The sequence below is a fragment of the Mobula birostris genome, chromosome 13 (genome assembly GCF_030028105.1).
Source record: "Mobula birostris isolate sMobBir1 chromosome 13, sMobBir1.hap1, whole genome shotgun sequence".
Lineage (NCBI taxonomy): Eukaryota > Metazoa > Chordata > Chondrichthyes > Myliobatiformes > Myliobatidae > Mobula > Mobula birostris.
The window spans coordinates 8491847-8550723 of NC_092382.1; the positions used below are offsets into that span (position 1 = coordinate 8491847).

At 44.3% G+C, this 58877-nt stretch overlaps 2 protein-coding genes across 2 annotated transcripts; both read left to right on the plus strand.

The window, feature by feature from the left end:
* Positions 1–29202: 29202 nt before the first annotated feature.
* Positions 29203–34162, plus strand: LOC140208335 (uncharacterized). Its single transcript, XM_072276931.1, has 2 exons — positions 29203–31023; positions 31276–34162. Exons 1-2 carry the CDS (start codon positions 29929–29931, stop codon positions 32323–32325), a joined length of 2145 nt encoding a protein of 714 aa, XP_072133032.1. The 5' UTR covers positions 29203–29928; the 3' UTR covers positions 32326–34162.
* A 7810-nt stretch (positions 34163–41972) lies between these two features.
* On the plus strand, positions 41973–50541 carry LOC140208340 (uncharacterized). Its single transcript, XM_072276936.1, has 2 exons — positions 41973–42039; positions 47765–50541. The coding sequence occupies exon 2, from the start codon at positions 48172–48174 to the stop codon at positions 49558–49560; it is 1389 nt and encodes a 462-aa protein (XP_072133037.1). The 5' UTR covers positions 41973–42039; positions 47765–48171; the 3' UTR covers positions 49561–50541.
* Positions 50542–58877: the final 8336 nt, after the last annotated feature.

A 58877-nucleotide genomic window follows, 5' to 3' on the forward strand; every position in this document is an offset into this window, starting at 1 on the left:
TTTGGTCACCTACTTACAGGAAAGATGTAAGAGAGGTTGAAAGAGTTCAGAGAAAATTCAGAAGGATGTTGCCAGGTCTGGAGGACTTGGGTTATAAGGAGAGATTGAACACGTCAGGGCTTTATTCCTTGGAATGTAGAAGATCGAGGGGAGATTTGATGGAGGTATACCACAGTTTTTAGGGTTATAGATAGGGTAAATGCAAGCTGGCTTCTTCCACTGAGATTGAGTGGGACTACAACCGGAGGCCATGGGTTAAGGTTGAAAGGTGAGATGTTAAGGCGAACATGAGGGGAAACTTCTTCACACAGATGGTCATCTGTGTGTCGAATGAGCAGCCAGCACAAGTGGTGCATGCGAGCTCAATTTCAACATTGAAGAGGTTTGTATAGGTATCTGGATGGTAGGGATATGGGATTAGACAGTTTAAATAGTTCAGTACAAACCAGATGGCCCATAGGGCCTGTTTCTGTGTTGTACTTTTGCATGACTCTGTGACAAGAACATGAAATAATACTGATATTCACTCTAAGTCCTTTTAACAGCTGTGCATACCAATGATTCATCTGGGCAGGAAATTTTTACATGGCTTCAAAACTGTGATGCTTTAAATTAACAGTACATAAAAGGAAATCCCAGCTGCATGTCAACAAAGGCTATTTGTGTGAGAGTATTTCAGTTACGGTGGGGCCAGGCACCCACGCAACTCAGTGGGAACCGGGAATAATACCAATGGAGAGAGTCAAACTGAGCCAAGTCGCAGATTGGTGACAGCAGAAACATAGAAAAAAAACCTAATCCACAATACAGGCTCTTTGGCCCACAAAGCTGTGCCGAACATGTCCTTACCTGAGAAATTACCTAGGGTTAGCCATAGCTCTTTAATTTTCTGAGCTCCATATACCTGTCCAGGGGTCTCTTAAAAGACCCTATTGTATCCGCCTCCATCACTGTTACCAGCAGCCCCTTCCACGCAGTCACCACTCTCTGCATAAAAAAAAGCTTACCCCTGATATCTCCTCTGTATCCATTCTCATAGACACAGAAAGAACATCAGAGAATTTGATGGTCATTCCAGATACCATCACTGTGCCCAGTTAGAAGATGATTTCTCTCTCCAAGTTGGGTTGAACTTCACTGTGACAGTGTGATGCCAGATCACACCTTGACAACTCAAGTGATCTCATCTGAAATGTTGTCCTGCACCCATTGTTGGAATTTGTAAATCTTTTTTCAGGGTAAAAACAATAAGGAATTTATCTACAGGAATCTCAAACACAACACGCCAGTTTTGCTGTCTCTGTCCAGATGTTTAAGAAGTGGAGCAAGGGATTCACTCGATCATCCTTCCTGCTCAGATGGTGGGGAGGGATTCACTATCTGACCAACTAGCACGCCCATTATTTTACATAGAGGAAAGGCATTCATCTGCTCAGACAGTGGGAATGGATTCACTCTGTCATCTCAACTGAAGGTACATCAGCAAGTTCACACTGGGACAAGGCCATTCATCTGTTCTGTGTGTGAGAAGGGATTCAGTCGGTCTTCCCAACTGTGAACACATCAGTCAGTTCACACTGGGCAGAGGCTGGTCATTTGCTGAATTTGTGGGGAAGGATTCACTCAGTCATCTGCCCTAATGTCTCACCAGCGAGTTCACACTGGGGAGAAGGCATTCACCTGCTCAGACTGTGGGATGGGATTCACTCGGTCATCGGACCTACTGAGACACCAGTCAGTTCACACCAGTGAGAGGCCATTCACCTGCTCAGACTGTGGGAAGGGATTCACTCGGTCATCCACCCTAATGGCACACCAGCGAGTTCACACTGGAGAGAGGCCGTTCACCTGCTCAGACTGTGGGAAGGGATTCACTTGCTCATCCCAACTGAAGATACATCAGCGATTTCACACTGGAGAGAGGCCGTTCACCTGCTCAGACTGTGGGAAGAGATTCACTCAGTCATATCACCTACTGAAACACCAGTCAGTTCACACTGGGGAGAGGCCATTCACCTGCTCAGACTGCGGGAAGGGATTCACTCGGTCATCCGACCTACTGAAACACCAGTCAGTTCACACTGGGGAGAGGCCGTTCACCTGCTCAGTCTGTGGGAAGAGATTCACTCGATCATCTACCCTACAGAGACACCTGCGAGTTCACACCGGAGAGAGGCCATTCACCTGCTTAGACTGTGGGAAGGGATTCACTCGGTCATCCACCCTAATAGCACACCAGCGAGTTCACACTGGGGAGAGGCCGTTCACTTGCTCAGACTGTGGGAAGGGATTCACTCGGTCATCTCAACGACAGAGGCACCAGCAAGTTCACACTGGGTAGAGGCCGATCACCTGGTCGGACTTTGGGAAGAGATTCTGTCTGCCAAATCAACCAGATGTGCACCATTGAGTTCACATTGGGGAGAGGCCATTCCCCTGCTGCGAATGTGGGAAGTGATTCACTCAGTTATCTATCCTTATGACCCACTACCGGGTTCACACTAGGGGAGAGGCTGTTCACCTACTGTGAATGTGGGAAGTGATTCACTCAGTCATCTAACCTTATGTAACTCTCGCTTAGCTAGCAGCTTAATATAGGTTGTGACAGCCCCCCAGCCCGGCCAACGTTAAGAAATCTCGTTTGCGTGGATGCTGTGTGATGTGTCTCCTGTTACAAATCAGTACCCCGAAATAACGAACAGTACACAATATGCGATTAAATAATTGAGCTTTATAATTCCTACTTTGACTATATGGTTAGTGAAGTAAACAAAAAAAGAGAAAAAGGGCCCACTCTCTCCATTCTCATCTTCTCATCTCTCCCCAGCAAAAAACCACAAAAATCTCTCTTCCAGACTCACAAGAAAGAACATTTCTGTCATTGGATAGCCCCGCACTCTGAAACCCTGTTATCTCCAGTCGTAACCTAAACATTACTGCTGCAGAGAAGCCATTACCTCAGCAGTGAAACATTGCAGAGAGGCCATTACATGAGCAGTGAAACCTTACAGTGTCTGACAGCTGTGACACTCGACTGGATTCACACTGCGGAGAAAGTTTCAATAAGCTGCATGCTGGATATTTGTCCATCACCGTTGCTGAATGCAATTTTGAGAGTGACTGTCGGTGCTGAACTCTGCAATTATTGCTGCTGCTCACCACACCCAGTCTGCACCCTGGTCACTGGGCATGGGAGGAGTTTCCTCTGCTGCATATTCACCTTTAATGGGACTGGAGTTTAATATTCTGGATCTGAGAGAAATAAATCAGTTCTATTTTAAACTCAGTCTCTGGTACTTGGTGAATTTATAACACACCTAGTGTACAGTAGAGAGTTAACTCAGGCCGGCTGGACCCTGCCGGAGCATCTGTTCCAAGACAGTCCTTTTAAACCCTCCCCTATTGTTCACCTCTCGCTCTCCCTGTGGGATGGGTTCCAGTCACCACTGTTACATATCTTGTGGGTATCTTGTGACTGTCTTATGACCATGATGTAATGCAGAATCTTATGAGCATGAGGTAATGGTCTTGTGATGGTGGGGTGATGTAATTTTCCCGCCAATGTGAGGTCACGTGATGACATGTTCACAACAGGTATATTACGGGGAACCCTGGTGTGACGCAGTTTGTCTTCAGCTGAGTTATTTTTAGTTTGTCAGATACTCCGTTATGCTGCGTATTTGTCTCATGATGCAGTTTCATTTTAAACCGGAGTTTTACTTTCTATTTTAAGATAAAACCTCTGTGCTGGCAGTTTTGCCAATATCTGCCAGGTTTTTGTTAGTTTTACCTTTGCAGTTCAGTATCAAAGAGTGAAGACCTTCATCAAAAGGACGGGAACCTGAAGGATCACAATAAGGTTGGAGTCGTTCAGCGGGGTAATGAAGGATCGACCTTATTGAGTCTTCGGTCAAGAAATAGTGACCTGCATCTGAGATAACTCCTGTAAAAGAGCAGGGAAGTTTCAGCAGTGTTACTTGCCTGGAAAAGGTCAGTTCCTTTACGCCGTTTTATTTCCTTCATCGTGAATCCTTTGGACAGAATCAGCAGAAACGTCATGTCTGTGAAGAAATCCGTCTCCAGAGAAGTCTCTCCTTATTGACTGTGTAAATCACTTGAACTTTTGAATTTACTACTTTAAGAACTGTGTTAGAATTTACCACTTTAAGAATTGTTGCAGAGTTGTGTATAGCAGTTAACTCCGGTTAAGTTAGTTGTTTGTTTACTTTTCACTATTGTGGAGCAAAGTTTCATAAATGTTTATGTTTGTTTAAAAAAAACACTGACTCATTTCTATATTCATTGTTGCTAATGCTGTAACCAATCGGGGGCTCTTGGGATTGTTCCGATTTTGAGGTTGAGTGCTTGTTTAATTAGTAATCTGATTTGAATAAGGCAATTTCCAATTGTTTTGTTTGATTGGTTTGTGGGTGGTATTCAGCAGCAATGAATATTGATGAGTTTATGGAATCACCAGACCTGGACTTATTAGCGATGGCGAAAAAGGGTGATGTATCCGAGATTGCTAGAGGGTTGGACCTTAAAGGAATTGCAAAAGTTACAACAAACCCATAATTCAAAGAAAAAGCGTGACACACTATATAGCATCCGGTAATTTTGCTGGGGATGCGTTAGAAATGTTTCCATTCAGTAATCTTGAGGTGCAGTTCCATAACGAGCAGATAAAGTTCGAACAAGTTAAAGTGGACTTGGAATGAAGTTAATTAGAAGAAGAATATAAACTAAGGGAATTTAAAACTAGAGAAGCAGATAAACAGAGACAGTTTGAGCTAGCGATGGAGAAATTAAAGTCTGAGAATCAGAATTCCGGTTCTATGAAATAGTTTCTTGCTAGTCGAGAAGTTATTTTGGCTCCTCCACTTAATGAAACAGAAGTGGACAAATATTTGTAACATTTTGAAATTGTTGCTCTCACTTCAAGGTGACCAAAAGATCAATGGCCAGTGATGTAACAAAGTATAATTAGAGGTAAGGCACAGAAAGTTTATACAGCAATAACTGCTGAGCAAACACTTGATTATGATACTGTGAAGCAGCATATATTGAAAGCGCATGAACTGGTTCCAGAAGCTTATAGAGAAAAATTCAGAAATTTGAAGAAAGCTGTGGACAAAAATTACGTGGATTTTACCTACGATAATTCTGTGTGTTTTGAGAGATGGGTTTCCTCTAAAAATGTGAATGGGGAGTAGAGTAAATTAAAAGAGTTGATTTTATTGGAGGAATTTAAAAGGTGCATCCCTATTGAGGTAAGGACATACTTAAATGAGAGGGACACTGCTACGTTGCAGGAGTCTGCTAAATTAGCTGATGAGTATGCTTTAATCCATAAGAGTAGATTTCCTCAGGGTAGGACTTTTAAAAGGAAAGATAGCACAGGGAGTCAAGGTAAACCAGAAATTAAGTCAGAAGTTAGTGAGAAAGGTAAGGATGAAGGGAAACATATGAAGGAAAGACATTTTGGTCCTATTTGTAATTATTGTAAGAAACCTGGACACATCATAGCTAACTGTTTCTGATTAAAGGAGAAGGCGGCAGTCCCGGATGCTTGTGTGCAACGTATTGAAACACTTGTAAATCCACAGAGTTCGATAAATACACATGAAGCTTTGTCAGACTTCGACCAAGTTAAGAGGGGATATGATTATTTTATAACCGAAGGATTTGTATCCTTGAAAGAGGGACCCAATCCAGTGCCAATAAAAATCCTTAGGGATACTGTAGCTTCTCAATCACTTATATTAGACAGTGTTCTCAAATTTAGTGATGAGTCTGACATTGGTGAGGTAAACCCTATAAGAGGTGTTGGGAGTGCCCTTATGCCAGTACATTTGCATAGAGCAAACTTAAGGTCAGGGTTAGTTACGGGACTTGTGAAGTTACGACTACAACCCAGTTTAAGGATGAATTGCGTTTCTCTATTATTAGGGAATGACTTAGCAAACAGACAAGTCTTTCCAGAAGTGCATTTGACAACAAAGCCCATACCTGAGGAACCACAGATGGATTCTTCTAAAACGGATTCTTCCTGTGTTGTAACCCAAGCTAAGGCTAAAAAGATTGATGTGCAGGATGGGTCTGTTACCCATGACTGTTCAACTCGGGATTCAAATTTTGAGGATGTGTCAGAAACTTTCTTACCTTCATTGTTTGATCAAGATTCTGGTAGTAAGTCTGACCATGAAGATTTATCTCTATCTCAGAAAAAGATGATAACAGAGCAGAGTAGAAACCCTGAGATTATCAAATTAAAAGAACAAGCTCTTCCAGATTGTGAAATTGAGAAGGTGTCAGTAGGGTATTATTTTGAGAAAGGAGTATTAATGAGGAAGTGCAGATCACCTACAAGTCCTGCAAGTGAAGAATGGGAAGTTAATCACCAGGTAGTAGTTCCTAAAGTTTACTGGAATGAGATTTTAACTATGGTTCATAGTATGCCTTTGGGTGGCCATCAACGTGTAAAGAAAACTGCAAATAAGGTTTTTAAATATTTTTACTGGCCTACTTTAAGAAAAGATGTGGCGACATTTTGCAGAACGTGTCAAACTTGCCAAATTGTGGGTAAAGCTAATCAAGTTACTCCAGTGGCCCCACTGCAACCGATTCCAGCATTTGGTGAACCATTTTCCAAAATTATTATAGATCGTGTAGGCCCATTGCCAAAAACTAAGATTGGACATCAATATTTGCTGGCTATCATGTGCACAGCATCTAGGTTTGCAGAGGCCATTCCACTCAGGAATATAACAGCTAAAACGGTAATAAAGGCTCTTATAAAGTTCTTTACTTATTTTGGATTTCCTAAGGAAATACAATCTGATCAAGGTGGTAATTTTATGTCTGGATTGTTTCAGCAGAGAGATTATAAACTGGGAGCAAAACAGATTACCTCATCTGCATACCATCGTGAATCACAAGGAGCCTTGGAGAGGTTTCATTCTACCCTCAAAACCATGGTTAGGATGTATTGTGTGGAAAATGAAAAGGACTGGGATGAGGGCGTACATTTATTACTTTTTGCAGTCTGGGATTCAGTGCAGGAATCCCTAGGTTTTAGTCTTTTGAACTTGTGTTTGGGCATAGATTTAGAGGACCTTTGGACTTGTTGAAAGAGCAGTGGATTAATAAAGAGGTACATACGAATTTGCTGGATTATGTTTTAAAGTTCAAGGAAAGATTACTTAAAGCGTGTAGCTTAGCCAACGGAAACTTAAAGTTGGCTCAGGAGAAAATGAAAACGTGGTATGATAAGGATGCTAGAATGAGGTCATTTAAGCCTGGAGATAAGGTGTTGGTTCTTTTCCCGGTGCAAACGAACCCTTTACAAGCTAAATTCCATGGTCCTTATGAGGTTATATCCAAAGTTAATTATGTGGATTATATGATAAAAAACGCCAGATCAAAGAAGTCCCACACAGCTATGTCATATAAATATGATAAAACCATATTATGAGAAACAGTCTGCTACTATGACTGTTATGGTTAATAATAAAGAGGCTGATCCCACTAGGGACTTAATGGATGATTCATCTGAAACTCATTTTAAACCCAGCATTATTTCTGCCAGATCATCAAACTCAACAATTCTGGAAAATATTGATGAGAAATTAGCTCATTTATAGCCAGAGCAGAGACAACAAATGAAACAGTGAATTGTTAAATACAGTATAGGGATTTATTTCCAGACGTTCCTAAAAGAACCACTGTAGCTACAGTTGATGGAGATGTTGGAGATGCAAATCCCATAAAGCAACATCCATATCGGATGAACAGGGAAAAATGTGAACTTGTGAACAAGAAATTAAGTATATGTTAGAGAATAATATTATTAGACCTTCTAATTCGAATTCGAGTTAACCTTATGTGATGGTTCCTAAGCCAGACAGTAGTATTTGGTTTTGTACTGATTACAGGAAGGTGAATACTGTGACAAAAACTGATGCATATCCAATCCCTGGAGTAGATGATTGTGTGGATGAAGTGGGAAAAGCAAAGTTCCTTACAAAAATTGATTTGTTAAAAGGGTATTGGCATGTTCCATTGATGGATAGAGGTCGAGAGATTTCTGCATTTGTAACCCCATCTGGGTTATATGAATATAATGTTCTTCCATTTGGGATGAAGGATGCACCAGGTAATTTGCAGCGGACGATTAATTCTGTGATTCATGGGCAGATGCCTATATTGATGATTTTGTTACAGGAAATGATACTTGGAAAGCACATGTTACTGCGGTGGAGAAACTATTTGAAAGACTTTCAAAAGCTAACTTAACTATTAACTTAGTTAAAAGTGAATTTGGCCATGCCATAGTGACCTATCTTGATCACCTTGTAGGTCCGGGTTTGGTTAAGGATAATGGTTAAGGAAATGAAGCAAACTCCAATTCAGTAACAAAGTTTAATGTTACAGGAGTATAATATTTTGATAACCTATATTAAAGGCAAAGATAATGTGATTGCTGACAGTCTATCTAGATATTAAATGTGCAATGTAATTTTTTATGGAGTTATATTTTAGCATTTGTAACACTTCTACTGTATATTAGTTTGTGAGGTGCTGTATGATACTGTGTATGTTGTAAATTTTATACATTTGTATTTCTTTTATAAATTGTTAGTTTTTAAAAATTTTGTTCATAACAGACCAAAATTTTCTCCTTTTTGGTGGGAGGTCTTATATACCTTGTGGGTATCTTGTGACTGTCTTATGACCATCATGTAATGCAGTATCTTGTGAGCATGAGGTAATGGTCTTGTGGTGGTGGGGTGATGTAACTTTCCCTCCAATGTGAGGACACGTGATTACATGTTCGCAACAGGTATATAACAGGGAACCCTGGTGTGATGCAGTTAGTCTTCAGTTGAGTTATTTTTAGTTTGTCAGATAGTCCGTTTTGCTGCGTATTTGTCTTGTGATGCAGTTTCGTTTTAAACCGGAGTTTTACTTTCTATCTTAAGGTAAAACCTTTGTGCTGGCAGTTTTGCCAATATCTGCCAGGTTTTTGTTAGTTTTACTTTTGCAGTTCAGTATCGGAGAGTGAAGACCTTCATCAAAAGGACGGGAACCTGAAGGATCACAATAAAGTTGGAGTCGTTCAGCGGGGTTATGAAGGATCGCCCTTATTGGACTCTTCGGTCAAGAAATAGTGACCTGCATCTGAGATAACTCTTGCAAAAGAGCAGGGAAGTTTGAGCAGTGTTACTTGCCTGGAAAAGGTCAGTTCCTTTAAGCTATTTTATTTCCTTCGTCATGAATCCTTTGGACAGAATCAGCAGAAATGTCATGTCTGTGAAGAAATCCATCTCCAGAGAAGTCTCTCCTTATTGACTCTGTAAATCACTTGAACTTTAGAATTTACCACTTTAAGAACTGTGTTAGAATTTACCACTTTAAGAACTGTTCCAGAGTTGCTTATAGCAGTTTACTTCCAGTTAAGTTAGTTGTTTCTTTACTTTTCACTATCGTAAGCAAAGTTTAATAAATGTTTATGTTCGTTTAAAAAAACATTGACTCATTTCTAAATTCATTGACAGATAGATAGATAGACATACTTCATTGTTCTGGAGGGAAATTGGGTTTCATTACAGTTGCACCAAGAATAGAGTATAAATATAGCAATATAAAACCATAAATAAATAATAATATGCAAGTTATGCCAGATGGAAATAAGTCCAGGACCAGCCTATTGGCTCAGGGTGTCTGACCCTCCAAGGGAGGAGTTCTAAAGTTTGATAGCCACAGGCAGGAATGACTTCCTATGATGCTCAGTGTTGCATCTCAGTGGAATGAGTCTCTGGCTGAATGTACTCCTGTGCCCAACCAGTACATTATGCAGTGGATGGGAGACACTGTCCAAGATGGCATGCAACTTGGACAGCATCCTCTTTTCAGACACCACGGTGAGAGAGTCCAGTTCCATCTCCACAACATCACTGGCCTTACGAATGAGTTTGTTGATTCTGCTGGTGTCTGCTACCCTCAGCCTGCTGCCCCAGCACACAACAGCAAACATGATAGCACTGGCCACCACAGACTCGTAGAACATCCTCAGCATCAGCATTGTTGCTAATGCTGTAACACCACTCTGTGGGTGAAGATGTTTCCCTTGACTTTTCTGCAGACTGAAGAAGTTGAGCTGACTGTAGTTCTGCCTGAGATGTTCTTCACCCCTCAAATCTCTGGGCTGAGGAAGAATGACATTGGGAGTTGTCAGGGTAAGAATGTAGGATGAGGAGAAGGGAATCAGCAGTGGGGCGTGGCAATGAATGACAGAGTAGCAACATTTGGAAGCTGATTGACAGAGAAAGTAATCTGGTTGTCTGACTGATGACACAAACAATACCTGTGGTGAGGTGCTGCACTGGTCGAGGCACATGTGTGTGGTGGGAATGGTTGTATCTATTGAGGGAGTTGTTCCTGCTTGTTTATCCTGTAATATTATACCCAGATGGTTATTTTAGATTGTCCTATCTGAAATAATGTATTGATTATCATATAGTTTGTAAGATTTTAACTCTAAAACTGGATCAGGCTTGAATTTATGGTGCCTTTATGAAGTGATGGAGGGAATTCATGAGTTTTTATTTTGAAGCAAGATTTTGGTGAATGATATTTGCCACTTGATTGTAATTAATCAGATGGAGTTAAACTGCTGCAGGAGCCTGGAATATATTGGATTGTCTCTGGTTTCTCTTGGCATTTTCTGCCTTGTTTGTTTGTATTTCATTTATTTTCGATTTTTTTAAATCATTTTGTTAACAACCTTGTCCTGTATTTCTGCAAGGAACTCCTCTGTTTCTAGGATGAGGTCTCCAACTCATTAGAAAGAGTCAGAAGGTGTTGAGTCATTGTGGGTAGAACAAAGGAGTAGTAAGAGTGAAAAGACAGAGATTGGAGTTTTATAGAGACCCCCAAACAGTAGTATGTATACCTTCTACAAATTACAATGGGAGAAGGAAAATGCATGCCAAAACAGCAATATTACAGTATTCATGGGAGATAGTCATGCAGATATATTGGGAAAATCAGGTAGGTGCTGGATCCCAAGAGGAGGATTTCCTAGAATACTCACAAGATGGCTTATTACAGCAGCTCCTGGTTGAGCCCAGCTGGGGATCAGCTATTCTTGACTGGGTGTTGTGCAATGAATAGGAATTATTTAGAGCACTTAAGGCAAAAGAACCCAGAGGGGAAAGTGATCTTAATATAATGGAATTCGCCCTGAAATGTGAGAAGGAGAAGCTAATGTGAAATGTGTCAGTATAATTGTAGAATAAAGAGAATTACAGAGGCATGAGAGAAGAATTGGCCTAAATTGATAAGGAAAGAACACTGGAATGGATGGCGACAGAATGGCTGGAATTTCGGTGAGTAATCCAGAAGGCACAGGATATATAAGTACTAAAGAGGAAGAAGTATTCCAAAGGTAAGATGATACAACTGTGGCTAATAGGAAGGCAAAGCCAACATGGACACCAAAGTGGAGGCATATAACAGAGCAAAAAATGGTGGGAAGTCAGAGGAATGGGAAGCTTTTAAAAACCAACAGAAGGCAACTTAAAAATAAGAAGGAACAATATGGAATACAAAGGTAAGCTCGCCAATAAAGGGGATACTAAATGTTTCTTTAGATGCATAAAGTGTAAAGGAGAGGTGAGGGTACATATCGGACCAATGGAAAACATTGCTGGAGGGGTGGTAATAGAGGCAAGGAGCTGGCGGATGAACTGAGTAGGTGTTTTATATCAGTCTTCACTATGGAAGACACCAGCAGGATGGTGGAAGTCCAGATGTCAGTGGTCAGAAATATTTATAGTACATTACTTGAGAGCAGGTTCTTGGGAAACAGAAAAGTCTGAAGGTAAATATGCCACCTGGACCACATAGTGTACATCCCAGAGTTCTCAAAGAGGTGACTGAAGACATTGTGGAGGGATTAGTAATGATGTTTCAATAATCAATTGAATCTGGCGTGGTTCCATACAACTGAAAATTTGGAATTATCACTCCACTCTTCAAGAAGGGAGGGAGCTAGATAAACAGAAATTATAGGCCAGTTAGTCTCACTTCACTCTTTGGGAAGATATTGGAGTCAGATATTGAGGATGTGTTTTCAGGGTATTTTCGGTCATTTTCAGCATGGTTTCCTCACAGGAAAACCTTACCTGACAAGTATGTTGAAAGTCTTTGAATTCATTGAAGAAGTAACAAGCAAGATGGACAAAGGAGAATCGGTTGATGCTGTGCACGTGAAGTTTCAGAAGGTCCTTGACAAGGTGCCACACATGAGGCTGCTTATCAAGTTATGAGCCCATGATATCACAGGAAAGATTCTTGCATGGATGAAGCAGTGGCTGATTGGCAGGAGGTTAAGAATAGTAATAAAGGGAACCTTTTCTGATTGGTTGCTGGTGACCAGTGGTGTTCCACAGGGATCTGTGTTGGGACCGATTCTTGTCTGTTATATGACAGTGACTTGGATGACAGAATTGATGGCTTCGTTGCAAAGATGCGGATGATACCAAGTCAGTTGGAGGGACAGGAAGTTTTGAGGAAATTGAGGGGCTCAAAAGGACACACAGATTAGAGACAATACTTTAGTCAGAGGGTGGTAAATCTGTGGAATTTATTGCCACGAGCGGCTGTGGAGTCTAAGTCATTGGTTGTGTTCAAGGCAGAGATAGATAGTTTCTTGATTAGCCAGGGCATCAATGGGTATGGGGTGAAAGTAGGGGAGTGGGGATGACTGGAATAATTGGATCAGCCCATGATTGAATGGCGGAGTAGACTCGATTGGCCGAATGGCCTACTTCTGCTCCTGTATCTTATGATCTTATGGTTTGAAGGCGGTGAAGCCTTGAATTCTAATCCTGCTAAGAATTAGACACTACAAAAAGTGCGTCTTTAGAACATAACAAACCTGGAATATTGTTTTATTCTCTTTGTGTCAGATCAGATATGCCCCATGTGTCTTACTTGTAAACAACGAAACCATCAAGATTGCAGCAATACTTCCATAAGTGACACACTTAAAAAGCTAGTTATGGTTTTACTCAGTTCTGGAAGATGAAAGAAGCATTTGAAAAGCGTTGCACACTCGAGTCATTTGGAAAGAAAGCAACAAATGACTTTGATCGTCGTCTCATTGCTTCTCATAACATTTCCAAAATAATAGCAGAAGTCTGCAAGATCTCATACAATTAGTGAAAGATTAATAAGGCCTGCCGTATCAGGTACTCACCACTGTTCTCAAAACAGATACCTGTATTTTAAAATTGACTCCTCTGAGTATTAATTCTGCAGCACCTCATATTGATGAAACGAGTGAGGACATTGAGTATCACTATGCACAGAGCTAAAGGAAAACAGAATTTGGGAGCCAACTGTGCGACGAGGCATTGATAATGGCACATGCACCGTTCATCAAAAATGGAAAAATCGATCGAGAGATTCTCGATTGTATAAAGTTGAAAATAGATATCAACGGAGAATCAGTCCACGACGAACTCAAAGTGAAATTGATAACAAAATGATTCTGATTAGGAACATGATTTCTTGTGCACCGGATGGAGCACCATATATAACAGGTTGCCATGCTGGTTTCGTGGAATTTATGAAAATGAAATTGCAAGTCTATTGTGTCATTCATCGTTACCATCCCGCAGCTACTGGGCAGCGGGCAGGTGCCGTAAAATCTACGTTTAATGATAAATATGAAGTTAAAGCAGAATATCTTTCTCATGTTAGCATATGGTAGCCATGTTTTTACACTATGGGGGCGATGGAAAGTATATTGTGCTTAAGTAGGACGTTGGAAAGTAAGAAGGTGCTTTAGGAGGGCGTTGGTAAGTATGAAGGTGCTTCATGAGGGCGTTGGGCTAAAAAGGTTGGCAAACACTGCTATAGAAGAAAGAGTTAGCCAACGGATAAGCATAACTGTCCATGGATGAAATCTCTGCGATCTGAGCAGACTAGGTGTCAACGAGAAAGCGTTCAAAGACTGGCTCAAATTTGTAGACGTCTTCCCAGAAACAGAATGTTTCCTTGTAGCAATACAGGACTAGGTGCTTAAGACAAAGACATCAAAAATGCACAATAAAAAAAACTAACAAATTCAAGATGATAAAAGTCGAATATGCCATGTGAAACCAGAAAATATCCTGCAGTATCCTGCAACAGTTTAATTCAACCTTACACAAGTACAGGCAAACATCTTTCACCAAAATCTTGCTTTAACATGCAAAACATTCTATACAATATTATACAGTAAATACAACCCTAATCGAGTTTTGGAGTCTCTTATGACCAATCTATTACTAGAGATGGGGCAATACCTGGTACCCGTCGGATCTAATATTACAGGGTAATAGGGATGGTCATTCCGAACACACACACCGCATGAAAATCAGTAAGTAAGAAACACCAGAAGTATGCTGACTTGAAATAGGAAAATGAAAGGCTGTGGTACATGAACATTGTCCCATTTGTGATTTACACGACTGGCATCATTCTAAAGTCACCACACAACAGCATTAAACAATGCGACCCGCACGACAATATCTATGTAAATCTCCAGACAGCCACAATACGCAGCACCATCAGAATCGGCCGAAAGTTCCAAGCGATTGAGAAATCAGTGGGCTTCTCCGTGTACATGTCCATACCGCAATTTTTATCAGATTGAGCTGAGATAGAAAATAAAAATAATAATAAATATGCGATTCTACCTGAGTGAATGCAGAGGAGAGTCAACACGCAATTTGATCGGATGGAAATTTATTAAAAATCAGGAAGTGAGATGACATCATTTTCTTTGAAGCAGACTAGGCATCGGAGGTTTCCGTGAAAATTTTGGCAATTATGCATGAGTTCTGTGGTGTTAAACATACCCCCGCAACATCTTTGTCTAATGCGACGGACAAGTGCGAGCTTTACTGTAAGTTCGTGCAGTCTGTTGACTTTTTTTTCCATTTCATTCTTATGCAAGAGACCGAAGTGACTAATGAGTTGCATTTTTGCCTGTTTGGTCTTGAATGTCCCCAGAGCCTGTCTCGCTTTATCATGACCGAAAAGGGTCTGGCGGTGACGAGCGCGGAAATATGGTGGAAAACTAAACATTAAAGGTAGGATGAGTTTAATAATTGGTAGCAGTGGAGGTGGCGGGGTGCGAGTGTCGGAGAGTCTGTTCCTGTGCTGCGTCTCTCTCTCGGGCTCGAAACCAGATTTACTCTCCCCGCTGCCACCTTCTCCGATGATCATTGGTTCTGCAGAGTCAAGATCGGAAACATTGCGAATCCCTCCGAGAAGAGATTAGATATGTTGTTTGTTAATTTGTTGAATAATTGACGTGAGCGGATATTTCGCTGTGCTAATGGACTGCTCTCTGAACTTGGACTGAGTTACCCCACAAATAAATGTGTTTGTACAACAGCTTAACATCATCGGCATGTCTCCGGAGTGTTGAAAAGTGTATTCAGAATCGTTGTAGTCATTCCGATCCAACCCGGCGATGGTGTAATAAAGGAATTCGGCAACACTCACCGACCACAGGATGATGAAGCTGCCGGAGATGGTGAGAAGTAAGATCACAGACCTCCTCCTGCTCTCCATCTCCGGGTCACTGCGGTTCTCCGCCTTGCTCTGACCCCTCAGCCCCTTACGGACGCGACTAGTCACTAAAATGTGTCTGACTGTCAGAGCGTTAAACAGGAGTATTAACACGAATGGGAGTAACGGCGTTAGGACGGTAGAAAGCCGGTCATATCCCACCCACTCGGGATCCGTACAGTAGCCCGGTATTTCAGTACAGTCCCGGGGTATAATGTCGACTACTTTCACAGGACGATATATAAAGAAGAAGGGCACATTATTAAAACAGAACAGAACGCCGGTTGTTGTCAGAACCACAGCCGCAGTTTTCCCGGTGCAATACTTTATTTTCCACTTCTGGCAACAAATGGCGACAAACAGGTCAAACGTGAAGCTGACGGTGAACCAGACAGAACAGTCTGTGGCTGCCTCTCCCAGGGCAGCGATCACACTGCACACGGGGGTGATGTCCAGGAAAGTCCCGGGGAGGTAATAATAACAGACCCGCCACAATATCACCGCAAACACGATGGTCAGTAGATCCGCCCCTGCCGTGGCCATCAGGTAGCGAGTGGTGCGGGTGGAGAGGCCGCACTTTCCCTGGGACAGGATCACCATCGCCACTAAATTCACTGGGAAACAACCGAGAGCGCGAGTGAATTACTGTCTGTCCACTCCGTGGGTCTCGGGACAGGGAGATGCTGGAAACGGAGAGCAGCTCATTCCCGGAGGTTTGAAACGGGGAAGGCGGCGATCGCCGGCGCCTCAAAGGTGCCAATACCGGGAGAAACGTTACGGTCCGGGGCGCTGACTGCACGGCGGGCAGGGTTCGGGAAGGAGACCGGGAACGCTTTGGAAAATCAGTGTAAATCTCTGTCCATCAGGTTTCCGACTGATGTGCAAAGCCGAGAAAGCCTCGGCAACTTTCTCAGCCACAGTGATTCCCGCGGTCCCGTCACATCTGTTCACAATGTCCGGTGCCGCTCAGCCCCGCTGTCTCCGACTTTGTCCATGGATAGTTTCTAAAGCTCGTTGCAGATTTACTTCCCCCGTTCGCAGGCATCGATCTCCTCATTGGCCTCCGCCCACACGGGCCCGGCTCGGCTCGCTTATTTTAAAATCCGCAGCTACTCTTCGTCGCGGTTCCTTCACACTCTGTCAGGGGTTCGGATCAGAAAGTTCCCATGTTGGTTTTATTTAATATTCTCCCTGACCAGCTCCGAATTACTGCGACGTTACTCTAAATGCTCCGGTGCTGGTTGTCCCGGAGCGGAGTGTCGCCGCTAACTTACCCCGTCTGACGTGTATCGGACCCCGCTGTGTCGGCTCTGAACTCCCTCTTCACCACATCGATATGGAAACAAACCCCGGGAAACAAAAACGCACAGCCACTCTCATTTAATTTTTCCAAACCCCCGTAACTCTCGGGTTCTAATATACAGTTGGTGTCATTTTCAGGATATAAATATACATTTTTTGTCAATAAAAGACTCCGGAATGTTGATTTGGTCCCTCAACCAAATTGTTGACACAGTTTGGGAACAACGGGGCTCCGAGCACTGGTTCCTATAATACCGACTGGGACATCCTGCAGGCCCAAGAAGAGTCTGATTATTCCTTGTATCTAACACACACAGACACCAGGAACAGCATCAGTTCACTCGGCCACTCTAGCACGTCCTGTCATTCAATAAGATCAGGGCCCCAAACACCACTCCCTTCCCCACTTTGCCCGGACCATCGGCCCCGCTTGCAGGGCAACAGTCTGCCGGTGTTTGCCCCCCAATGTGGTGAATCCCTCTGCTCGCCACCACCGTGGGCTCAGACATTTCCACAGATGAGCCCCTCCTGTCCCCACCGGGACAAACATCCTGTCCGCCCCCTCTCTCACCATCTTCATCCTTTCAATAGCCCGCCCCCTCCCTCCCCGGGGAACCGGCATCAAACCGACGGGCCGAGCGGTCTCCTCCTACCTCTCAGCGATACATCAGACTCCGGCCGCAGGAGACGCTTCACAAACGCCCCCACCTTCGCTCGGAGGAAAGAGGAAATGAATCAGAAAGCGGACATTTACTTTGGGATTTGTTCCGCTTTTACTGGGAGGTCACTTCGGCAAGGAGTCAGGTCGGCGGGGTAACGCCCCCTCGGCTGGTCCGCCTCCACTATTGGGCGTAAACAGTGATTGACATTGCCTTGGGCCAATGACTATAGCGCAGCGGCGGTGAGGGGTCTCGTGGTCGGTAGAACCATAGAAAACTACAGCACAGAAACAGGCCATTTGGCCCTTCTCGGCTCCGCCGAACCATTTTTCTGCCTAGTCCCACTGACCTGCACCCCGACCATATCCCTCCGTACACCTTCCACCCATGTACCTGTCCAAGTTTTTCTTAAATGTTAAAAGTGAGCCCGCATTTACCACGTCATCTGCCAGCTCATTCCACACTCCCAACACTCTCTGTGTGAAGAAGCCTCTCCCCCCCCCCACAAAATGTTCCATATATAACCATATAACTATTACAGCACGGAAACAGGCTATCTCGGCCCTTCTAGTCCGTGCCAAACTCTTAACCTATCCTAGTCCCACCGACCTGCACTCAGCCTATAACCCTCCATTCCTTTCCTGTCCATATATCTATCCAATTTAACTTTAAACGACAACATCGAACCTGCCTCGACCTCTTCTGCTGGAAGCTCGTTCCACACAGCCACCACTCTCTGAGTAAAGAAGTTCCCCCTCGTCTTACCCCTAAACTTTTGTCCTCTAGCTCTCAACCCATGTCCTCTTGTTTGAATCTTCCCCACTCTCAATGAAAAAAGTCTAACCACGTCAACTCTATCAATCCCCCTCATAATTTTAAACACCTCTATCAAGACCCCCTCAACCTTCTACGCTCCGAAGAATAAAGACCCAACTTGTTCAACCTTTCTCTGTAACTTAGGACATGAAAACCAGGCAAAATTTTAGTAAACCTCCTCTGTACTCTCTCAATTTTATTGACATCTTTCCTATAATTCGGTGACCAGAACTGTACACAATACTCCAGATTTAGCCTTACCAATGCCTTATACAAATTGAACATCACATCCCAACTCCTATACTCAATGCTCTGATTAATAAAGGCCAGCAAACCAAAAGCTTTCTTCACCACCCTATCCACATGACATTCCATCTTCAGGAAACTACGCACCAATATTCCTGGATTCCTCTGTTCTACAGCATTCTTCAATGCCCTACCATTTACCATGTATGTCCTGTTTTGATTAGTTCTACCAAAATGTAGTACCTCACATTTTTCTGCATTAAACTCCATCTGCCATCTTTCAGCCCACTCTTCTAACTGTCCTAAATCTATCTGCAAGCATTGAAAACATACCTCATCATCCACAACTCCACCTATCTTAGTATCATCTGCATACTTACTAATCCAATTTACCACCCCACCATCCAGATCATTAATATATATGACAAACAACATTAGACCCAGTACAGATCCCTGAGGCACACCACCAGTCACGGGCCTCCAACCTGACAAACAGTTATCCACCACTACTCTCTGGCGTCTCCCATCCAGCCACTGCTGAATCCATTTTACTACTTCCATATTAATGCCTAACAATTGAACCTTCCTAGCTAACCTTCCACGTGGAACTTTGTCAAAGGCCTCACTGAAGTCCATATAGACAACATCCACCATTTTACCCTTGTCAATTTTCTTAGTAACCTCATCAAAAAATTCAATAAGGTTTGTCAAACATGACCTTCCACGCACAAATCCATATTAACTGTTCCTAATCAGACCGTCTATCCAGATAATTATATATACCATCTCTAAGAATACTTTCCATCAATTTACCCACCACTGACGTCAAACTCACAGGCCGATAATTGCCAGGTTTACTCTTAGAACTTGAGAAACTCAGTTACAGAGAAAGGTTGAATAGGTTAGGACTTTATTCCCTGGAGCGTAGAAGAATGAGGGGAGATTTGATAGAGGTATATAAAATTATGATGGGTATAGATAGAGTGAATGCAAGCAGGCTTTTTCCACCGAGGCAAGGGGAGAAAACAACCAGAGGACATGGGTTAAGGGTGAGGGGGGAAAAGTTTAAAGGGAACATTGGGGGGGCTTCTTCACACAGAGAGTGGTGGGAGTATGGAATGAGCTGCCAGACGAGGTGGTAAATGCGGGTTCTTTTTTTAACATTTAAGAATAAATTGGAGAGATACATGGATGGGAGGTGTATGGAGGGGTATGGTCCGTGTGCAGGTCAGTGGGACTAGGCAGAAAATAGTTCGGCACAGCCAAGAAAGGCCAAATGGCCTGTTTCTGTACTGTAGTTTCTATGGTTCTATGGTTTTCTATGGTAACCCTTTTTAAACAATGGAACCACATTTAAACTTTTTAAACTTTTCCCCCTTCACCCTTAACCCATGTTCTCTGGGGTTTTTTTCCCTCCTCCAGCCTCAGTGGAAAAAGCCTGCTTGAATTCACTCTATCTATACCCACCATAATTTTATATACCTCTATCAAATCTCCCCTCATTCTTCTACACTCCAGGGAATAAAGTCCTCACCTATTCAATCTTTCTCTGTAACTCAGTTTCTCAAGTCCAGGCAACATGCTCTGCACTCTCTCAACTTTATTAATATCCTTCCTGTGATTTGGTAACCAAAACTGTACACAATACTCCAAATTCGGCCTCACCAATGCCTTATACAACCTCATCATAACATTCCAAGTCTTAAACTCAATACTTTGATATACAAGGGCGAATGTAGCAAAAACTCTCTTTACGACCCTATCTACCTGTGTCGCCACTTTTAGGGAATTTCTATCTGTATTCCCAGATCCTTCTGTTCTACTGCACTCCTCAGTGCCCTACCACTTACCTTGCATGTTCTACCTTGGTTAGTCCTTCCAAAGTGCAATACCTCACACTTATCTGCATTAAACTCCATCTGCCATTTTTCAGCCCATTTTTCCAGCTGGTCCAAATCCCTCTGCAAGCTTTGAAAACCTTCCTCACTGTCCACTACACTTCCAATCCTTGTATCATCAACAAATTTGCTGATCCAATTTACCACATTATCATCCAGATCATTGATATAGATGACAAATAACAATGGACCCAGCACTGATCCCTGTGGCACACCACTAGTCACAGGCCTCCACTCAGAGAAACAATCCTCTACTACGACTCTTTGGCTTCTTCCGTTGAGCCAATGTCTAATCCAAATTACCACCTCTCCATGTATACCGAGCGACTGAATTTTCCTAACTAACCTCCCATGTGGGACCTTGTCAACGGCCTTACTGAAGTCCTTGTGGACAGCATCCACTGCCTTCCCTTCATCCACTTTCCTGGTAGCCTCCTTGAAAAACTCCAATAGATTGGTCAAACATGACCTACCACACTCAAAGCCACGGTGACTCTACCTAATAAGTCCCTGTTTAACTAAATGCTTGTCGATTCTGTCTCTTAGTACTCCCTCCAATAACTTACCTACTTACCGGCCTATAATTTCCCAGATTACTTTTTGATCTTTTTTTAAACAACGGAACAAAATAAGCCATTCTCCAATCCTCTGGCACCTCACCCGTAGACACCGACATTTTAAATATATCTGCCAGGGCCCCTGCAATTTCAACACTAGTCTCCTTCAAGGTCCGAGGGAACACCCTGTCAGGTCCTGGGGATTTATCCACTTTAATTTGCCTCAAGATAGCAAGCACTTCCTCCTTTTCAATCTGTACAGTTTCCATGATCTCACTACTGATTTCCCTGAATTCCATAGACTTCATGCCAGTTTCCTTAGTAAATACAGATGCAAAAAAATACATTTAAGATCTCTCCCATTTCTTTTGGTTCCGCACATAGCCAACCACTCTGATATTCAAGAGGACCAATTTTATCCCTTACAATCCTTTTACTCTGAATATACCTGTAAAAACTCTTCGGATTATCCTTCACTTTGATTGCCAAGGCAACCTCATGTCTTCTTTTAGCCCTGTTGATTTCCTTTTTAAGTATTTTCTTGCACTTTTTATACTCCACAAGCACCTTATTTACTTCCTGTTTCCTATATATACATAGAATAGTACAGCACAGTACAGGCCCTTCGGCGGACGGAACACATCACTTGTGACCACCTTTCAGGGACCCAAACAGTCCTTCCTGGTGAGGCAACACTTCACTTTTGAGTCTGTTGGGGTCATCTATTGAATCCGGTGCTCCCGGTGAGGCCTCCTCTACATCGATGAAACCCGACGCAGATTGGGGGACCGCTTCATCGAGTACCTCCGCTCCGTCCGCCACAACAGACAGGATCTCCCGGTAGTCACCCACTTCAACTCTGCTTCCATTCCCATTCAGATATGTCCATACACGGCCTCCTCTACTGCTACAATGAGGCTAAACTCAGGTTGGAGGAGCAGCACTTCATATACCGTCTAGGTAGTCTCCAGCCCCTTGGTTTGAACATAGAATTCTCCAACTTCCGGTAATTCCCTCCCCCTCCCTTCCTCTATCCCTATGTAACTCTGCCTCTCCCCCAGCTGCCTATCACCTCCGTCATGGTTCCGTCTCCTTCTACTACCCATTGTTTTCCTGCCCATCACCTCCCTGCTTCCCCTCCCCCACCCCTTTGTCTTTCAAATTCCTGGTTTTTCAACTGAACCTACCAGCCTTCTACTACCAACCCTCCTCCATCTTCTTTATAGGGCCTCTGTCCCTTCCCTCGTCAGTCCTGATAAAGGGTTCCGGCCCAAGACGTCAATTCATCGTTTCAACGGATGCTGCCCAACCTGCTGAGTTCCTCCAGCATGTTGTGAGTGTCAGTAGGATCTTTATTCTTTTTAAGAATTAGAGAAATAGAAGCTTCATAAAACGATTGTGGTAATTTACCTAATCTGATTGATTCTTTGAATATTCTAGACAACCAAGGAGAGAGAATAGTGGAAAATTTAAATTTTATTATTTGAAATTTTAATTTTAATTTTTATCCGATATTTATATCGTTGATTAAATTGTTATATTATACCCCTGTAGCTTCGGTTTGTACTAATAATCAAAGATCTCCCTTTCATCGTCTATCTCGGGGTACTAGGCAAGGATGCTCTCTAGTCCATTATGATTTAATATTGCCCTTGAACCTTTAGCAATTGGTATCCGAGACTCGCCCAACATTTTTGGTATTACCCGCGAAAATGAAATACATAAATTATCATTATATGCAGATGAGTTGTTATTATATATCTCTAATCCGGAGAAATCAATTCCTGTTATTTTATCTTTGTTGGCTCAATTTAGTAACTTTTCTGGTTATAAATTGAACCTTAATAAGAGTGAACTATTTCCCCTAAGTAAGCAGGTTCCTATTTATGGATGTTTGCCATTTAAATTGGTTATTGACTCTTTTATATATTTAGGGGTTAAAATCACAAAAAGGCATGAAGATTTATTTAAAGTTTTTTTTTACCTTTAATTAATCAGATTAAACTTTTGTTTACTAACTGATCAGTCGGATCAATGCTATCAAGATGATTATTTTGCCTAAATTTTTATATGTATTTCAATTGGTACCAATTTTTATTCCAAAATCTTTCTTTGATAATATTCATTCAAAAATTTCCTCATATATATGGTAGAACAAAAACCCACCAATGGGAATAGCACAGGTCCTGAATCCTCTGTTGACAGCGGTGGGGTAGGGTCTGGTCACGTGATTAGTAGCCCAGCCGTTAAACTGATAAAGCTCGAGCTTTCCAGCGCCTGGGTGACGTAAGACATGTGAGAGCAGATGTGCTTGAAATGGGGGAGATGCATTTGAGAGCAGAGTTGCTAGTGGCGGAAGGGTAGCCCCTCTCACTCCATCCTCCCACTGCCCCACTAGGAATAGGGTTCCCCTGGTCCTCACCTACCACCCCACCAGCCTCCGGGTCCAGCATATTATAATCCGTAACTTCCGCCACCTCCAACGGGATCCCACCACTAAGCACATCTTTCCCTCCCCCCCCTCTCTCTGCTTTCCACAGGGATCGCTCCCTACACGACTCCCTTGACCATTCGTCCCCCCCCATCCCCACTGATCTCCCTCCTGGCACTTATCCGTGTAAGCAGAACAAGTGCTACACATGCCCTTACACTTCCTCCCTTACCACTATTCAGGGCACCAGACAGTCCTTCCAGGTGAGGCGACACTTCACCTGTGAGTCGGCTGGGGTGATATACTGCGTCCGGTGCTCCCGGTGTGGCCTTTTATATATTGGCGAGACCCGATGCAGACTGGGAGACCGCTTTGCTGAACACCTACTCTCTGTCCGCCAGCGAAAGCAGGATCTCTCAGTGGCCACCCATTTTAATTCCACATCCCATTCCCATTCTGACATGTCCATCCATGGCCTCCTCTACTGTAAAGATGAAGCCACACTCAGGTTGGAGGAACAACACCTTATATTCCGTCTGGGCAGCCTCCAACCTGAGGGCATGAACATCGACTTCTCTAACTTCCGCTAATGCCCCACCTCCCCCTCGTACCCCATCCGTTTTTTTATTTTTATACACACATTCTTTCTCTCACTCTCCTTTTTCTTCCTCTGTCCCTCTGACTATACCCCTTGCCCATCCCTTCCCCCCACGCTTGTCTTTCTCCCCAGATCTCCTGTCCCATGATCCTCTCATATCCCCTGTGCCAATCACCTATCCAGCTCTTGGCTCCATCCCTCCCCCCCCCCCCCGCTGTCTTCTCCTATCATTTTGGATCTCCCCCTCCCCCTCTCACTTTCAAATCCATTACTCACTCTTCCTTCAGTTAGTCCTGACGAAGGGTCTCGGCCCGAAACGTCGACTGTACCTCTTCCTAGAGATTCTGCCTGGCCTGCTGCGTTTACCAGCAACTTTGATGTGTGTTGCTTGAATTTCCAGCATCTGCAGATTTCCTCGTGTGTGCATTTTTTTTTAGTTTAGTTGATTAATTCTGTTTAGATTAGTTTTTTTGGGGTTTTTTTTTCCTTTTTTCATGTTTTTTTAGATTTTTTCTTTGTTTTATATGATTCATTTGTATCCTATACGATTGGGAGTTTTATTATTTAAGTATTATCTGGCTTTATAATCACATGCTAATTACAACAATATATTCCCAATAACTTTGTACTACTATTATGTTATGTTTATTTTTATGAAACTAATAAAAAGATTGAAAAGGAAAGAAAGGAAATGGAACTGATGCTTGCTGAAACCTTTCATGGCGCCGTAATTCCCCATAACTCCCTGCGCCCAAAACTTCGCCGTCGTCGAAGCACAGCTCAAATGCGCAGGCGTCAGTATTGTGACGTTGCCGAATATCACGCATGCGCGCAGTACACGGAAGGCCTCAGCAGCCCGATAGCAGGTAAGAACGAGTCTCCAGGGTGCTGGACAAAGGTGAGGGTTGGGGTGCGGGGGGAGACATGGAAAGGGGAGAGCGGAGGGGGAGGGACAATTGTTGTGACTCCGGACACCATGACCCGCAATCCCGGGACAGTCCTGCTCTCTTCCCTCTCTCTCAGCCCCACCATCCGTACACGGGCCCCGGGGAGCTTCCGGCTGATGAGGGAATGGGAACCGATGGGTCTCTCAGACAGAGCTGAGCTCCAGCTGTCTAAATGCAAGGATCGGGAACTCGGAGAAAGGGAACAAAATCTTTTACATCAGCTGTTGAGAAAATCACCTTTGTTCTGCCTCCAATCACAAACAAGAGAAAATCTTCAGAGAGGGCACAGTTTTAAGGTGCTTGGAAGCAGGTACGAAGGAGATGTCGGGGTGTTGTGTTCTTTATACGTACCGTGGGTTACTAATAACAAACCATATTCTGCAGAATTGAACTTGTATTTAACAGCAGCAAAACCATGTTTTACACTGTCATGCTTCTCGATCATCATTTCTGCTCATGTTGGGAACTCTGTCCAGTCACGTCCTGACACGTGATATCACCACAAGGGGTAAGTTTTTTACACAGAGTGGTGAGTGCGTGGAATGGGCTGCCGGCCACAGTGATTAAGCTGGATACAATACGGTCTTTTAAGAGGCTCCTTGATAGGTACATGGCACGTAGAAAAATACAGGGCTATGGGGAACTCTAGGGAATTTCTAAAGTAAGTAATGTCTGGCACAGCATTGTGGGCCGAAGGGCCTGTATTGTGCTGTATAAATGGGGAAGTCACTTACCCATGACCTCTGGTTGTCATCCCACCCAACATCAGTGGTAAAAGCTGCTTGCATTTACCCCATCGATACCCTCATAATTTTGCCTACTTCCAACAAAGCCTTTTTTAGGTGGATAAGATGATGAGGGGTATTGATCGTGTGGATAGCCAGAGGCTTTTCCCAGGGCTGAAATGGCTAACGTGAGGGGCATAGTTTTAAGCTGCTTGGAAATAGATACCGAGGGGATGTCAGGGGTAAGTTTTTTTACACAGAGAGTGGTGGGTGTGTGGAATGCACTGCCAGCAGTGGTGGTCGAGGCAGATACAATAGGGTCTGTTAACAGCCTCTTAGATAGGTACATGGAGCTTAGAAACATAGAGGTCTATGTGCTAGGGAAATTCTAGGCAGTTTCTAGAGTAAATTTCATGGTTGGCACAACACTGTGGGCTGAATGGCCTGGAATATGCTGTAGGTTTCCATGTTCTATGTTGAACGGCGAAATAACTTTGCCTATCCTACAATCCTCTGATAACTCTCCCTTCACTAAGGATGATTTAATTATCTCTGCTGGGGCCCAACGATTTCTGCACTTGCCTCCCATGGGGTCCGAGGGAGCACCTTGTCATGCCCTGGAGATTTATCCACCCTCTTCTTTAATCTGTGCAGGGTCCATGATTTTAATGCCGCTTTTCCACACTCTCATTGACACTGTCTCCATCTGAGTAAATAGGGATGAAAAGAATATTTAAGATCTCCACCATCTACTTTGGTTCCAGACATGGATTGCCATTCCGGTCTTCCAGAGGACCAACTTAGTGCCTTGCAATCCTTTTGCTTTTAATCTATCTCCAGAATCCCTGAGGATTATCTTTCATCTTTTCTGTGAGGGCAATCTCATGCCTTCTTTTAGCCATCCTGATTTACTTCTTATGTGTTCTCTTGCATTTCTTCTACTCCACAAGAACCTACCTGCCTATCCCTGTTCTGCAACTCCATTTTGTGCTTCACCAGGGTCTCGATATCTCTTGAAAACCAAGGTTCCATACAGTTTCTATCCTTACCTTTTATTCTGACAAGCACATACCCGCTTTGTACTTTCAAAATTTCGCTTTGAAGGCCTCAATTTACCAAGCTCACCTTTGCCATAAAGCAGCCTGTCCCAGGCCACAGTTGCCAGACCCTAGTGTATTAATTCCAGGTGTTGATCCGTGCCCTGAACACATCCGCCTTTCCTACGCTGCTCCTTGTATTGAAATATACAGGGCTCAGCATATTCACTGCACCATGCTCAACTTTTTCATTCCTGACTTTGTCTGAGGTCTGAACAACAAATGTCACTGCAAACCCTGCACTATCTGTTCTGTTATTCAGGCTCCCATTCCCCCTGCAACTTTAGTTTAACACCCCCCCCCAACCCCACCCCACACCATGCAGCTCTATCACCCCTTTGGCTTTCATCTCCCAGATCAATAAAAAGGAGGTGCATACCAGGTACAGGCAGATCAGAACAAATGGGTAATTATGAAATACAGGGAATTCAAGTGAACACTTATGAAAGACAAAGAAGGCATGAGGTTGCCCCAGCAGACAAGGTGGAGGAGAATCCTCATGGATTCTGCAGATATGTTCAGTGTGAAAAGATTGCAAGGGAAAAAATTAATCCTCTGCAAGATCAGAATGGTAATCCATATGAGGAGACAAAATAGATGTGAGAGATATTTTTTGCTCAGGAGATGAACGCAGAGTCTATAGAAGTGAGGCAAAGCAGCATCAAATTCCTAGATCCTGTACAGATTACAGAGGTGGAATATGAGAGGTGGATCAAGAAGGTTCAGTCACTCAGCATTCAAGATGAGATAGTAAATTGGATGAGACACTGTCTTTGGGAGAAGCCACTGTGTGGTAGCAGATGGTTGCCTCTCTGACTGGAGGCCTGTGACTAGTGGTGTGCCACAGGGATCAGTGCTGGATCTGTTGTTGTTTGTCATCTATATCAGTAATCTGGATGATAGTGTGGTTAATTGGATCAGCAAATTTGTAGCTGACACCAAGATTGGTGGTGTAGTGAACAATGAGGAAGACTATCATGGCTGCTGTGCGATCTGGACCAACTGGGAAAATGGTTTGAGAAATGGAAAATGGAATTTAATGCAGACAAGTGTGAGGTGTTGCACTTTGGTATGACCTACCAAGGGAGGTCTTTCACAGTGACTGGTAGAGCACTGAGGAGTGTTGTAGAAGAAAGGGATGTGGGAATATAAGTCCTCAATTCACTGATGTTGGGGGAGTCCAGAACCAGAGGCCACAATTTGAGAATAAGGGGTAGGTCATTTCGAATGGAGTTGAGGAAAAACTTTTTCACCCAGAGAGTTGTGAATCTGTGGAATGTTCTGCCTCAGAAGGCAGTGGAGGCCAATTCTCTGAATGCTTTTAAGAAGGAGTTGGAGAGATCTCTTAATGATAGCAGAGTGAAGGGATATGGGGAGAAGGCAGGAATGGGGTACTGATTGTGGATGATCAGCCATGATCACAGTGAATGGCAGTACCAGCTCGAAGGGCCAAATGGCCTACTCCTGCACCGATTGTCTATTGAAAATGGTGTCATAGATGTGATGGAAAGAAAGATTTTGGCCCATTGGCCTTCATGAACCAAAGTACTGACAACAATAGATAGATGTTATCTTGACTTGTGGAAGACATTGGTGAGGCCTAATTTGGAGTATTGTGTACAGTTTTGGTCACCTACCTACATGAAGGTTGTAAAAGAGGTTGAAAGAGTTCAGAGAAAATTCACAAGGATGTTGCCAGGTCTGGAGGACTTGGGTTATTAGGAAAGATTGAACAAGTCCGGACTTTATTCCTTGGAACATAAAAGATTGAGGGGAGATTTGATGGAGGTATACCACTATTATGAGGGGTATAGATAGGGTAAATGCAAGCTGGCTTTTACCACTGAGATGGGGTGGGACGACAATCAGAGGCCATGGGTTAAGGGTAGAAGGTGAAACGTTAAGGGGAACATGAGGGGAAACTTCTTCACACAGATGGTCATCCAGGTGTGGAATGAGCAGCCAGCACAAGTGGTGCATGCGAGCTCAATTTCAACATTTAAGAGGTTTGCATAGGTACCTGGATGGTAGGGGTATGGGAGTGGGCAGATTAAATAGTTCAGCACAAACCAGATGGCCCAAAGGGCCTGTTTCTGTATTGTAATTTTCGATGACTGTGACAAGAACCTGAAATAATACAAAAATTCCCTCTAAGTTCTTTTAACAGCTGTGCAGACCAACCATTCATCTCAGCAGGAATTTTGTATATGGTGTTAAAACTGTGGCACTTTTAAGTTAATAATGCATAAAAGAAAATCCCAGGTGCATGACAAGAAAGACAATTTGTCTGATACTCTTTCAGTTACTGTGGGGCCAGGCACCCATGCTGCTCAGCAGGAACAGGGAATAATACAAATGGAGAGAGGCAAACTGAGCCAGGTCACAGATTGGAGATGGCAGAAATGCCCCATTCTTATAGAGACAGGAAGAGCATCAAGGAATTGATGGCCATTCCAGATACCAGCACTGTGCCCAGTCAGAAGATGATTTCTCTCTCCAACTTGGGTTGAACCTCATTGCAACAGTGTGATACCAGATCAAACCTTGAGAACTCAAGTAATCTCATCTGAAATTTGGTCCTAACCCAATGATGGATTTTGTAAATCTTTTTACAGGTTAAAAACGAGATGGAATTTAGCTCCGAGGATTTTAAACCCAGTAAGCCAGTTTTGCTGTCTCTGTCCAGATGTTTGAGAAGTGGAGCAAGGATTTCAATCAACCATCCTTCCAGCTCAGACTGTGGGGAGGGATTCACTTGGTCATCTGACCGACTGGCTCGACCGTCATTTTACACAGGGGAAAGGCCGTTCACCTGCTCAGACAGTGGGAGTGGATTCACTCGGTTATCTCAATTGAAGGTACATCAGCAAGTTCACACTGGACAAGGCCATTCATCTGATCTGTGTGCGAGAAGGGATTCAGTCGGTCATCCCACCTGTGGACACACCAGGCAATTCACACTGGGCAGAGGCTGGTCATCTGCTGAACTTGTGGGGAAGGATTCACTCGGTCATCTGACCTAATGGCTCACCAGCGAGTTCACACCGGGGAGAAGCCATTCACCTGCTCAGTCTGTGGGAAGAGATTCACTCAGTCATCCAACCTACTGGCACATCAGCGAGTTCACACTGGGGAGAAGCCGTTCACCTGCTCAGTCTGTGGGAAGAGATTCACTAATTCATCCACCCTACAGAGACATCAGCGAGTTCACACTGGCGAGAAGCCATTGACCTGCTCAGTCTGTGGGAAGAGATTCGCTGATCAATCCACCCTACAGAAACATCAGCGAGTTCACACTGGGGAGAAGCCGTTCACCTGCTCAGAATGTGGGAAGAGATTCACTGAGTCATCCAGCGTACAGAGACATCAGCGAGTCCACACTGGGGAGAAGCCATTCACCTGCTCAGTCTGTGGGAAGAGATTCACTGAGTCATCCAACCTACGGAGTCACCAGCGAGTTCACACTGGGGAGAAGCCATTCACCTGCTCAGTCTGTGGGAAGAGATTCACTAATTCATCCACCCTACAGAGACATCAGCGAGTTCACACTGGCGAGAAGCCATTCACCTGTTCAGTCTGTGGGAAGAGATTCACTGATAAATCCACCCTACAGAAACATCAGCGAGTTCACACTGGGGAGAAGCCATTCACATGCTCAGAATGTGGGAAGAGATTCACTGAGTCATCCAGCCTACAGAGACATCAGCGAGTCCACACTGGGGAGAAGCCGTTCACCTGCTCAGTCTGTGGGAAGAGATTCACTAATTCATCCAGCCGACAGAATCATCAGCGAATTCACACTGGGGAGAAGCCGTTCACCTGCTCAGAATGTGGGAAGGGATTCACTCAGTCATCCAACCTACAGAGTCATCAGCGAGTTCACACTGGGGAGAAGCCGTTCACCTGCTCATTCTGTAGGAAGGGATTCACTAATTCATCCAGCCTACAGAATCATCAGCGAGTTCACACTGGGGAGAAGCCGTTCACCTGCTCAGTCTGTGGGAAGAGATTCACTCAGTCATCCAGCCTACTGAGTCATCAGCGAGTTCACACTGGAGAGAAGCCGTTCACCTGCTTAGAATGTGGGAAAGGATTCACTCAGTCATCCAAACTGCTGGCACACCAGTCAGTTCACACTGGGGAGTGGCCGTTCACCTGCTCAGACTGTGGGAAGGGATTCACTTGCTCATCTAAGCTAATGGCTCACCAGCGAGTTCACACTGGAGAGATGCTGTTCACCTGCTCAGTCTCTGAGAAGAGATTCACTGAGTCATCCAACCTAGTGGCACATCAGCGAGTTCACACTGGGGAGAAGCCGTTCACCTGCTCAGTCTGTGGGAAGAGATTCACTCAGTCATCCACCCTACAGAGTCATCAGCGAGTTCACACTGGAGAGAAGCCATTCACCTGCTCAGTCTGTGGGAAGAGATTCACTCACTCATCCACCCTACAGAATCATCAGCGAGTTCACACTGGGGAGAAACCATTCACCTGCTTAGTCTGTGGGAAAAGATTCACTCAGTCATCCACCCTACAGAATCATCAGCGAGTTCACACTGGGGAGAGGCCATTCACCTGCTCAGTCTGTGGGAAGAGATTCACTCAGTCATCCAACCTACAGATTCATCAGCGAGTTCACACTGGGGAGAAGCCGTTCACCAGCTCAGAATGTGAGAAAGGATTCACTCAGTCATCCACCCTACAGAATCATCAGCGAGTTCACACTGGGGAGAGGCCATTCACCTGCTCAGTCTGTGGGAAGAGATTCACTCAGTCATCCAGCCTACAGAGACATCAGCGAGTCCACACTGGGGAGAAGCCATTCACCTGCTCAGTATGTGGGAAGAGATTCACTTGCTCATCTAAGCTAATGGCTCACCAGCGAGTTCACACTGGAGAGATGCTGTTCACCTGCTCAGTCTCTGAGAAGAGATTCACTGAGTCATCCAACCTAGTGGCACATCAGCGAGTTCACACTGGGGAGAAGCCGTTCACCTGCTCAGTCTGTGGGAAGAGATTCACTCAGTCATCCACCCTACAGAGTCATCAGCGAGTTCACACTGGAGAGAAGCCGTTCACCTGCTCAGTCTGTGGGAAGAGATTCACTCACTCATCCACCCTACAGAATCATCAGCGAGTTCACACTGGGGAGAAGCCATTCACCTGCTTAGTCTGTGGGAAAAGATTCACTCAGTCATCCACCCTACAGAATCATCAGCGAGTTCACACTGGGGAGAGGCCATTCACCTGCTCAGTCTGTGGGAAGAGATTCACTCAGTCATCCAACCTACAGAGTCATCAGCGAGTTCACACTGGGGAGAAGCCATTCACCAGCTCAGAATGTGGGAAAGGATTCACTCAGTCATCCCACCTACTGGCACACCAGTCAGTTCACAATGAGGAGTGGCTGTTGTTGTGAATCTGTAGATTTCGTTTGTTGTGGACTGTCATTTTGAGAGAGAGAGAGAGATTAAGAATGGTAATCAGTCTGACTTGCATCTTGTTTACATCGCTCACAGCTTGTTTAGTTTTAACCAAGGACACAGATACTCAGTCAGACAGAGATGAAGGAGGAAAAATGGAAGGTTCGAAACAAGGGAACTACTGGCCAAGGGTCACTGTTTCGAACTTTCCTCTGCCCATAAGGGTGGGTTAATTATCGATTCAGCATACATTGAATGTGTGATTGTCATCTCGTTTGATCCATAGGAGTGGATCTGATTTGGGGTATCCTGTGAAGACCACTTATGTGTTAACCCTTGCCTGGGTGTGGTGTGGAAATTCACTTGAAGACGATACCTCTTGTGACAAGTCACTTTTGGTGATAATTTGTATGTGGATTTGGAACAATGACGGATAAAATCTACAGCGACTGTTCCCTCGTTTTACCACCATGGATGCTGTGGAGTTCAACGTTATTGCCTTCTTTCGACATTTACCCTGGATTACAAATATCTCTCTCTCCTCAACTATTCTGTGGTTGTACTGAACTTTCATAGTTTACCATCTCAAGACTCCAAGCCCTGTTTCCCCTGAGCTCAATAGTTTGGGAGTTATATTTACCCACATATATACATATAACACTGTTAACTTTTGTTTATCTTGCTTAAGTTACGATATTGTTAGTAGGTACTAATAAAGATAGTGGATTTAACATCAAAAACAGACTCTAGGTGTAGTCTATTGCTGCTGACTCATTTCTATAGTGTTACAGGGTCAAAATTGGGGCCTGCATCCGATATAGGAAAAGATTTGGAGGTGTATTAATTAGTTATCGGTTTCATTGGAGTAATCCCTTTTGATTTATTTGTGTATGGAAAATCAGCAGCAATGGATGTTGATTGATGTCTGGAAGTGCCAACCTCTGAGGCGTTAGAGGACACCAGAAGGATTGAGTTGCTGAGTATTGCTGAAAGGTTAAAACTTGTGAAGGTGAAATCGACAATGAGGAGGTCACAGATGCAGAGGAAAATAGCTGAGTATTATGTATCTGAGGGTGTGTTTAAAGTGCAGGAGTTGGAGGTGTTTCCTGAAAGTAAACCTAGTGAGCTAGAGCTCCCGCACAAGTTAGAAAAAATAAAGATAGAGGCTGTGGAAAGGCAGAGACAGGTTGAGACTAAAGACGCAGAAAAACAGAGAGGAAGCAGAAAGACAGAGGCTGTTCGAGCTGGAAAAGGTAGAGAGATTGCAGCAAAGGGGTCTAGTGTTAGACTCTGGTGATAAGTTTGAGGCCAGTCGGGAAGTTAAATTAGTGCCTCCATTTGACGAGGCAGAGGTTGATAAATACTTTCAGCATCTTGAGAAGTTTGCTCAGGGTTTAAAATGGCCAAAAGAGGTTTGCCCTATTCTCTTACCAAGTGTAATTAAGGGGAAGGCTCAGCTAGCCTATTCTGCTTTGACAGTTGATGAAGCAGCTGATTATGACATAGTGAAACAGGCTGTGCTCAAAGCTTATGAGTTGGTCCCAGAAGCATACAGGCAAAAGTTTAGAAATTTGAGGAAATCTATGAACCGGACTTATATGGAATGTGCTTATGAGAAGTTTGTGTGTTTTGACCGCTGGTGCAGACATAACAATGTAAATGATGATTTTAACAGCTTGAAAGAGTTGGTTTTAATTGAAGAATTCAAAATGTGTGTCCCTGATGACATAAAGATGTATTTAAGTGAAAAGGATGCTGCCACTTTGCAGGAGTCTGCTAGATTAGCAGATGTGTTTGCTTTAACTCATAAGGTTAAGTGTACCCAGAATAAGAGCTTCCAAAAGAGTAGCAGGGATAACCAGGGTAAACCAGAAATTAAAGCTGGGACTAGTGACGAGACTAAGGATGAAGGGAAGCAGTTGAAGGAGAAATATTCTGGTCTGCCTTGTTACTATTGTAAGAAAGCTGGTCATATGGTGGCTAATTATTCTGTCCTGAAGAAGAAAAAGGAAAAGGAGGCAGTCCCACATGCCTGTGATCAGTATGTTGAAGCACCTATAAACCCACAGGGTTCTGAACATTCTGCTGAGGCTCAGTTAAGGACTGAGAGGTCTGACTGAGTTAAGTAGGGATTCCATCATTTTATGTCAGATGGGTTTGTATTAGTAATGGAAGGGTCAACCCCGGTACCAGTGAACATTCTTCGAGATACTGGGGCTTCTCAGTCACTTATATTAGACAGCCTTCTAAAGTTTAGTGGTGAGACTAACATTGGTGAGGTAAATCTTATTAAAGGCATTGGGGGCAGCATTGTTTCTGTGCCATTGCACAAGGTAACTTTACAGTCAGGGTTTGTTTCAGGACCTGTTAGGATCGGATTATGCTCCAGTTTACCGGTGGAAGCTGTTACTTTGCTGTCAGGGAATGACCTGGCAGATGGTAAAGTTGTTCCTGCAGTGCAGTTGACAACTAAGCCAACCACTGACGACCCACAGATGGATTTTAATATTTATCACAGTAACTCGAAGTATGGCTAAAATGTCTGCCAATGCAGACGGTTCTGTGCAGCATGATTCTGATACCCATGATAGCCAAAATCAGGTTGACCAGGATTCAGGTTATGATGACTTGTCAGGGACCTTTCAGCCTTCATTGTTTCAACAGGATTCAGGTAGTAAGTCTGATGAGAAAAATTTATCCCTGTCTCGGAAGGTGTTTATAACAGAACAGAACCAAGACCCTGAGATTGAAGCTTTATAAGAAACATCTCTCTCAGATGATGAGATTAAGAAAATGTCAGTAGGGTATTATCTTCAGGAGGGAGTGTTAATGAGGAAGTGGAGGCCACCTGCTATACCTGCGAGTGAGAAATGGGCAATTGTTCACCAAGTTGTAGTTCCTAAAGTTCATAGGACTGAAATTTAAACTTTGGCTCACAGTATGCCCTCCGGTGGCCATTTTGGAGAGAATAAAACTGTAAACAGGATTATGAAAGAAGTTTACTGGCCGAATTTGAGGAAAGATGTTTTGACCTTTTGCAGAACCTGTCACACTTGTCAAGTTGTGGGTAAACCTAATCAGGTCACCCCAGTGGCCGCACTCTGGCCTATACCTGCATTTGGTAAACCCTTTTCCAAAGTTATAGTGGATTGTGTTGGCCCATTGCCAAAGACTAAAGCTGTCCATCAGTATTTACTAACTATTATGTGTACTGCATCCAGATTCCCAGAGGCAATACCTCTCAGAAATATTAAAGCTAAAACTGTGACGAAGGCTCTTAAGTTTTTTTTTACTTTATTTGGTTTGCCTAAAGAAATCCAGTCTGATCAAGGAAGTAATTTTACATCTGGATTATTCCAGCAGGTATTTTATGAACTGGGAGCTAAACAAATTGCATCGTCTGTGTAGCATCTGGAATCACAAGGGGCTTTAGAAAGATTTCATTCTACTGTCAAAAAATGATTAAGGCATACTGTGTTGAAAATAGAAAAAATTGGGATGAAGGAATACATTTGCTTTTGTTCACCGTAAAGGCTGATTTATACTTGTGCGTTCGAGATACGCCATATCCTACACCATAGGCCTGATTTAATTTTTGCGTAGCGAGCATGCATAGTTGTGTCTGCATTGCTCTGCACTTCACCACCAAAACGCAAGTTGGCGCTGGGGTTTCTCTGACACTGTTGAGCTTCTTTGTGAGAGACATGGACGACGAGATGCATTTCAAATATTTTCCCATGTTGGCAGGTAGATTTGATGATCTGGTTCATTGTCTCCAACCATTTATTTTGCATCAGTGTACAGACATGGCAGAGAAAAGCAACTAGAAATGCAATGCTACCAAGCAGACCAATCACAGTTGTTGCGGTCTGCATCGCCGCGACGCGTGAGTTACTTTTTTGAGGAGTTGCACGTTACCCTGCAGCGTAGGGTGCAGCGTGGGTATGGCGTAGGGTACGTGGTGCCTATGGCGTACACTTGACGCACAAGTATAAATCAGGCTTAAGAGAGTCGGTACAAGAATCATTGGGCTTTAGTCCATTTGAACTTGTATTTGGTCATAGAGTGAAGGGACCTTTGACCTTGTTAAAGGAACAGTGAATTGATGGGGATGTACATGTTAACTTGTTAGACTATGTTTTGAAGTTCAAAAATAAACTATACCAAGCCTGTCGTCTAGCGAGACAAAACTTAAAGATTTCTCAAAACAAAATGAAGTGTTGGTTTGATAAGCGGACCAAAACAAAAGAAAATACTAGGTGGGGGATAATGTGCTTGCCTTATCTCCAATGTTGACAAGTCCACTTCAAGCAAAATTCAATGGACTGTATGAAATAGTCTCTCAAATTAATGATGTGAATTATGTTATTAAAACACATGACTGACGTAAACTAACACAGGTGGTACACATCAATATGATAAAGCCTTATTCTGGCAAGCAGGCACCATCGGTGAGTGTTGTCAAACATATAAATCTGACAACCCTGAGAATGAAACAATTGACTCGCGTGAGAGTTTTCACAAGCTAAACATGGTCCCAGTTAGGCTAATGAACTCGGTTGTTCTCGAAAACACTGACAACAAGTTGGCTCATCTGCAGCCAAAGCAACAACAACAGCTGAAGGAATTAATTCTGAAGTTTAAAGGTTTATTTCCTGGTGCTCCCAAGCAAACCATGGTCGCAGTACATGATGTAGATATAGGTCAAGCCAAACTGATTAAGCAACACCCATATCACATGAACGTAGAAAAGTGTAAAGTGGCTGAGCAAGAAATTGAATATATGCTGAAAATGGTATTATTAGGCCTTCAACATCAGATTGGAGCTTACCCTGCGTTATTGTGCTCAAACCTGATGGTAGTGTTAGATTTTGCACTGATTATAGGAAGGTAAATGCAGTAACAAAAACAGATGCCTATCCTATCCCTAGGGTGGATGATTGCATCGATAAGGTTGGAAAAGGTAATTTCTTACAAAGATTGATCTGTTAAAAGGGTATTGGTGTGTTCCATTGATGGACTGAGGTAGAGAAATTTCTGCATTTGTGACACCTTCTGGGTTGTATGAATACAATGTTTCACCATTTGGAATGAAATATGCTCCAGGAACATTCCAGAGAATGATTGATTCTGTAATTCAAGGGTTAGGACACACAGATGCCAATATTGATGACTTAGTCACAGGGAGTGACACTTGGGAAGAGCATATCTCTGTAGTAGAAAAGCTGTTTGACAGGCTCTCCAGGGCCAACCTTACAGTTGACTTAGCTAAGAGTGAATTTGGCCATGCCACTGTGATCTGTCTTGGCTGTGTTGTAGGTCAAGGCAAGTTGGCTCCTGTGCGAGCAAAATCCAGGCAATTTCTGAAGTTCCTGTTCCGACTGTGTGATGAAGGCCCGTCACTGATTACAGATGTTTCATGGTACACTCGGTAAAACACTCAAAGTGTCATCCACACACATTATTCCCTCTGTTATTGTGGTGAGTGCACATGTCACAATAAATCAACAGTCACAATTTTACACTCATCCCCAGCTGTAATAGGTATGAAAAAAAGAAACACACTATGTCACAGTTTTATTATCTCAGGTGAATTTATTCATATTCATCTTTCCAATAAGTGTTTTGCCGAAGTGTCATGATAATCTGACGTCTCTCTCCTCCACAGTCACTGGGTCTGAAACAGAGCTGCTGCATAGAGCTGTCTTATATAGAGGCAGCAGCAACCTGCACAGGTGTGCCGATGGTGGAGGATACCATCTTTACCTGGGACAAGGGTTATGTTACCTAATTACTCATCTTGTGGTAAAGTTTTGGGGTTTATTTAAGTTATTTAACCGGGAAATGGTGAATCCTATGATGAAGTATATGTGTTTATTGTGAGAACTGGTGGTAGAGTTTCAGATTGTGTGAAATGGAAGATAATTGAGTCAATTAGCTTCAGGTTGGTCTAGGGGGATTGGCTTAGTTGTTGTAAGCCTTGGGTTACCAAGGCTTTGGGTTCTTTTTTTGTTTAGTCTGAGGGTGGCTGTTAACTGGACAGGTGACAATTGCAAGCTGTATATATATATAGTTTTTTTTTTAAATTTCTTGTTTTCATGTGGACATCCAAGTTTTTGTTTTTCCACTCTTTTTGTAAATAAAAGCACCACAATCTATTTTTGCCACTCAAACCATCTTGTTATTTTTCTTAGACAGTTGACCCACAGTTTTTGTGACAGACTGGTAAGAAGGCTCTTGAAAGGTTTCTGGGAATGGTTGGATATTATCGTAAGTTCTGTAAGAACTTTGCTGATATCGCTCTTCCTCTGACTAATCTCCTGAAGAAGGGTGAAAAGTTTGTTTAGACCGAGCCTTGTCAGGAAGCATTTGATCGATTGAAAGTTATTATTTAGGATTAGGCCAATCAATGTAGTGTCGTCAGGAAATTTAATGAACAGATTGGTGCTGTGGGTGGCGACACAAGTCATGGGTGCACAGAGAGTAAAGGAGGGGGCCAAGGAGACAACCCTGTGGGGCATGTGTTCTGAGGGTAAGGGAGACAGAGGTGAGGGAGCCCACTCTTACCACCTGCCGGTGATCTGACAGCAAGTCCAGGATCCAGCTACACAAGGCAGGGTGAAGGCCGAGGTCTCTGAGCTTCTTGTCAATACTTCACGCTTTCATATGGCTAAAGCTCTGCCCATGACTGCAAGGAACTGCAGAGAACTTTGGTCTCATCTGGGAACATCATAGAAACAAGCCTCCCCTCTATGGACTCTTTCTACACGTCCCCTGCATTGGAAAAGCAGGCTGTGTACTCAAAGATGCTGCAAACCCAATCCCCCATCGCGGAATAGATACAAAAGCCTTAAAACGCGTACCACCAGGCTCATGGATAGCTTCCTGTTTGCGATTGTAAGCCAAATTAATGGTCTCCGGTCCAATAAAATGGACTCAACCTCACAATGTAACTCGACGTGACCCTGCCCCATATGTCTATCTGCACTGCACTTTCTCTGCAGCCATAATGCTTTGTTACAGTTATTGTTTTGTCGTATATCAGCTGTTGTAATGTATCGATCTGTGTGGATGGTAGGTCAGGCAAGATTTTCACTGTAGCTCAGTACGTGATAAGAATAAACAAATTCCCCCTTTTAATTTTGTGGAAATATTAGACAGACTGAGCTTCTGCTTTGGAACCACAAAGGGAAACTTAACACAACTGAGGAACACAAATAAATAGAAAAGGCTTCAATCTCGCATTACGATCTGCGGTAACCGGGATCAGGTGACCGGTGATGTGTCTCCCAGACCAATTATCAGAATCAGGTTTAATAGCAGCGGCAGATGTCATGTAATTTGTTGTCTCTGCGGCAGCAATAGAACCTAATTCATAACAATAGATTTTAAAAATTGTGATTTAAAATAAGAATATACATATTAAATAGTTAAATTATATAAGTAGTACAAAACAAAAAATTTAAAAATGTAATACTGTAAACTATTTTAATTGTGTGGAACTATTTGACTGAATGGGTTGTTGCTTTGGAAATTCTGGAGTGAAGCTGAACTAAACTGTACTAAAGTATAACTAAACTTATGAAAAGCTCAGATAAATACAAAAGGCTAAGTTCTCACATAAATGGGTCATATAGCCAGAAACATTGGCTGCTCTTCAGCAGGTAAAAACAGTGGAATGAGGCCTAATCCCAGGCCTCAGTCCAGTGGTTATGGTTTGAGGCCTAGGACGAGGTGAGAGAAAGCATTTGGCACGGACTAGAAGGGCCAAGATGGCCTGTTTCTGTGCTGTAATTGTTATGTGGTTATATGGAAACATGCTGAAAATATTGCAGAATAAATCATTGTCCACCCACAACGAGAGGACGTGATAGATCCGGATCTCACTGCCTTTTCTGAACGGGCGAAAGATGAAGCTACACGTACACTCCAGCAGTGACTGGCAGATGCTGCAGATTTGTGGAAAAACATGAACAGGAAACAGGATCACGTGATGGGTGGAGGGTCTCCCATCTGATCCGGTGACTCTGCTCCTCGCCCCTCACACGCTGCCCGACCCATCTGCCGCATTTCCCACATTATTCCATATTTACACCAGATACATTTTTACTTCTTCCCTCCATATCTTCCCTGTCCCTTTCCCTCCACCCCAAGGTCACAGAGTCACGGGCTCGCTTCCCATCCTGGTCCAACACACAATTCAGACCCAAAACGGAAATGTGCAGGTTTCATTTAAATCCGTCCATGTTTGTAAACACTCATTTCTATTCACATTCCTCCAGCCTCACTGGACAGGAACACTGAAACATCAAGTGAGAAACAGCAGGAGGTGGCCATTCATCTCCTCTAACCATCAACAAGATGATGGCTGCTCTCCCATCTCAGCCACATGTTTCTGCACGATCATTATTTCTTCCATCCCTCTGGTCTCCACACATCTGTCGGCCTTTGTTTTATGTGAGGACGATCACTGAGTCTTCACCGCCCTCTGTGGTGGGGATTTACAGACATTCACCACCCTCGGAGTGGAAATGTTTCCCCTCATCTCAGTCCTGGACAGTCCACCCCCTTTTTCAGAGACTGGGATCCCTGGTTCAGCCGGTAATGATGTTGTGCATTTCAATGTGTTCACCCCTCAGTCCTCGATTGAAAGGGTTATCACATTTGATCTTTCTTCATATGGTGACCCCACCACTCCAGGGATCAGTCTGGTGAATCTTCATTGCACTCTCTATAACAAATACTCTCTAACCTCTTTGTTAATCCTCTATGGAATTAATTTCCATCTCCTGCAGCCCCGTGTTGCCCCAACCACTCACCTCCCACCCCCGTCACTATTTCCACCTTCCCACCTCCCCCTCACCTGGATCCACCTCTCACTCCCCAGCTCTTGCCCCATCCCCACCCCTCACCTCTTTTCTCGGACTATTTCCCGTCCACTCTCAGTCCAGAGGGAGGGTCTCGGCCCGAAATGTTGACGGTCCATTTCCCTCCACAGATGCTGCCCGACCCACTGAGTTCCTCCGGCAGTTTGTTCTTTGGTCTGTGTGACCCGTGTTAGTGTGGGGAGCGGGATTTTACACCATATTCCCGGTACAGTCTCAACAAAACACAAATAATTGTCACTTTGCCCGGACCATCGGCCCCGCTCGCAGGGCAACAGTCTGCCGGTGTTTGCCCCCCAATGTGGTGAATCGCCACCACCGTGGGCTCAGACATTTCCACAGATGAGCCCCTCCTGTCCCCACCGGGACAAACATCCTGTCCGCCCCCTCTCTCACCGTCTTCATCCTCTCCCTCCCCGGGGAACCGGCATCAAACCGACGGGCCGAGCGGTCTCCTCCTACCTCTCAGCGACACATCAGACTCCGGCCGCAGGAGACGCTTCACAAACGCCCCAACTTCCCTCGGAGGGAAATGGAAATAAATCAGAAAGCGGACATTTACTTTGACGGTTGTCCCGCCCTGACGGAAAGTCCGGGAGACGGTGTCAGCAGGGGTAACGCCCTCTCGGGTCGTCCGCCTTCGCTATTGGCTGGAAGCAGTGATTGACACTGCTTCGTACCAATGGAAATAGCGCAGCGCGTGACTCCTATGTTGATAGTGGTGGGGGAGGAGCTGGTCACGTGATCAGTAGCCCAGCCGTTAAACCGACCAAGCTCGAGCTCACCAGCGCGCGGGGCACAAAAGGCCCCGGATGATCGGTTGAGGTAAGAAGGGATCTCCGGGTTGGGGGTCTCACCGGGCGGCGTTTTCAACACCGACTTCGGGTAGTTGCTGTGACTCCGGACTCCGTGACCCGCAATCCCGGGACAGTCCTGCTCTCTTCCCTCTCTCTCAGCCCCACCATCCGTACACGGGCCCCGGGGAGCTTCCGGCTGATGAGGGAATGGGAACCGATGGGTCTCTCAGACAGAGCTGAGCTCCAGCTGTCTAAATGCAAGGATCGGGAACTCGGAGAAAGGGAACAAAATCTTTTACATCAGCTGTTGTGAAAATCACCTTTGTTCTGCCTCCAGTCACAAACAAGAGAAAATCTGCAGATGCTGGAAATCCAAGCAACACCACAAATTGCTGGAGGAACTCAGCATTAGTACTCTTTTCCATAGATGCTGCCTGGCCTGCTGAGTTCCCCCAGCATTTTGTGTCTGTTGCTTGTTCCACCCCCTCTTGTTCTGGACTTTTCTACCCGTGAGAACATGTTTTGTCCCACTCTCTCTGGGTACATAATGATATCAAACACCTTTGTCCTGGGCAACAAGTAGCTTCACATCACAAATGTGCCAGACTCCAATGAGACAGACTACTGCCCTTCCCTTCATATTCATTGGCATTGCCATCACTGAGTTCACCACCGTCAGTCACCTGGGGGAGGGTTCAGGGGAAATATTTGTGTACAATACAGAAACTGGTGTTACCTGTGTGTATTGTGGTGATGCAAAAGTTGCTGGAGAATTTGCAAGTGGGAAGAAGTGGAGTGATATTTGGAAATCTGACTTTTAAGCGTCATTTAGCAAGCAAATGACACATGGACTGTGTGCAAAAGCTCTGGCAAGAAAATCCATCATTACCTGTTACAGGCCTGCAACTTAGGTTGTGTGAGAGTGTAGATGAACTTAAACAAACCCAGAGGAGATCAAAGTTCTTATAGACAGTGATTTGATAGCTGTTAAAATGAATACCTCTCTATATAAAATTCACTGTGCACATGTGGAAAAATTGCATAATACAAGCTTTATGTGCACACTGGTCATTACAAATTTGAGGGGAGATTGGTGGGAAGGTGGGGAGAGCTCCGGTGTCCCTGATGCCATGACGTACAAGATGTGCATCCAGCTGCAGCTTGTAACCCTGCAGTTTAAGGAGTTGGAACTTGAAATGGATGAATTCTGGATCATCCAGGAGTTGGAGGGGGTGATAGATATGACATGAAGAGAGGTGAGTTACACCCAAGGTGCAGGACGCAGGAAACTGGGTGAGAGTCAGGAAGGGGAATGAGGTTAAATAGCCATCGCAGAGTACTCTTGTGGCCATCCCCCACAACAACAGGTGGACCACTTTAGAAACTGTTGAGATTACCTGGCAGAGAAAAGTCAAAGGGGTGATAGGGGATTTGTTAGTGAGGGGAACAGAACAAGAGGGGACTAATATCCCAGTGGTAAGGCTCGCTAGTGCTAGTGTGGGGAGAGGGGGGGTGTGGTTAAAATAAGTTGTAGGGGAAATGGGAGCCAGAATGACAGAACAGATAGTGGAGAGGGTGAATTGAATTGAATTGACTTTATTACATACGTCCTTCATATACATGAGGAGTAGAAATCTTTACATCTCCATCTAAATGTTAAAAGTGCAATTCACAGTAATTTATAACAGATAGTTTATACATAGGACAGTCGATATAACATAGTTTACAATTGTATCAGCATGAATTAATCAGTCTGATGGCCTGGTAGAAGATGATGTCCCGGAGCCTGTTGGTCCCTTTGCTGTGGTACCGTTTCCTGGATGGGAGCAGCAGGAACAGTTTGTGGTTGTGGTGAATTGGGTCCCCAATATCCTTTGGGCCCCTTTTACACACCTGTCTCTGTAAATGTCCTGAATAGTGGGAAGTTCACATCTACAGATGTGCTGGGCTGTCTGCACCACTCTCTGCAGGTTCCTGCGATTAAGGGAAGTACAGTTCCCATACCAGGCAGTGATGCAGCCAGTCAGGATGCTCTCAATTGTGTGTCCCTGTAGAAAGACCTTTGGATTTTGGGCCCCATCCCCAACTTCTTCAACTATCTGCGGTGAAAGAAGTGCTGCTGTGCTCTTTTCACAACACAGCCGGTATGTACAGACCATGTACATGAAAGATGGCAAATGGAGTTTAATGCTGGTGAATGTGAGATGCTACATTTTGGTAGGATAATCAAAATAGGACATACATGGTAAATGGTAGGGCATTGAAGAATGCAGTAGAACAGAGGGATCTGGGAGTAATGGTGCATCATTCCCTGAAGGTGGAATCTCATGTGGATAGGGTGGTGAAGAAAGCTTTTGGTGTGCTGGCCTTCATAAATCAGAGCATTGAGTATAGGAGCTGGAATGTAATGTTAAAATTGTACAAGGCATTGGTAAGGCCAAATTTGGAGTATTGTGTACAGTTCTGGTCACCGAATAATCGGAAAGATGTCAACAAAATAGAGAGAATACAGAGATTTACTAGAATGTTACCTGGGTTTCAGCACCTTAGTTACAGAGAAAGGTTGAACAAGTTGGGTCTTTATTTTTTTGGGGCGTAGAAGGTTGAGGGGGGTCTTGACAGAGGTATTTAAAATTATGAGGGGGATAGATAGAGTTGACGTGTATAGGCTTTTTCCATTGAGAGTAGGTGAGATTCAAACAAGAGGACATGAGTTGAGAGTTAGGGGGCAGAAGTTTAGGGGTAACATGAGGGGAGTGGTAGAGTGTGGTAGCTGTGTGGAATGAGCTTCCAGCAGAAGTGGTAGAGGCAGGCTCGATATTGTCATTTAAAGTAAAATTGGATAGCTGTATGGACAGGAAAGGAATGGAGGGTTATGGGCTGAGTGCAGGTTGGTGGGACTAGGTGAGAGTAAGCATTCAGCATGGACTAGAAGGGCTGAGATGGCCTGTTTCCATGCTGTAATTGTTATATGGTTATATGTGAGATCCTTGGTGATGTTTATGCTGAGGAACTTAAAGCTGTTCACCGTCTTAACCCCAGATCCATTGATGTCAATAGGGATTAGCCTGTCTCCATTCCTCCTGTCGTCCATAATCAGCTCCTTTGTTTTTGTGACAATGAGGGAGAGTTTGTTTTCTTGACATCAGTCAGATGTTGTTCAGACCTCAGACAGAGTCAGCAATCAAATGGTTGAGCATGGTGCGATGAATGTGCTGAGCTGTGTATATCACAATGCAAGAAGCATCGTAGGAAAGCCAGATGAGCTCAGGACAGGGAATTATGAAGTTGTATCCATTGTGGGGACTTGGTTGCATCCAACAGTTTGAGGGATTTAGAGGAATAAATTTGTAGAGAGATTGCACCATGCCAAGATGCAAAGGTTGTTCCAGTAAGTGATTTTAACTTTCCACATATTGACTGGGACTCCCATACAGCAAAAGGACTAGATGGAGTAGAGTTTGTCAAATGTGCCCTTAATCTGTAATTTGAATTCCTGACGTAGAAGTGTGCAGTAAGCTGTTAGGAAATGATCCAGGGCTGGTGACAGAAATTAGTGATCATAATGCCATGAGATTCAAAGTAAATATGGAAAACGAGAGGTGTGCACCACGGGTTGAGATTCTAAATTGGAGAAAGGTCAATTTTGATGGTATGAGAAAGGCTCTGACAAGTGTGGTTTGGAACAGGCTGCTTTCTGGCAAAGGAGTACTTGGTAAGTGGGAGGCCTTCCTGCTAAAATAAAAGTTGAAAAGTTACAGGTGCAGGGAACCTTGCTTTTCAAGAGATATTGAGGCCAGGATATTTTGTTCCTCTAAATGCCTCAGACTGTTGGGTGCTACCAAGACGCATGAATGACAACAGTATCATGATTCCATGCCCTGAGCTCACCTGACTTTTTTTTTTAGTTGTCTGCTTTTGGTTTCTGAAAGTTTCCCAACAGGTTTTGGGTAAGTTATTGGAATGTATGTGCAGGAACCGGATATATACTGTAAGTATTTGGATAGGTGTGGACTGATAAAGGATAGACAGCATGGCTTTGTGCACGGTAGGTCATGTCTATCCAATCTTATAGAGTCTCTTGAGGAGGTTATGAGGAAAGTGGTTGAAGGCAAGGCAGTGGATGTTGTCTACATGGACTTTAGCAAGGCACTGGGCAAAGTCTCATATGGGAGATTGGTCAAGAAGGTTCAGTCACTCAGCATTCAAGATGAGATAGTAAATTGGGTGAGTCACTGTCTTTGGGAGAAGCCAGAGTGTGGTAGCACATGGTTGCCTCTCTGACTGGAGGCCTGTGACTAGTGGTTTGCCACAGGGATCAGTGCTGTATCTGTTATTGTGTGTCATCTATATCAGTAATCTGGTTGATAGTGTGGTTAACTGGATCAGCAAATTTGTGGATCACACCAAGATTAGTGGTGTCGTGAACAGCAAGGAAGACTATCATGGCTTGCAGTGCAATCTGGATCAGCTGGAATAATGGGATAAGAAATGCAAAATGGAATTTAATGGAGACAAGTGTGAGGTGTTGCATTTTGGTTGGACCTAGGTCTTACACAGTGAATGTTAGGGCACTGAGGATTGCTGTAGAAGAAAGGCATCTGAGAATACAGGTCTGTATTTCACTGAAAGTGGTGTCACAGTTAGATAGGGATGGAAAGAAAGATTTTGGCACGTTGGCCTTTTTGAACCAAAGTACTGACAACAATAGATGGATGTTCTGTTGACTTTGTACAAGACATTGGTGAGGCCTAATTTGGAGTATTGTGTGCGGTTTTGGTCACCAACCTACAGGAAGATGTAAAAGAGGTTGAAAGAGTTCAGAGAAGATTCACAAGGATTTTGCCAGGTCTGGAGGACTTGGGTTATAAGGAAAGATTGAGCAGGTCAAGACTTTATTCCTTAGAATGTAGAAGACCGAGGGGAGATTTGATTGTGATAGAGGGGTATAGATAGGGTAAATGCAAGCTGGCTTTCTCTACTGAGATTGGGCGGTACTACAACCAGAGGCCATGGGTTAAGGGTGAAAGGTGAGATATTAGGCGCACATGAGGGGAAACTTCTTCACACAGACGGTCATCCGGGTGTGGAATGAGCAGCCAGCACAAGTGGTGCATGCGAGCTCAATTTCAACATTTAAGAGGTTTGCATAGGTACATGGATGGTAGGGGTATGGAAGTGGGCAGTTTAAATAGTTCAGCACAAACCAGATGGCCCAAAGGGCCTGTTTCTGTGTTGTAATTTTCTGTGACTGTGACAAGAACCTGAAATAATACAAAAATTCACTCCAAGTCCTTTTAACAGCTGTGTGGACCAACCATTCATCTCAGCAGGAATTTTTTATATGGCGTTAAAACTGTGGCACTTTAAGTTAATAATACATAAAAGAAAATCCCAGATGCATGTCAAGAAAGACTATTTGTGAGAAGGTGTTTCAGTTACTGTGGGGCCAGGCATCCATGGGGCTCAGCAGGAACAGGGAATAATACCAATGGAGAGAGTCAAACTGAGCCAGGTCACAGATTGGAGATGGCAGAAATGCCCCATTCTTATAGAGACAGGAAGAGCATCAGAGAATTTGATGGTCACTCCAGATACCAGCACTGTGCCCATGCAGAAGATGATTTCTCTGTCCAACTTGGGTTGAACCTCACTGTAACAGTGTGATATCAGATCAAACCTTGGCAACTCAAGTAATCTCATCTGAAATGTTGTCCTACACCAATTGATGGATTTTGTAAATCTTTTTACAGGTTAAAAACGAGAAGGAATTTGCCTCCAGCAATCTCAAACACGGCACGCCAGTTTTGCTGTCCCTGTCAAGATATTTAAGAACTGGAGCAAGGGATCGACCATCGTTCCTGTTCAGACTGTGGGAAGGTATTCTCTCAGTCTTCTGACCGACTGACATGCCCATAACTTTCCAAGGGAAAGGCCGTTCACCTGCTCAGATAGTGGGAATGGATTCACTCGGTTATCTCAATTGAAGGTATATCAGCAAGTTCACACTGGGCAAGGCCATTCATCTGTTCTGTGTGTGAGAAAGGATTCAGTCGGTCTTCCCACCTGCGGACACACCAGTCAGTTCACATTGGGTAGAGGCTGGTCATCTGCTGAATTTCTGGGAAAGGAAAAAGGATTCACTCAGTCATCTAACCTAATGGCTCACCAGCGAGTTCAAACTGGGGAGAAGCCATTCACCTGCTCAGTCTGTGGGAAGAGATACACTGATTCATCCATCCTACAGAGACATCAGCGAATTCACACTGGGGAGAAGCCATTCACCTGCTCAGAATGTGGGAAGAGATTCACTCAGTCATCCGACCTACAGAGACATCAGCGAGTTCACACTGGGGAGAAGCCGTTCACCTGCTCATTCTGTGGGAAGAGATTCACTGATTCATCCACCCTACAGAAACACCAGCGAATTCACTCTGGGGAGAAGCCGTTCACCTGCTCAGAATGTGGCATGAGATTCACTGATTCATCCCACCTACAGAGTCACCAGCGAGTTCACACTGGGGAGAAGCCGTTCACCTGCTCAGTCTGTGGGAAGGGATTCACTCAGTCATTCACCCTACAGAGACATCAGCAAGTTCACACTGGGGAGAAGCCGTTCCCCTGCTTAGAATGTGGGAAGAGATTCACTAGGTCATCCAGATTACTGGCACACCAGTCAGTTCACACGGGGCAGAGGCCGTTCACCTGCTCAGAATGTGGGAAGAGATTCACTTGGTCATCCTGCCTACAGAGTCATCAGCGAGTTCACACGGGGGAGAAGCCGTTCGCCTGCTCAGAATGTGGGAAGAGATTCACTGATTCGTCCACCCTACAGAGACATCAGCAAGTTCACACTGGGGAGAAGCCATTCACCTGCTCAGAATGTGGGAAGAGATTCACTCGGTCATCCGATCTACAGAGACATCAGCGAGTTCACACTGGGGAGAAGCCGTTCACCTGCTCAGTCTGTGGGAAGAGATTCACTCAGTCATCCGATCTGCAGAGTCATCAGCGAATTCACACTGGGGAGAAGCCGTTCACCTGCTCCGAATGTGGGAAGAGATTCACTGATTCATCCCACCTACAGAGTCACCAGCGAGTTCACACTGGGGAGAAGCCGTTCACCTGCTCCGAATGTGGGAAGAGATTCACTTACTCATCCAACCTACACAGTCATCAGCGAGTTCACACTGGGGAGAAGCCGTTCACCTGCTCAGAATGTGGGAAGAGATTCACTAGGTCATCCGGACTGCTGGCACACCAGTCAGCTCACACGCGGGAGAGGCCATTCTCCTGCTCAGTCTGTGGGAAGAGATTCACTAATTTGTCCACCCTACAGAAACACCAGCGAGTTCACACTGGGGAGAGGCCGTTCACCTGCTCAGAATGTGGGAAGAGATTCACTCAGTCATCCGACCTACAGAGACATCAGCGAGTTCACACTGGGGAGAAGCCGTTCAACTGCTCAGTCTGTGGGAAGAGGTTCACTGATTCGTCCACCCTGCAGAAACACCAGCGAGTTCACACTGGGGAGAAGCCATTCACCTGAACAGAATGTGGTAAGAGATTCACCCGGTCATCCCACCTACTGGCACACCAGTCAGTTCGCACTGGGGAGAGGCCGTTCACCTGCTCAGAATGTGGGAAGAGATTCACTCACTCATCCAACCTACAGAGTCATCAGCGAGTTCACACTGGGGAGAGGCCGTTCACCTGCTCAGACTGTGGGAAGAGATTCACTCAGTCATCCCACCTACTGGCACACCAGTCAGTTCACACTGGGCCATTGTTATGAATCCCTAGGTTTCATTTTCTGTGGACTGTCATTTTAAGAGAGAGAGAGAGATTAAGAATGGAAATCAGTCTGACTTGCAGCTTGTTTACATCGCTCGCTGCTTGTTTTAACCGAGGACACAGATACTCAGAGTCAGATGGAGATGAAGGAGGAAAAATGGAAGGTTCGAAACAAGGGAACTGGTGGCCAAGGGTCACTGTTTAGAACTTTCCTCTGCCCACAAGGGTGGGTTAATTATCGATTCAGCGAACATCAAATGTGTGGTTGTCACCTCATTTGATCCATAGGAGTGGATCGGATTTGGGGTATCCTATGAAGACCACCTATGTGTTAACACTTGCCTGGGTGTGGTGTGGTAATTCACTTGAAGACGATACCCCTTGTGACAAGTCACTTCCTGTGATAATTCGTAAATGGATTTGGAACGATGACGGATAAAACCTGCAGCGACTGTTCTCTCGTTTTACCACCATGGAAACTTGAATTCACGTTATTGCCTTCTCTCGACATTTACCCTGGATTACAAATATCTCTCTCTCCTCAACTGCTCTGTGGTTGAACTGAACTTTCATAGTTCACCATCTCAAGACTCCAAGCTTTGTTTCCCCCGAGTTCAATAGTTTGGGAGTTATATTTACACACACGTACGCATAACACTGTTAACTTCTGTTTATCTTGCTTAAAATACTATATTGTTAGTAGATGCTAATAAAGATAGTGGATTTAACATCAAAACCAGACTCCAGGTGTAGTTTATTGCTGCTGGTTCGTTTCTAGAGCGTTATGGTTCATAAAAAAATTGGGGCCTGCATCCTGGATATGAACAGATTTGGGGGTGTATAGATTACTAACCAACTTCATTGGTGAAATCCCTTTTGATTTATTTGTGTGGCAGAAGCAATGGATGTTGATAGATGTCTGGAAGCGCCAACCTCTGAGGCACTAAAGGACACCAGAAGGATTGCGTTTTGAGTATTGCTGAAAGGTTAAAACTTGTGAAGGTGAAATCGACAATGAGGAGGTTACAGATGCAGAGGATAATAGCTGAACATTATGTATATGAGGGTGTGTTTAAAGTGGAGGAGTTGGAGGTGTTTCCTGAAAGTAAACCTAGTGAGCTTGGGCTCCCGTACAAGTTAGAAAAATTAAAGATGGAGGCTGTGGAACGGCAGAGGCAGGTTGAGGCTAGAGAGGCAGTAAAACAGAGAGAAGAGGCAGAAAAACAGGGAAGAAGCAGAAAGACAGAGGCTGTTCGAGCTGGAAAAGATAGAGAGATTGCAGCAAAAGGGTCTCGCGTTAGACTCTGGGGATAAGTTTGAGGCCAGTCGGAAAGTTAAATTGCTACCTCCATTTGATGAGGCAGAGGTTGATAAATACTTTCAGCATTTTGAGAAGGTTGCTCTGAGTTTAAAGTGGCAAAAAGAGGGTTGGCCCATTCTCTTACAAAGTGTAATTAAGGGGAAGGCTCAGCGAGCCTATTCTGCTTTGACTGTTGTTGAAGCAGCTGATTATGACATAGTGTAACAGGCTGTGCTCAGTGCTTATGAGTTGGTCCCAGAAGCATACAGGCAAAAGTTTAGAAATTTGAGGAAATCTGTGAACCAGACTTATATGGATTTGCTTATGAGAAGTTTGTGTGTTTTGACCGCTGGTGCACATATAAAAATGTTAATGATGATTTTAACAGCTTGAAAGATTTGGTTTTAACTGAAGAATTCAGGAGGTGCATCCCTGATGACATAAAGACGTACTTAAATGAAAAGGATGCTGCCACTTTGCAGGAGTCTGCTAGATTAGCAGATGTGTTTGCTTTAACTCATAAGGTTAAGTTTACCCAGAATAAGAGCTTCCAAAGGAGTAGCAGGGATAACCAGGGTAAACCAGAAATTGAAGTTGGGTTTAGTGACAAGAGTGAGGATGAAGGGAAGCAGTTGAAGGAGAAATATTCTGGTCTTTCTTGTTACTATTGTAAGAAAGCTGGTCATATGATGGCTAATTGTCCTGTCCTGAAGAAGAAAAAGGAAAAGGAGGCAGTCCCACATGCCTGTGATCAGTATGTTGAAGCACCTATAAACCCACAGGGTTCTGAACATTCTGTTGAGGCTCAGTTAAGGACTGAGAGGTCTGAATGAGTTAAGAAGGGATTCGATCATTTTATGTCAGATGGGTTTATATTAGTAATGGAAGGGTCAACCCCGGTACCAGTGAAAATTCTTTGAGATACTAGGGCTTCTCAGTCACTTATATTAGACAGTATTCTAAAGTTTGGTGATGAGACTGACATTGGTGAGGTAAATCTTATTAAAGGCATTGGGGGCAGCATTGTATCTTTTCCATTGCACAAGGTAACTTTACAGTCAGGGTTGGTTTCAGGACCTGTTAAGATCGGATTATGCTCCAGTTTACCGGTGGAAGATGTTACTTTGCTGATAGGGAATGACCTGGCAGATGGTAAGGTTGTTCCTGCAGTTCAGTTGACAACTAAGCCAACCACTGACGACCCACAGATGGATTTTAACATTTATCCTTCCTGCACAGTAACTCGAAGTACAGCTAAAAAGTCTGCCAATGCAGACGGTTCTGTGCAGCATGATTCTGATACCCATGATAGCCAAAGTTGGGATTCAGGTTATGATGACTTAAAACAGAGATCATCTTCCTTTTTCCCTTCTGCTCCACGGAACCAGACCCAATGCTAGAGACCGCATCGCCGTGGTCATCCTCTGTCAGGTCATCCCCCTCAACAGCATCTAAAACGAGATAACAATTACTGAGGGGGATGGCCACAGGGGTGCTCTCTGCTATCTGAGCTCTTCCCATCCCTTCCCTGACAGTCACCCACTTATCGATCTCCTGCTCACGTTCCATTATAAGCTGTAGATCATCAAGCCGCAGTTCCAGATCCCTAACACGTTCTCTCATCAGCTGCATCTCAGCACACCGGGCGCCGATATGGCCGTCTGGGAGACGGGAAGATTCCCGGAATTCCCACATCTTACACCCAGAGCAAAGTACTAACCCTGCAGACAGGCTCTGGTACATGTTTGTATGTTCAGTAAACATATTCACTGCTTAATTGCCTGGAGGAGGGAACGAGATGGGAAATGTCCAAATCTGCTGATAACACAGAAGCAAAGGAAGGAAATCTAATGACGACGTTCTGGTTCTGCATCAAGTAATTCAAAAGGCAGATTGTATTTTGGCCTTCACCGCACAGGGAGTGGAGATTATGTAACGGGCCTGTGTAGCTACTATTGCACAGGGTGTTAGTGAGGCCACATCTGGAATTCTATGCACAGTTTTAATCCCCAAGCAGAAAGAAATCTTAGAGTAGCTATGGAGCCAGCAGTGCAGTTTTACCAGTGTATTACATGGGATGATTTACCAGCAGAGGTGAGATGATTTGGCCCTGAAATTTAGAACATATTCACAAACGATAGGGTATTTATGAAGCATCTTCATAGAGTATCATATGATCAATCCGTGCACAGTACATTAGCTGTGGATATATGTTTTTACTATTGTGTTTTTGTGTTGCTTTGGAGCCGGAGTAATAACTATTTCGATCTCATTTACACTTGTCTGTTGGAAATGGAATTAAACAACCTTGAATCTTGAATAAACATTTCAGCAGTCTGCAGCGTCACATTTCTGTCTCTCAGCGTTACTGCGGCAGAGCACCACCCGGTGACAACAGAGTCCACAAATCAGGGGCTCCTGTTATTGTGGCAAATCACCACCAAGTGGAAGTGCTGTCCAGAAAAGAGAGAGGTTTACAGCAATAAGGAGGGGTGTAGGGGGCTGGAAGCCAACTCTGCAAGTGGATGAAGTTCTAGACCTGCCCCAAACCACTCTCCTCACCACTAGACAGGGTCCCAAACAGGGGTCATCTACTGTTTCCAGTTTTCCACGTGTGTCCTCCTCGACATTAGTGAGACCCAATGTACTCTCTGCATTCTGCACTCTGTCCCGATGAGATTCTGCAGGTGTTGGAGATGCAGAGTAAGAAACACAAGATGTTGGAGGAAGTCAGGAGGTCAGGTAGCTTCTATAGAGGGGGATAAAGCAAAACAGAGATTTCCTGCCGAGACCCTTCATCAGGACTGGAAGTGGGGAGAAGCTGGAACAAGATGATGCGGGGAGTGGAAGAGTCCAAGCTGGTAGATGGTAGGTGAAGCCAGGTAAGAGTGAAGGTGAGTGGGTGGGGGAGGTGGGAGATGAAGTGAGACGCTGAGAGGTGGGAGGTGGAAAATGCAAAGGACTGAAAAGAAGGAATTTGATAGGATAGGAGAGCGGACCATGGGGAAAAGAGGAAGTAAAAGAGGAACCAGAGGGAGACGGTCCACAGTGGAGAAGAGAGAAGTGGGGAGACAGAATGGAGGAGACGGGTGTGTGTGTTGATGAAAGGAAAAGGAAGAGGTAGAAGTTAAAGATATCGATGTTCATGCCATCGGGTTGTAGACTACCCGGATGTAATATGAGGTGTTGCTCCTTTAACCTGAGAGTGGACTCATCGAGTTAGTTAAACGATGAACCGGAAGGGAGAGCGGATTAATAATTTTCCCCTGGCATCCCTATTAAATCAATCCTCTCTCACCTTGAACCAGTGCCGTCTGGTTGTTGGTTCCACAAAAGTGGGGAAAAGGACTGCGCACGTTCCCCAGTTCTGGACACTCAGGGTTTGGAACACTTGCATCATGTCAGCCTCAATCTCCTGCACTTCAAGGTGTGAAGTCCCAACCTGCCCAGCCTCTCTCCAGAACTCAGTCCCTCGAGTACCGGCACCATTCTCGTAAATCTCTCCTGCACTCATTCCAGCTTGACGTCCTCTCTCCTACAGCAGAACCACCAAAACTGAATACAATAATCCAGGGTGTAAACACGAGAAAATCTGCAGATGCTGGAAATTCAAGCGACACACAGAAAATTCTGGTGGAACGCAGCAGGCCAGGCAGCATCAATAGGAAATAATCCAGGCGTGGATACCCTCACGATACCTTAACCCTAATGCAACCGCACTAGCCTCTTCAGTCCATGAGCCATGAGATGTGAGACAGAGGCTGCTCAGCCAATCGAGTCTGTTCCACCATTCCTTCGTGTCCAATTGATTATCTCTCTCAACCCCATTCTCCTGCCTTCTCCCCATAATCTTTCAACATCCATTTAAAATACACTCACTGACTTGGCCTCTGCTCCATCTGTGGCAATGAATTCCAAAGATTTACCACTCCCTGACTACAGAAATTCCTCCTCATCTCTGCTCTCAGTGGATGCTCTATACATTGAGGCCGTGGCCTCTGGTCCCAGACTCACACAGCGTAGGGTGCATCTTCTTCATAGCCACTCTGTCCAGGCCTTTCAATATTTGATAGGTTTCAATGAGATCCCCTCTCTTTCTTCTGGACCAGTGAGTACAGGGTCAAAGCCGTCTAACGATCCTAAGTTAACCCTTTCATTCCTAGAACCTTCATGAACCTTCTCCAGACCCGCTCCAATACGAGCACATCTTTTTCTCAGACAGGAGGTCGGAAACTGCTCACAATACACCAACAGCGAACTGACCGATGTGTTATAAAGCTACAGTGTCACATCCTTGCTCTTATATGTTAACATTACCGTTTTCATCTTTTATCAACTCAATCTGCAAGCAAACCTTTCCGGACTCCTGCTCAAGGACTCCCAAGTACCTATGCACCTCAGATTTTTGAATTTTCTCCCATTTATTTTTTTTTCCAACACCCTTATTCCTCCTACCAATTGTACGTGAGCATATATTTGCATACACTGTATTTCATCTACTACTTAGTTGCCTGTTATCCAAACCTATCGAAGTCCATCTGCAGACTCCCACTTTGCTCTAAACTACCTGCCCTGTACCTATCTTTGTATCAACTGCAAAGTTCGTCACCAAGGTATCAATTCCGTCATCCATATCATTCAGATTTAACATGAAAAGATGCAGTCTCAATACTGACCCCCATGGAACACCATTAGTTAGTGACAGCAAAACAGAATTGCCACATTATTCTGACTCTTTCTCCCTGGTCAGTCAGCCAAGCTTCGACCCATACAAGCACCTTTCCTGTAATTCCATGCGCTGTGATCTTGTTAAGCAACCTCACATGCAGCACCTTAGAGATACAGAAAACCTACAACACAGAACAGGCCCCTTGGTCCACAAAGCTGTGCCAAACATTTCCTTACCCTAGAACTACCTAGGCTTACCCATACTCCTCTATTTTTCTAAGCTCCATGTACCTATCCAGGAGACTCTTAAAAGACCCCATCGTTTCCACCTCAACACTGTCTCTGGCAGCCCATTCCACGCACTCACTACTCACTGCATAAAAAATTTACCCTTTATATCTCCTCTGTACCTACACCCATGCACCCTAAAACAGTGCCCTCTTGTGTTAGCCATTTCAGCCCTGGGGAAAAAACCCGTCTGTCCACACAACCAATGCCTCTCCTCTTCTTATACACCTCTATCAGGTCACCTCTCATCCTCCGTCACTCCAAAGAGAAAAGGCCGAGTTCACTCAACCAACTCTCATAAGGCATGCTCCCCAATCCAGGCAACATCCTTGTACATCTCCTCTGCATTGCCCTTTTGGGATGCATTTTCTATCTCCCATTGTCATTTGTGGACTACATACTTACTTCAGTTTGGAGGTCTCTACAATTCCCATCAGGGATTTTTTTGTTTTTTACATTTGCTGTTCCTTAATTCTACACCTTCCAACCCTATGCCACCTCTTTCCAATGATTTTATTTAATATTTTACCAACAGAGCCACACAACCCCACTACCAGCTTGTTCTTGGCTTGGTCTTTCAAGAAACAAAAGTATCTGGGAAACAAGAGGACCTGCAGATTCGAGAAATCTAGAGAAACATAGAAAATAGGTGCAGGAGTAGGCCATTCGGCCCTTCGAGCCTGCACCGCCATTTATTATGATCATGGCTGATCATCCAACTCAGAACCCCGCCCCAGCCTTCCCTCCATACCCCCTAACCCCCGTAGCCACAAGGGCCATATCTAACTCCCTCTTAAATATATCCAATGAACTGGCCTCAACTGTTTCCTGTGGCAGAGAATTCCACAGATTCACCACTCTCTGTGTGAAGAAGTTTTTCCTAATCTCGGTCCTAAAAGGCTTCCCCTCTATCCTCAAACTGTGGCCCCTCGTTCTGGACTTCCCCAACATCGGGAACGATCTTCCTGCATCCAGCCTGTCCAATCCCTTTAGGATTTTATACGTTTCAATCAGATCCCCCCTCAATCTTCTAAATTCCAACGAGTACAAGCCCAGTTCATCCAGTCTTTCTTCATATGAAAGTCCTGCCATCCCAGGAATCAATCTGGTGAACCTTCTTTGTACTCCCTCTATGGCAAGGATGTCTTTCCTCAGATTAGGGGACCAAAACTGCACACAATACTCCAGGTGTGGTCTCACCAAGGCCTTGTACAACTGCAGTAGTACCTCCCTGCTCCCGTACTCGAATCCTCTCGCTATAAATGCCAGCATACCATTCGCCTTTTTCACCGCCTGCTGTACCTGCATGCCCACTTTCAATGACTGGTGTATAATGACACCCAGGTCCCGTTGCACCTCCCCTTTTCCTAATCGGCCACCATTCAGATAATAATCTGTTTTCCTATTTTTGCCACCAAAGTGGATAACTTCACATTTATCCACATTAAATTGCATCTGCCATGAATTTGCCCACTCACCCAACCTATCCAAGTCACCCTGCATCCCCTTAGCATCCTCCTCACAGCTAACACTGCCACCCAGCTTCGTGTCATCCGCAAACTTGGAGATGCTGCATTTAATTCCCTCATCCAAGTCATTAATATATATTGTAAACAACTGGGGTCCCAGCACTGAGCCTTGCGGTACCCCACTGGTCACCGCCTGCCATTCTGAAAAGGTCCCGTTTATTCCCACTCTTTGCTTCCTGTCTGCTAACCAATTCTCCACCCACATCAATACCTTACCCCCAATACCGTGTGCTTTAAGTTTGCACACTAATCTCCTGTGTGGGACCTTGTCAAAAGCCTTTTGAAAATCCAAATATACCACATCCACTGGTTCTCCCCTATCCACTCTACTAGTTACATCCTCAAAAAATTCAATGAGATTCGTCAGACATGATTTTCCTTTCACAAATCCATGCTGACTTTGTCCGATCATTTCACCGCTTTCCAAATGTGCTGTTATCCTTGATAACTGACTCCAGCAGTTTTCCCACCACCGACGTTAGGCTAACCGGTCTATAATTCCCCGGTTTCTCTCTCCCTCCTTTTATAAAACGTGGGGTTACATTAGCCACCCTCCAATCCTCAGGAACTAGTCCAGAATCTAACGAGTTTTGAAAAATTATCACTAATGCATCCACTATTTCTTGGGCTACTTCCTTAAGCACTCTAGGATGCAGACCATCTGGCCCTGGAGATTTATCTGCCTTCAATCCCTTCAATTTACCTAACACCACTTCCCTACTAACATGTATTTCGCTCAGTTCCTCCATCTCACTGGACCCTCTGTCCCCTACTATTTCTGGAAGATTATTTATGTCCTTTTTTCCCCTTCCTAATTAAGCCATTTGTCCTCCTCTGCTGAACTCTGAATTTCTCCCAGTCCTCAGGTGAGCCACTTTCTCTGGCTAATTTGTATGCTTCTTCTTTGGAATTGATACTATCCCTAATTTCTCTTGTCAGCCACGGGTGCACTACCTTCCTTGATTTATTCTTTTGCCAAACTGGGATGAACAATTGTTGTAGTTCATCCATGCAACCTTTAAATGCTTGCCATTGCATATCCACCGTCAATCCTTTAAGTGTCATTTGCTAGTCTATCTTAGCTAATTCACGTCTCATACCTTCAAAGTTACCCCTCTTTAAGTTCAGAACCTTTGTTTCTGAACTAAACACAAAGTGCTGGAGGAGCTCAGGCAGCATCTATGGATGGAAATCAGCATTTTGGGCCAAGACCCTTCATCGGGACTCTTGATACACACGTATCTGAAATATCAACAAGCAAAGACAATAGAAAGTAGTGTGAAATAG

Bases quoted from the DNA above. Each gene is read 5' to 3' on its own strand.
- LOC140208340 (XM_072276936.1), top strand. From the start codon at position 48,172: ATGGCTCACCAGCGAGTTCAAACTGGGGAGAAGCCATTCACCTGCTCA.
- LOC140208335 (XM_072276931.1), top strand. From the start codon at position 29,929: ATGGCTCACCAGCGAGTTCACACCGGGGAGAAGCCATTCACCTGCTCA. The intron at 31,024-31,275 runs GCACACCAGTCA...TCCACCCTACAG, and splicing joins CTCAGTCATCCAAACTGCTG to AGTCATCAGCGAGTTCACAC.